This window comes from Dromiciops gliroides, chromosome 1 (genome assembly GCF_019393635.1).
Source record: "Dromiciops gliroides isolate mDroGli1 chromosome 1, mDroGli1.pri, whole genome shotgun sequence".
NCBI classification, from domain to species: Eukaryota; Metazoa; Chordata; class Mammalia; order Microbiotheria; family Microbiotheriidae; genus Dromiciops; species Dromiciops gliroides.
Genome location: NC_057861.1, coordinates 289966284 through 290038372, shown reverse-complemented (window position 1 = coordinate 290038372; position 72089 = coordinate 289966284). Strand labels below are relative to the sequence as shown.

The 72089-nt window shown below is 36.9% G+C and overlaps 1 protein-coding gene across 1 annotated transcript; it reads left to right on the top strand.

Annotated features, from left to right (window-relative positions):
• Positions 1–39231: 39231 nt before the first annotated feature.
• PEX2 (peroxisomal biogenesis factor 2) lies at positions 39232–66662 on the top strand. The gene is given in 7 exon segments (XM_043977782.1): positions 39232–39481; positions 63039–63160; positions 64028–64215; positions 64218–64663; positions 64665–64772; positions 64774–64791; positions 64793–66662. Coding segments are annotated over 5 exon segments (903 nt in total). The 5' UTR covers positions 39232–39481; positions 63039–63160; positions 64028–64052; the 3' UTR covers positions 64961–66662.
• Positions 66663–72089: the final 5427 nt, after the last annotated feature.

The window sequence follows — 72089 nt, the reverse complement described above, 5'->3', positions numbered from 1 at the left end:
CTAGAGTTTATTGAGTAGGAAAATGCCACCGTCATTCCTGTGCTTTAGGATTCTACTAACTCTAATCTACTTTTCCCGCGCGAACCCATTCTCCACCTTGCTACCAAAGTGATTCTCTAAAGTGTGAGTCTGTGGTTCTCCATTATCTTCACAATAGAAAGTCCTCTATCTAGCATTTAAACCTCTTTGCAAACTGGGCCCTTTCCACTTTTTCCATTCTTCTTAACTCTTTACTCCTCTCTGTAAACTACACAACATTGGCCTACCTACTGTTCTTCACACATGACACTCCATCTCCTATCTCCATGACTTTGCACTGGCTGTACCCCCAAAACTAGAATTCTCCCCACCCCGATTCTTAGTATCCCCACTTTCCTTCAAGATAACTCAAATCCTACCTTGTGTATGAGTTCTTTCCTGGTCCCCTATGCTGCTAGTGCCTTCCCTTCTACAATTACCTTCCATCCACTCTGTATTTATCTTATATGTACCTATGTCCTTACATGTTGTCTCCCTCATTACAATGTGAGCTTCGCCAAGGCAGGGATGGTTTTCACTTTTCGCTGCATCATCCGTGCGCTAAGCACAATACCTGACGCATAGGAAGCACTCAATAAATGCTTGCTGACAGACTCACTTTTAATATATCCCATTCTTCTTTCCTCTAATCATCTTGATACAAAATTAGATTGCCCTCTTTATTTTTCCTATTGAAATACTTCTTTCATTTCAAGAGGCACCTTAATCTCCCAGGTAAAATGAAGAATTAAAAGCCCTTTCTCTATTCTAGTATGGAGATCATTATAAATTTGTGTATACAAGAGTTACTTGATGCTGGCAAAACAAACAAAACAAAACAAAATGTAATTCAATTCTTTCAGCATTTATTATTTGTTTACTATATGCCAGGTGCTTGGGATAGGTACTAATAATGAAAAACATAAAAACTAAAACAATCCCTTCTTGCAAGGAGTTTACATTCTATGGGACACAAACATAGAACACTTTGTATATGTCACTGGAAAAAGTCCCTTGCATTCCATATTTACCATGTTGTCTCTTGCTCTTGCTTCTAGCTTCTACAGCTAATTCCCAAGTCTAACTGCCACAGAAAACTGCCTATCTACCTTTCCTATTTTTGTCAGCAGGGGGTTTGTCAGCAGGGGGTCCTTTCACTTTTCCTATAGTGGTATTTCCTACCTTTTTTCTCCAGATTGACTTTGATTCACATTTAGCAGATTCCTGCCAATGCCCTAATCCAAACTATAGCTGCCCTTGGTTCTTGTCTAAGGGAAGATCTTACATAGAAACAAACTTCCAGTCACTTCTCACCTCTTCCCTTTCTGTTCTTTCCTTTGACTGCTGATCAGATTTTAGATACAATCACTCTGGTAGCAAAGTGGAGAGATATCTTCCATTTCTTTGTTTCTGAATCTTCTGTTACACATAATAAGAAAACTAATCCTTTAATAATTTTATATACTATTTTAGAATTTTAAAATAATTTAAATTTAAATTAATTATAAATATAAATAATTAAATTTAAATTCTCTTTAAGTTTTTAAAATCTTATCAATTTAATCCAGAATTCAGAAGGAGCATCGCATAACGAAAACCTGTTTTGACTGTAGCTATCTTTTTCAAAAATCCAATTGATAAGAAATTTAAATCTACGTATTATATTTTGTTAATATACAAAAATATAGTCCTTCCTAAATTTTCCTAAATATTATGTACATAATATTCTATGCACAAATAAAAACCACTTAAGAAATAATGAAACCTTTGGACTTCAATTAGAGAAACCTTGGATCCACAACAGTGATTAACTTTGACTGGCAGTTCACCCAGGGGGAATGAATTAGAGAATTAAGATAAAAACAAGAACCTTCTGACATACTTTCAATGCATAAAACTACCTCACCTTCTCTGAAGAATAACTGATGAAGAAAGTAATATTTAATATGTATTTCTTTGAGATATTAAACAAACCTAGTGTTGGATTTCACCCAAAAGAAAACTGGTAATTCTGATATTTCACCTCCAAATAAAATTTGAATGCTAAAATATCACCCTGTACTGGCTCTTGTAATAGTCCAAGTCAAGAATCCAGAACTGACACTTCTTCTAAAGAGAACATACAGAGCCTGGCCAGTTGGAAAACTTCATTGGTATTTAAATAATTTTTAAAATCATCTATATGAATTTTATCCTAAGAAGAATCACTATTCTGAGGAAATTGAACATTATTCCAGAAGAATGCTAAAGGGTGCTTTACTGATAGCACATCCAGGAATTGGCCTTCAGTTGTGTGTACAGTGGCTCAAAATTAACTCTAATTGGAAAAGACATAAATTAGCATAGCTGTAGGAAGGAAATAAGCTATAGTTAGAATCCATAATGAAGGTATAGGTTACTTCTACTTAATGGCTTTTAAAATAATTTTAGTCCTAACACCATCGATTAGATAGATAGATAAATTAGATTAGATTAGATAACTGTTTAGAGAATTTGTTATGTGCTTGCTATATGCCAGGCAGGTAAGCAGGACAGTCCCTGCTCTCTAGGATCTTATATTCTAATGGGGACAAACAGCACATAAAGGGGTGCTGGAAGAGAGGGTTGGAAATTCCATCAGTTCGTGATGAAGAAACAGTGGCGAAGTGCAATGGAGGACTGGGCTCCAATAAAATAAAGCAAAGTCTTAGCTATTATATCTCAGGGACCAAAGATGGAATCCAAGTCCATAGCACTCTCTTTCCACTAATGACTTTTGTTGTTGTTGTTTGTTTTTTTGGATTTGGGGTTTTTTGAAGGGCAATGAGGGTTAAGTGACTTGCCCAGGGTCACCACTAATAACTTTTATTAATAGTACTATATGAACTGCTTTTATATTTAATATTTCCTCTTGTTGAGAGAAGCAAGTCAAAAGGCACACCAAAAACTATTGAGAAGACTTTTTGAAATGAGAGGCTGCCACCAGAAGGACTGACTTAGAGATGAGAGGCAAGGCTCCCCCAATTCTCCCAATATACAGTTGTAGTCTGTGCCCCCTCACTCAATTGTCCCCTACTGTCTGCTACCAGGGAGGTGGTATCTGGACTCTTCCTCCCCCTCTGTCACTTGAAACCCTGACTGTGTCCTGGAATTCAACACCACGAAGAGGATGTAACCCTTGACCTTTAATCACAGTTATAAGACATTTGCTTCCTTCTCTCTTTTGGCTGCTCTCACAAAACAGATTCTGTGGTTCTGGGCCTTGAGGGACATTTTGGATGAGGCTGATGCTAACTACCCAGGCTCTGGGAATGGAGAAAACTTAGCCTTCTGAGGGGGAAGAAGCTAGAGAGGTATTCAGTTAACAGAACAACAATTGCTCTACATGCTGCATCAGAGACAATCAAAGATGAAAAGGAACTACATCTCAATATATAATTAATTTGGGTTGGCCCCAACAAGAACCTGCTTTAAATTTCTGTGTCAATGTACAACCTCCATCCTGTACCAGCAAGGTTCCAGTGGGAAATGGGAAAGATTCCCTCCATAGGAAACTTCACGAGGAATAACTCCTATGAATTATGTATGAAAATGGAACGTGCAAATAAAGCATTCCTCCCCCCCAAAAAAAAAAGTTAACTCATGTAAATTGAAACAATTGTACTTTATTGACAGTGGTTTAACACAAAGCCCACAATGATATAACATATTATTGACAGAATTAGGGCTACCATGTTTGACAAGTGCCTTACATTTCTTATTCTCTGGAATGCCAGAGTTTCTAACGATTGGAACCAATACATGTAATAACACTATCTCAAGATATTTTAATCACCTTTCTCCTTTACACTGGAAAAATGGCAACAAGTATAATATGTAAGGCCTTAAATTCTTTCTTGTCATTTATCCTATAATGCTTAAAATGTGCCATAAATACTAACTAAAGTCACAGTAAGCATGAAGGTTACCATGTAATTCTCATATAAGATGGCTAGTGAACTGAAAGACCTTTACATATTCTTTCATGTTTATCATTTTATGTGATGTCAATGTGCTGAGAAGACATGAAAAGTCTTCATGTGTATGTCTTCTGGAAATAAATCTTTTTTTTCCCTTTGCCTCTTTTTGTATTTCTAGTGCTTAGCACATTGTCTGGCACATGGCATGTTCTTAATAAATGTTGATTGATTGACTGATTATCAAATCTGCTTCTACAAAGTAACATCTGCTTCTGTCCCTGGCCCTCAAAGAGCTTACACAATCTAATGATACTTGACAGATAATTTAATATGGGAAAGGGAAGGAGAGAGACAAGTCAAAGATGGCTATGTTTATGAGTCTGGGTACCAGGGGTTTTGGTTCCCAGCTAGTAAGTGTCAAGTGTCTGAGGTCACATTTGAACTCAGGTCCTCCTGAATCCAGGGCCAGTACTTCATCCTCCGTGCCACCTAGTTTCCCCAGAAATAAATCTTAATATTTCTCCTCAAACTGTTTTTAAAGCAACGTTAAAGAAAGGAACTTTGCATAATTTTTAGATACTAATTAAAATTTAAGGAGAAATGTCTCCACTAAGTTGTTAAAAAAAAAAGTTACATAGCAAGTCATCCAATGGACCTAAGAAACTCTAAGCTGTGACACATTTCATTACAAAAGCAAAACTCATATCTCTAAATGAATAAGCCTTAATCTAACTCCCAAACTACCAGACTAAAAAAAATTCTCAAGCCACAGTCCCCAGCCAAAGCAGACTACTTGTTATCACCTACATATATCCTATGCTTTCTTTCTTCTGCACCTTTACTCACATTCTTCCCTATCCCTGAAATCTCTTCTGCTATCTACATCTATAGAAATTCTATTAGTTTTTCCAATTCCATCTCCTCCATGGAACCTTCCCCAATTTACTCATGATCTCTTCTACTTTCTGAAATTTTGTGGCCCATTGCATGTACACCTCCATTCTCTATTTTGCATTGTATTCATTTGTGGTGCATCACTGAGAACGGAGTTCCTTATTTATGTATGTATCACACCCAGCATTAAGCAAGATGCTGGGAACAGAGAAGATACTCAACAAATATTTTGTAGATGAATGAAAAGTGGCTGTTAAATTATGAACAACTCTTAAGGTTTTGTATCTGTTCTTATATGGGAACAAGGATATACCTAACTCACAGGATCAAATTAGATAACATATGTAAAGTGCTTTTGCAAACTTTAAATTGACATATAAAGCTGCGTATCATTATATATAAAAATTAACAAATAGCTAAAAAGTTCAGCAGTATAATCAGACTGTTTTCAACACTTTAAACATTAAGTTCACATGCAAATTTTATCTTAAATTCCATTCAACAGTTTATTAATTAGTCCAAAAGATTTATTGAGCTCTTCTTATGTATCCATACTGTGGTAAGCACTGAAGGATAAAAATGAACAGTCCCTGCCCAAAAGGAGCTTACATTGTATTAAGCAGTTGTAGTTGCCTACACTTACAGGCAAAGCAAAGAGAGGCAGTGTTGAATAGTGAATAGAGTCCCAAAGGCAGACTAGCCCCAAATTTTATAGTACTTTAAACACTAGGCTTACAAGTTTATATTTTATTCTAGTGGGGAGTCACTGAATGCTTTTGAGCAGGGAAGTGATATGGTTAGGTCTTATGTTTTAGGAAGGTTATTTTGGCATTTATGCAAAGAATGAAGAGAGGAAAGACTAGAAGCAAAGAGGTCAACTAGGAGACTTTTACAATGGTGAGAAGCCGAGTGCCTGAACCAGGGAGATGGCCTTGTGAATGGAAAAAAAAAGACAGATGCAGATGTTACTTTGTAGAAGCAGATTTGATAATCAGTCAATCAATCAACATTTATTAAGAACATGCTATGTGCCAGATAATGTGCTAAGCACTAGAAATACAAGAGGCAAAGGGGGAAAAAAACAGTCCCTGGCCCTCAAAGAGCTTACAATCTAATGATACTTGACAGCTAATTGAGCATGGGAAAGGGAGGGAGAGAGAAAAGTAAAAGATAGCTATGTTTATGAACCTGGGCAACAGGGAGTTTGGTTCCCAGCTTCCCAAAACAGGCAAGTTTGGAGGTAGGTTTGTTTTAGAGGCAAAGATGGTTAATTCTATTTTTGACCTGTTGAATTTGAAATGCCCTAAGACATCTAAGTAGAGATGTCCAGCAGCAGTTAGTAATATAGTACTGGAGTTCAGAAAACATACTAAGGAGATAGATATAGATATAGATATAGATATAGATATAGATATAGATATAGATATAGATATAGATATAGATATAGATATAGATATAGATATAGATATAGATATAGATATAGATATAGATATAGATTTAGAGGTAATAATTGAAGTCATGAAGGCTGTTGAGATCATCAGAATAGAGTAGAATATGACCCAAAGCTTAGAAATGCATAAGTGCATGATGAACCAACAAAAGAATTTGAAAAAGAGAAACCAGAAAGGATAAAAATGAGGAGAGAAAAGTGTCAAGGAAATAAAAAGAGAAAAGAGTATTTAAGAGAAGGAAGGGGATAATCAACAGTATTAAAAACTATAGCAAGGTCAAGGAGGATAAGCACTGAGAAAAGGCCACTGGATTGAGCAGCTAAGAGACTGTTGATAACCTTGAAAAGAGCAATTAAACCCATGTTGTTTGGCCAAATTGAAGGGCTGCACTCATAAAGAGTTTAAAACCACCAGATTATCTGTTGAACAGCAGACATTTTAAAGCATTACAATTTCAAAACAAATGTGTTTTACAATCTGCAATAGTTATAAGTTGAGTAGATACAAAATTCAATAAAGCAGCTTTTCAGCCTCCCATCTTTTTCTTAAACTAATAGTTTATAGTATTCACTACGGAGATTAATTGTTCATCAGTCACTGTATTTCTAAAGACACTTTTGCTCACAAGAAATTCTCTAATACCACACACAGGCTAAATCTATCACATCTGCCTCATCCCCTACTTGTTTAACCATCTGGAACAAGCACCAACCCCACAAAAATTCACAGTAGGGTCTTGTTCACACATGATCCTTCAGGCTGAATTGTCATCTCCACATATTTGGGCTTTCTAACAATAGCCTCATCAGTCCAGCTGTGTATACATGCCAAAGCATGTGTTCATATGGCATAATCCTAAAAAGTAGGTTCCGGTAGCAATTTAATGGCTTAATCTACTTCCAAAATCGGATCATAAGTAGGAAATTGACCATTTATAAAGAAGGAAGTCTTCTCACAATAATTAACTGAATTGCATATTCTTTGAAATTCAACTCTGAGCAACTTTGCATTGATATCATTTATGTGGTAAATTGCATGATAAATCTAGTATCTCGATAGTCTAGTATAATATACCCAAGATGAACTTTCAATTTTTATTTTTATCTTAAACATTTAAATGAAGGAACAAAACAGAACTAAACTATGAGGGTTAGGGTTATTCCCTATAATATAATTCTCAATATTTAACAAGTATTGCCCCAATCAGGGCAGCTGGGTGGCACAGTGGATAGAATGGCAGGCCTGGTCAGGAAGACTCATCTTCATGAGTTCAAATCTGGTCTCATTCTAGAGGGTAAATAATATGAGCCAATGTTAGCATAAGAACAAAGACAAAACAATTCACAAATCACAGATGATGTCAGCAAAGGGACAAGCAACTACAGACAGGAAGCAGAAAGACTTAGTCTAAGTGAACATATACCTTGGTTGACTTAGCAGCTATAAGGAGATGTGCCTTAATGTGCTGGGGGAAAGGTCACAATTTTGCTATTCCTCCATTTCTGCTTGACATGTTTTCCCTGGTTCTAACAGTTAGTCTCCCAGAGTATGTATACAACTCACTAGAGCTATTTATTTAAAACATAATAGTTGTAGCAAAATATTTCATTTTAGGTAATATTACTCTGCTTCCATTCTTTAGCATTAGATTTAATTTTTTATTTCTATCATTTTAAATGGCCTTTTTATACTTTGATTTGCTGTACTGAATAGTTTGACTCACAATAGCAATAAGTCATCTATTTCTGAATCATTTTGCCAGGTTTGCATGCATACAAACACATGCAATGTTGCTAAAGTTGTTATAAGCCTTCTGAAGCATGGGAATTATGGGTTCATGAAGGTTATGTGAAGGATAAGCTCCCAATTTACTTTTTTAAGATCAACAATGCAGCAATTATTCATCTGCCATGTCCCTTTATGACTGGAAATTTTAATAATGCTTATATCATACTGTTTTAGTGCTCACTAAATGCAACTTCTTTTTAAAATGTTTTGGTTTTTTATTCTCTCCGTCCTGCTATCAGAAAAGCTAGTCAAGGCAAAATACATAAACAACATACAAGATAGAAATTAGGCAGTTGTCAGCAGTACTTGTTATATAAAACCCAAGAAAATTTGCAAATGGAAGTATTCTCATAATCCATTTTGTTTATGCAACAATAGCAGTTAGAAGTCTGTAATGCTTTATTTAAATATGTATAACTGATTTGGCTCTGCCTGGCTGAATTATCCCATCAGTCTTTTATAAACAAGGTAATTAACATGAGGCTCCAAATTGGTGCCAGTTCTAATAATCTGAGGTATTTATTTTTAAAAATTATTCTTGATACAGAAAATCCAAATATAATTTCAATATTTCAAATATTTATTTTTCATTTTAATCACTTTGCTATATCTAGGACAATTATTTCTTTTACCAAAATAATATATCTCCTCATTCTTCATGTAAAATAAAACATCTATTATAGAATTTTAGATAGAAGCAGCCATCCTTGCACAGAGATTTTATTTGCAGTGCCTTGTACCAATAGACACTCATCCAATCACATTTTTTAAAGGCACTACAACAGGTAATCTTCTCTACTCCCCCAGTTTGGCCCCACATCCCTTCTCACTTGAATCTCTGCATCCTAAGTGCAGTAGCTAACATTGCACAGTACTTGAAGATTTGCAAAGAAAAATAACATATAGGAACTGAGGGAGGGATGCAAAGAAAATTCTGGACAATGTAAAAACAAACATATCAATAAAATATTTGTTACAAAAAGCTGGGCATTGGGTCCTCAGCCAGAAACCCCTATTTTGACATTTTTTCTGTGAGATAAAAATTTTTAATTATACTATTTATACCTTTTCCAGGAATTTAATGTGTCATAAGTACAAGGACTGCTTTGTGAAATTGTACTAAAGCAATGATTTTCTATATGAAATTTCATAAAAGACAGGTATTTAGTTAAATGTTTCAAATTAAATTTGGATGATACTGTTGATGAGTCCTGTACCTGATAATGGTGAATTCCATAATGAACTGTGAATTCACACATTCTTGTAGTTTTCTCCCAAAACCAAGAGTATATATGTACTTAATGAAATATATTCATTTACAGTACAATTTTGCACTCACCACTAAACCATATAGATCTAATTTGTCATAACAGGATATATATGTGGAAATGTTCCATTTTCCCCTATAAATACCAGAAATATATCATACCAATAGCCATAATTAGCAGGTTGGTTTTTTTTTTTCCCCTGGGTAGAGGGCCACTTCACCATACTAGTCAAAGTTTTAAATGGTGTTTTTAGTATGCATAATTTTTTAAGTACTGATCTGCCTTCTCCAAGCTAACAGAGTCCATAATTTCCTAACTTTTTTCTATAAATTTCTCGAAATATAGATGTCAGACCTTGGGCTACACAATTTAGTACAGTTCCACTTACATGCTGTTGCCCTGTAAATATTTGACTAGTTGATAGCAGGTCTGTTACAGTTCATAATTGCAGTCAATAAAGCTGTTTATGTTTTACATATTTGGATTGGCACTATGTTTTATCAAGGTCTCAAATCTCTGAGCATTCATTTCAATGATAAATCTCCAAAGGAAAATATTCATTTGTGTTTGTTGGTGTTTCCTCTTCTACAGATTTTTCTATGTGAAAATATATTGCAGTGCATAATGCCTAAGAAAATCCCTGGTATCTCTGTCCATCTAGCATCACCAAAAAAAGGAATACACAATGTATTATCATCTTGACAACTAGGTAAAAACTAAGAAGAAATACCTGAGATGATTCCTTGGTACTAGGATCAAGTGTCAGGGCTTCCTCTCTAGAGTTAAGAGGAGCCCCTAGAATTATAAAGCTTTTTTTCCAATTTTGACAGGAACTACAGGAAAGCTAAAATGTAATAGATTTATAAAGGTTAAAAATCTTCATCTCATGAGATTAAAGAATACTGACAGAGTGGAATTTCACTATAACGCTATATATTAGTGAGTAGACTATAGACAAAAGATAGCTCCATCTCAAAACCCAGTTCAAAGGATTTAGTTATCAAACTCCTAAAACAGCATTTAATGAAGGTGATTTTAGTTTAATAGCTCATTACTACTTCTATTTTACAGATGCAGAAGCATAAGTATAGGTATCCTAAATCCAAGTTCCTTTAGTCCAGGACTGATTAAAATTTTAGGCAAAGCCTCTCAACTCCTAATATAGCAGATTAACCCCCTAGACTTTGTCAGTAGATTCAAAAAATAGTGTGCATAGTAAGGAATTAAACAGACTCTATTCTCAAAATCTCAGATTCTTCAATTTCTACACAAGATGATTGCATGAAAAGGAAGCAAACTGCTCAGCTCCAACATTACCTTCTCCAACAAAACCCTGAACTTCATACCAGAATAATGATCAAGAAATTAATTGATAAACTACAGTATATGCTTTCTTCCCTCCCCTACCCTGAACTGCATAAGAGATCATTTAGAAGCTGTTGATATGAATGTATGGATCACCTGGATTTGATGGAGGTGCCTTATTATCCAAAAGTATTTTTTATGAAACACTGGATTAATAGGGTTAATAGGAGCAAAATGTCCTTCAACTGAACTCCAAACTGAACCCAGAAAGCTATCTGATAAAAGTCTCTACCTAGTGACTTCTTTCCCCAGGATAGTAAGTCCATATCTTGTGGGGGGCATCTGGGCATCCTCATACTTGCCAAACTCCTTTTTGGAATCCTGTAATCTTATCATGGTGCTTCTATATTTCCTCCATACTTGTTAAAACTAAAATTGTTAAAACTGCTTTCCATTACATTCATTCTTGTTATAGTATTTGCTTTGGGGTTGATTTATATTGTGCTAATGAAATTGACAACATCCTGTAACCAGTGAACAAAAAAAAACACCTTATATACCCTCAGAAAGGGGGAGTCTCCGAGCTTCTTCTTAGGAAGGGGTCTCATGCTGTTTCTTCTTGGGACAAATAACTGGTACTATGCTTTTCCTGTCTGTCTCTGATCTGGTTTTTTCCTTTAGGAGACATGTTTTCTGATCTGTTTTTTTGGTAGGAGGACAGATATGGAAACAAATTGTAGGAGATATAAAATTAATTTCTCTGAACTATTTATTATTTTTGTAGGATACAGGCAAATAAAAACTATATTTGATTTTTAACAAAGTCCATGCACAATAGGAAAGGGGGCCCCTTTAGCAAAGGGAGAGAAACAATACAACCAGAGAAGAGATACATATAGCTTTCAAGGCTTTATGTCTTAAGACATCAAGAACATAGGGATCTCTTGAAAAAGCCCCAGGGTAGGGATTGTGGAAGCTCCAACCCCCCCCCCCCAAAGAAGCAGCTAGTAGAATCAACTGACCAGTAAAATGCCCCACTGCTCAGACCTTGTGTAAGGGACATCCAAGGCCTAGGAGATCTTAAGTCCCTTACACTCTGAAATGTCAGAGAAGGTCCTGAAGACAGAGTGCTCTGAACCTGTTTGTAGCAGGTTTTGTGGGAATGGAGGTGAGAGGGAGAGAAGGCTGATTTTTGCTAATAGAAAAAAAAAAAACACATTTATTAAAAAGAAAAATGAGGGGCAGCTAGATGGCGCAGTGGATAGAGCACTAGGCCCTGGAGTCAGGAGGACCTAAGTTCAGATCTGGCCTCAGACACTTAACACTTACTAGCTGTGTGACCCTGGGCAAGTCACTTAACCTCAATTGCCTCACCAAAAAAAAGAAAAAAAAAAAAGCCCTAAAAGAAAGCATAAAAGAAAAGGTCCAAGGAATGTCATAGCCAAAATCTAGAACTTTCCTGTCAAAGAAAAGTACTGTAAGCTAAGCTTCCATAAATAAGTAGTTCAAGGAACAAAACTTCTGTTAGGTATCACAAAATACCTCAAAAGCTTCTACTAAAAATGAGAGAAGATGTTGAAATAAAATATTACAAAAGATGTAGGCTTACTTGTCAACATTATTGGGGTGATCTCATCTCACATCCCTTAAATGTAACTGCCCTTAAGATGTGCTACAATAGGGGTCTAGTCACAAAGAGAAGTATGAACACCCCTCCTCTGTCACACTTAGGGGCTTCTCACCTAGAAGTGTCACACTCAACTTCTTTCTGAGATTGGCTTGCTTACTCCAACCTGTTCTCATACTAGAAAGTATATATTCCCAGAGAGATACCACCACTACACCATTGCACTCAAACTCTCTCAGAATCCTCTGGGTAACCTTCTTCAAGGAAAATGTATTTCCCCTCTTCACCACTTAGCTCTTGAGCCCCATCCAGTGTTTTCTATTTATGAAATCAGTCGTTCCCAAAGTAACGCATCCTCACAGTATGTGATATTTACACAACAAGCCACTCACATTAATATATTTTAGATCTTAAACATATCCATTTATTTAATAAAGCAAAAAAAATGTCACAGATGCTAATATATTAAAGCAAATATACAAATAATAAAATGTATCACTAACCATAGGCAAATTAGGAGAGCATGCAATATTTTACCTATCAGAACTATGGATAAGGCAAGAATTCAGCACCAAAAAAGACAAAATTAGAGAAAGCACTATAAAATGTAAAATGGATAATTTTGATTATATAAAAATAAAAAGATTTTTCATAAAGCCTCTACAATCAAAATTAGAAGGAATGCAGAAAACTGGGGCAAAATTTGTACAGCAAACTCTCTGATAAAGGCCTCATTTCTCAAATATATAGAGGCCCGAGTCAAATCTATAAGATCACAATTTATTCCCTCATTGATAAATGGTCAAAGGATATGAAAAGAAAGTTTTCAGACAAAGAAATCAAAGCTGTGTATAGTCAGATGAAAAAAAAATTGTAAATCACTATTGATTAGTAAAATGCAAATTAAAACAACTCTGAAGTACACCTATTCAGATTGGCTAATATGACAAAAGGAGAATGATAAATGTTGGAGGGGATGTGGGAAAATTAGGACATTAATGCACTGTTGGCAGAGTTGTGAACTGATCCAACCATTCTGGAGAGCAATTCGGAACTATGCCCAAAGGCATAGTTCAAATTGTGCATACCATTTGATCCAGCAATCATGCTACTATGTCTATATCCCTAAGAGATTTTTTTTAAACAGGAAAAAAAATCTATTTGCACAAAAATATTTATAGCAGCTCTTTTTGTGGTGGCTAAAAATCAGAAATCAAAAGGAGGCCCATCAATTGGGGGATGGCTGAACAAGTTGTGGTATATGATTGTAGTGAAATATTATATGATAAATGACAAGCAAGATGATTTTAGAAAAACTTGTAAAAATTTACATGAACGTTTACATTAAAAAAGTGAAGTGAGGAGAACCAGGAGAACATTGTATACAGTAACAGCAATAATGTACAATGAAAAATTGTGAATGACTTAGCTATTCTCAGCAATAATCCAAGACAATCCCAAAGGATTCATGATGAAAAATGCTATCAGCCTCCAGAGAAAGAACTGATGCCATCTGAATACAAACTGAAGATACTATTTCTCTTTCTTTCTTTTGCTTTTGTTCAAATTTTTCTTCATAAAATGACTGATACGGAAATGTTTAACATGATGGTACATGTACAACCCATATAAGATTGCTTACTGTCTCAGGGAGGGGAAAGAAACAGGAAGAAAGGGATAAGAATTTATAACTCAAAACTTTAAAAAAATTGTTAAAAAATATTTTTACATGTAATTGGGGAAAAATTAAATATTAGTTTAAAATATATATCACAACATACATATTAGAGTTTCTCACCAATGAATAGCTATTGTGACTAGCTACATAGCTATGGTGAAAAGTAGGTACACATTTTCAGGAACTTGTCCTAAAAACACAAGAGGAAGGGTTACAAACAATTCTAGACTGAAAGCTTTAATGTTTTTGGTCCATTAAGAAACATTGCACCACAAAAACAAAAACCACACCTCTCCAGTTTCAATAGCAAAACTTCCATTTCTTTCAATTAACCATTCAACCTCAAAAGGAAGTGTAGAAGTGTCACCTCTTGAACAAGAGTATGAATAAGAGTCTTTTTTAAGGGAGATAATTGCCAGGCTCATCAAACCGGCCCCCTCTGGGCTATACAGACCAGACCAGCCAGTTATTCTCTCACTCAAATGCTTCACTGTCCAATCAAAACAATCCAGCCACCTTTATCAGAATACCAAAGTTCCTCTATGAGAGTAGGGACAGAAGAAAGCAAAAGCCTTTTATGCAAAGCTTCCCCTTTCTCCAACTCCAGGGGGTGCTAGAAAGGCAATAACTATCACTAGAGCTCTTGACCAACAACTCTCCAGTCAATCAGGAGTCATTCAGATGAAGTGTTCTATCGGCAGCTCCAATGCGGCACCTTTTCAACACCCCCTGTTGTATCTTCACTTCTTCTCATGTGCTTCTTCCTCTCCTGCTACTGTGCTTGTTCTGGCTTCTGCCTTTTTTAATTTTATTTTTAATTTATGAAATAAAACTAGCATTTCCATAATAGTAGAATAGAAAAAGATGATGTCACATGAAACAACTCTGTTATGTACAACTTGCTATTCATTTTAAATATATCATAAAGTTATCATGTAAATTTTTTTCTTCCCTCTTCCCTGCACCCCCCTAGGGATGACTCTATTAGATACTCTATGTGTGTGTGTGTGTGTGTGTGTGTGTGTGTGTGTGTGTGTAAGTGTGTGTAAAATCCTTCTAAACATACTTCTATTTATCAGTTCTTTCTCTGGATGCAGAGAGTGTATTCCTTCACAAATCCTTTGTACTTAATTTGGGTATTTATAACAGGCAAAATGGCTTAGCTGATCAAAGTTGTTCTTAAAATAATATTGCTGCTACTGTATACAACAATCTCTTGGTTCTGCTCATTTCACACTTCGTTATTCCATGCAAGTCTATCCATATTTTTCTGAAATCAACAATAGAAGCTTCTGTCCTTCTGATGAATTACTGAAATGAGAGCTTCCTCTCAGTGACTCTTCTTTCACTTGAAGAGTCATAACTCCCCAAATTTCCCCCATGAAATTGACAGTTCTTATTAAATCATAATTAAGTATCCAAATGTTTATATGATTTCTTGTTTTCATAGTTTTACTCTCTTTGGTCATAAAACATACATGTGAATAGTAGGTGAGATACTCATCATGCCTTACCAAGAATAAATTTGTTATTTTTCATCATTGGGGTGCATGAGAAGAATATTAAAATATGGAGGATAGGGTAAAGGAAGTGGGTATCAGAAAAACCTCAGTTTTATCTAAAACAAGGAGGTGTGAACACATACATACACATACACAATCACAAAGAGTTTGATGTAGAAATATATTAAACTCAAAAAGGAAACAAGTGGGGATAGGGGGGACAGGCATTAAGAAGGAGGATAATACTGCAGAGGAAATAGTGCGAAGTGAAACATGCCTCCTGATACTGAAGGATGTATTATAGGAGGCAGAAAGGAAAAAAACAATGGAAGCTAAAGGGACTGATTCCTTAGGTTTCCTCTTAGAATCTTGGGGAATAGCTGAATAAATTGTGGCAAATGAATGTAGTCTAATATAATTATACCATAAAATGAGAAAAAAGATAATTTTAGAGAATTCTGGGAAGCATAAACTGACACAAAATGAAATAAGCAGAACCAAGAGTAAAATCTATAGAAGGACAGGAAGATAGTACAGAAAAACTACTTTGAAAGACTAATAAACTCTGATCAGCCCAACAATGTCTACAGAGGACCTATGATGAAACATGTTATCTAACTCTTGAAAGAGAGGTGATTGGCACGATGTGCAGAGTCATACATTTTTGGACATGGTCACTATGTGGTTTCATTTCGCTTAGCGTGATTATTTGTTACAAGATTTTTTCCCCCTTTTTTGAAGCTTTTAATTGAAGAGAAAGATGAACAAAATTGATGCCAAAAACAGGAGGGGAGGGGAGATTATAACATGTTTTAAGTATACTGAAGGAAATTTGAAAGGAAGTCCCAGGAAGCAAGACAATTTGGAAAGTAACATAAACTTTATTATATACTTTTTTTAAGCAGGCAGTATAACTTAGTTTTCATATAGAATCTTCTTTTTGAGTTCTGCTGTGTTTATGGAAATTATCTGTTTTTGATGATAAAGTTCAAAATAAAAAGAAATAATTTTACAACTCAGGTACTTCTCTCAATTTCTGAAACTAATGTAATTTCAAAAATAGGGAAATTCCTACCAGCCTGCCTCCTTCCAGAAGTGTATTATATAATAATGCAACTAGTCCATTAGTTTCCAAATATATTTTAACCTATAATTCTAATAATTATACATATTAACTGTAATTGCATGCTTTTTGAAGTCTGGAATGCCAAGATTTTAAATTTGCATGTAGGCAAAAGAAATTCTAATTTAAATGTGTACAAATGGATTTTATGCAATCTTTGTGTGGTCTTTTATTAAATCCTCTTGTTAGATAATAACAAGCTCAAGAAATTGTAACCTAAAGAATATGCTTGTTTTGTGTTAAAGAAAAAAAACAGGTAAAATTAAATATCCATTTTTTATACCCACAGAAGTTTCTAGCAGTCAAAATTCTCTATAGAATCTTGGAATAAGATTGTTGCTGTTCAGTTGTGACTGACTCTGATTGACCCCATCTGCAGTTTTCTTGTCAAAGATATTGGAGTTGTTTGCCATTTTCTTCTCCAGCTCATTTTACAGATAAGGAAACTGAGGCAAACAGGGTTAAGTGACTTCCCTAGAACCCATACTGCTAGTAAATATTTAAGGTCAAATATGAACTCAGGAACATGAGTCTTTCTGATTCCAGGACTGGCACTCTATCCACTGTGCCACCTAGCTGCCCAGGAATAAGATATTCTGCTAGTATAAACAATTCTACTGGAAATGAGAAAATGGCAAGTTGTCCATTCTTTTAACATTTAAATCTCCAAGGAAATGCTACAAGATTATGAGGGAAAAAGGCAAAACAGGTCCTTATAATCAACACCAGTGGTCATTATGGGGTTTTTGGAGCACCTTCAAAAATTTGTAACACTATAGTTAACGCTATATATGTAGGGCAGTAATTAGGGAAAAAAAAAGATAATATCCTAAAGGAGATCAAAATCAAATTACATAGACAATTCAAACACAAAGTAAAAACTAATTTTAAAGATGTATCAAGTGCTCATCTATGTGGTATTATATAAATCACATTAACACTTGACATTGCTTTCATTGCATTTAAAAAAATTTTTTTTTTACTTTTTTTTTTTTTTGCGGGGCAATGGGGGTTAAGTGACTTGCCCAGGGTCACACAGCTAGTAAGTGTCAAGTGTCTGAGGCCGGATTTGAACTCAGGTACTCCTGAATCCAGGGCCGGTGCTTTATCCACTGCGTCACCTAGCCCGCCCCCCATTTAAAATTATTTAAAAAAAAAAAACCATACGTTGTGGTGTAACTATAAAATAAAGAGAAAGATTTCTTATATAGCCTAACTTGAAAATAAATATCTTTACTTTATAGATACACTATATCTGTTATAGGAAAATTATTTCTAGAATTCTATTCCCTAAAGTAATTGTTTAAATAAAACTACTTTGTTTAACACTCCTGAGTAAAGTGTTAACTTAGTTCTTAAAATGTTGTGAAATTCAAATGTTCATTTAAATATGTTCATTATCTATATGTGGAAAGGATATTAAAAATACAAATACACAGGATAAAGGATTTTGATCAAGAAGGGGTCTTAGAGATCATCTAGTTCAACCTCTCATTTTATAGATGAGGAAACCAAGGCCAAGAGAAGTTAATGTCACCTAATGCCTAATAACACTCAGGTGGTAAATTGGCAGGGCAAGAATTTTAAAGCCAGGTCTTCAGACTCTAAATCTAGCACACTCTCTACTGTACCACATATACCATGCAAATGGTCCGACATCACTAGCTTCCTATTGGATATTTCAAACTGGATATTCCATTGGTATATCAAATTTGACATACCCCAAATAAAAGTTATTTCTTTTCTCTACAAACCTACCCCTCTCCCAAACTTCTCTGATTCTTTCAGAAGCACCAACATTCTCCCCATCAGTATCAGCCTCATAATTTCAACATTATCCTCAGTTCCTTCCTCTCCCTCACTCCATATAGCTAATCAGTTTCTACCACCACAACATCTCTTCTAATCAATCTTTTCTCATTAATCATACCACCACCATCTTAGTTCAGACCCTAACCACCTCTCACCAGAATTACAACAATTGTTCTCTCTACCTTGTCTTTCCCCTCTCCAGTCTGTTCTCCATATAGCTGCAAAGTGACTTTTTTTTAAGCACAACTCTTACCACATCACTTCCCTGTTCAATAAACTCTACTGGCTCCCTATTCCCTCTCTCATACAAAATATTTACATCCTTTCACAAACTGACCCAAACCTACCTTTCCAACCATTATATATACATATATATGTATATGTATATATATATATATGTATATAATTATACTTTCCACACTGTATGATCTAGCCAAATTGGCATTCTTTCTGTTACTGTCATATGACACTCCAGCCTAATCTCTTTGTCACTAAATCCTTTGCTTTGGATGGCACAGGCCATTCCTTATAACTGAATGAACTCCTTCCTTACCTCTGCTTAGAATCCCTTTTTCCTTTAAGATTCATCTCCAGAACCACTTTGTACATGAAGTCTTTTATGAATTCCTCATTCTACTAGTGCCTTTCCTCCCAAAACTACCTTGGATTATATAGTTATTCCATATATTTATATATCTGCAAGATGTATATTAATTTCTCACACAATTGAATAAAGCTTTTTATCTTGGTACCCCCAGAAGCTAATATTATACCAAGGATGTAAGAAGTGTTTAATAAGGATTGATTATTGATTAAATGATCGACAAAATCTCTTTACAGACTATGTTCTTGGGCTGTCCTGTGATTTGAAGCTAGAGTGATGCTACTCTACAACTCTACATCTCACTTCAATCAAAATACCTCATACTTTTATGGAAAAGAGCCCTCTCAGAGCTAAAAGATGCTCATCCAATAGTCTTAACCCCAGCCAAGTTAGTGATATAATACAGGATGTCCTCAAACCTTCGGTCCATTCTTTACAATTACACCATTTGTATTCACCACATAACTGTAATTGGAGAGCCCTACCCAAGCTCATTCTCTACATTTATGTTTTTTGCAACAAGTGTTATTCAATGCTTTAATACTAATATGAATGAACACACACAAAGTTATATGTAATAAGGCATTGAAGAAATAAATGAAATGAATAAATGACAGTAGCTAAAATTATTGCATTTTACTTTACAAATACTACCTCAAAGAAGCCAAGATGGTAGAGTAGAGGCAGCAAACCAAATGAACCCTACTAACATTCCCCTCCAAAGAACTTCAAAATAACCACAAATTAAATTCTGCAATGGCCGAACCAACAAAAGGTCAGGGGGGAGAAGGAGCATGAAGCTGACCCAGAGCAAGGCAGGAGTACCAACAGTGGAACTTCGAGGTGGCTGTGACAGTGGCGGCAATAGCAGCTTTGAAAACTCTCCCCTTCAGTAAGGGAGTCAGACAACTGATCAGAAAGAGAATTCAGGGGACTGTTTACTGGCACTGGGTGTAGCTGGTGTTGATTGGCAACTCCATTGCCCATAAACGGTTCTGGAGAAAAAAGAAGTGCTTGTGGTTGGTCACAAGGTAGCAAGAGCCATGGTCACAGTTCCAAGGAAGAAAGGAGCACTAGCACTTGTGGCTGCAAGAGAGAAAGAAATATAGTCATAATTCTAGGGCCAAGGAGTAGCACTAGTGCTTGAGGCTGCAGGGGAACAGCAAACCTGTCCTGGATGAAGGCCAGATCATAGACCATGAAAACAGAGACCATACCTCTCCTTGCACCACACCATTTTGGAAGCACCCAAAATTTGCAGATCCCCCAGACTCTAAAGATATTATCTGAAGATAGTAGCACAAAATACCTGAAGTTTGGAACAGTGTGTCCCCACACCAAAGTGAAGAGTCCAACTTGAACATAAAGTTCAAAATCAAGAAATGGGCTAGGAAAATTAGCAAACAACAAAAAACAGAACTTGACCATAAAAGCTCCTAGGGTGGCAGAGAGAAGACACAAGACATAAACTCAGAAGATAATAATGTGAAAACAATAAAAATACTCAAAGAAAAATACTAATTGTATGTAAGCCAAACAAGAATTCCTAGAAGAGTTAAAGAAAGAGATAAAAGCGTTAGAGAAAAATTGGAGATAGAAATGAGAGTGATGCAAGAAAATTATGAAAAGAGAATTAACAGCTTGGTAAAGAGGCACAAAAGATATTGATGAAAATAACATCTTAAAAAACACAATTCTTCTAAAGCTAAAAGAGTCACAAAAATTCACTGAAGAAACAAACTGCTTAAACAGCAGAATAGGCCAAATGGAAGAGGAGGTACAAAAATTAACTGAAGAAAAGCAGAAATGGCCAAATGGGAAAAGGAGTACAAAAGCTTACTGAAGAAAATATTTCCTTAAAAATCAGAATTGGGCGAGTGGAAACTCCTGACTCCATGAGACATCAAGAAACAATAAAACAAAGTTAAAAGGATGAAAAAATGGAAAAAACTCTGAAATATCTCACTGGAAAAACTACTGGCCTGGAAAATAGATTGAGGAGAGATAATTTAAGAATTATTGAACTACCTGAAAGTCTATGATCAAAAAGAGCCTAGACATCATATTTCAAGAAATTATAAAGAATACCCAAAGAGTAAATGAAAATTGAAGGAATCCAACAATCCCCGCCTGAAAGAGATTCCAAAATGAAAACTTGCAACAATATTATGGCCAAATTCCAGAGTGCCCAGGTCAAGAAGAAAATATTGCAAATAGTCAGAAAGGACAAAAACTCAGATATCATGGAGCCATCGTATCACACAAGATTTAGCAGGCTTCCATGTTAAAGGATCAGGGGGGTTGAAATATGATATTCCAGAAGGCAAAGGAGTTTCTCAATGATACTGTAAGCTGATCACCTGAAATATCATCACCATTTTGCTTGACTTAGTTTTTATATTAAAACCTTCTCAAGTCATTCAGTTGCTTCTCCCTTCTGATGGGAGAGTTGGAGCAATAAACTCCCCCAAATTTTCCTTTATAGAAGGCTCAGAATTTTCAGAACTTTCCAGTTAACTCTCCATTTTCCATGAGCAGCTCTGCTTAGTTTTCTATTCCATGGAAAATCATTCCCCATTCCAGGTACCCTTTTATCTCCCCCTCCCTTTCCCTTACAGTTTCCTTTTATGTGTTGTTCTCTCCATTTGATTTTAAAACTTCTTGAGGGGAAGACCTGTATTTCTTTTTTTTTTCTTTTTATCCCACATGCTTAATACAGTGCCTATCACATAGCAGACACTGAATAATTGTTTATTGAATTGAACTGAAATATACTTTTGTTTTGCTTTTTCTCTACAGTTTCTCAGTGAGATGAGTTTCATTGTTTCTTGAGATGAAATGTTTCACTGTCTTTGGCCATCCTTCTTTAAAATACAGGCAACTAGTTGGTGCAGTGGATAGAGCATTGGCCCAGGAAGACCTGAGTTCAGTCTGGCCTTAGACATTTACTGCATCTGACTTTGAGTATATCACTTAACTTCTGTCTGCCCTCAGTTTCCTCGAGTGCAAAATAGGGATAATAAAAGCAGGATCAAACAATATAATATTTGTAAAGTGTTTTAGTATAATACCTGGGCAAATAATAAGCAAATTTAATAATTACTTGTTTTCTTCTTCCTAAAATACCTGGATTTGGTCACCAAGCCTCTCCCATTTTCAAGGAACATTAAGTGTTTGTAGGCTGAGGTACGTTTCTGGGTTCTTTCAGACTCCTCATTAAGGCTATAATAGTAGCATTTGATTATACTTCTATAAAAAGAAAGTTGTTTTTTAAAAAAGCTAATATGTCTATTTTTATTCATTTTTCATTTTTAGAGTAAATAAGTTGTTTAACAGGTTGAATTAGTGTTACTTAATTACATACACTTGTCACCTCATTTTGATCCTTTTTTTCTCTTTTTCTACTCTTTAATCAGTTGATAACCTAATTGTTACACAGACAGCTGATTATAAAAATCTAACTAATCTGGTCATTTCCTATCTGTTAGGATATAATCCATTTCATTTAAAAAGCATTTGATGTTTACCATGCCAAACACTTTCCAATTCCATTCTCCCAGAAAGTTGCATGATTTTCAGGCATTAGGCATCTGAGTTGTCTATAATAAGCCTACTAGCTACTTTCATTTCCTAATTCTTGACATGTTTTCCAACAGTTTTCAATTTCCTCCCCCTAGTCACAGTTTTTATTGCGGTCACTAAATATTAAACTATACATTGACTTAGTTTGGAAAATCTTGTCTAATTCCCCAATGTCTCAGATACTTTCCCCTCCTAACTCTGCTCTAAAAATCCCTTTGCACTTTCAAGGCCCAGCTCAGGTTCCTTTCTTAATCTTTGTATTTATTAGTCCCCTTTACCTCTTAAAATTACCATATGTTCTTATCTATAGGAAGTTGTTTTATCCTCCCGAAGAATGAAAAAACATTGAGATCAGGTGGTCAATTTTTAAATATATCTTCATATCCCTCAGAACCCTAGCACAGTGCTACTACTATGGCTACTTAATACAATGCTCACTGAATGAATTGAATTTATTCCTAACAATGGCTCTTGGTGTGTAAACTGAAATCAGTCTTTTTATGAAACTCATCTGAGTATCAATGGCTAGGTGAGTTTAAGCAAGTGTTTTTGACAGATATTTGTTCATTTCCTTGGGTACACATGTGTACCTATACTTTAAGTCTTCAGATAATGTATGATTTTATAGGTATAGATGTTGTCTTTCCTGAGAGAGTATACTGCTGTAGCAACAGCACAACTCCCTGACAATGCAGAGAGAAACAGATTCCAAGATGTGCTTTCCTATGATGATACCAGAGTAGAATTGTTCCTGACCAAAGAAAACAATACTGGTTATATCAATGCATCACATATTAAGGTCTCCATTGTTGGCATCTAATGGGATTTTATTGCTACCCAAGGGCCTTTGCAAAATACATGTCAGGATTTTTGGCTGATGGTATGGGAACAAGGGATTTCTATCATAACAATGGCAACACCAGAAGAAGAGGGTGGACTAGAAAAGAGCTTTAGGTATTGGCCATGGCTTGGTTCAAGGAACAACACTGACATATGGAAGATTTAAAATCACAAACACAATTCCGCACCAACTCTGGTTGCTATGCCACAACTGGCTTGAATATCAAACATCTTGGGGGCAGCTAGATGGCAAATGTGAAGAAAGAATTGGCCTTGGATTCAGGAGGACCTGAGTTCAAATCTGGCCTCAGACACTTGACACTTACTAGCCGTGTGACCTGGGCAAGTCACTTAACCACTCATGCCCTGGGGAAAAAAAAAGATCAAACATCTTCTCACTGGGCAAGAAAGAACAATCTGGCATCTTCAATATACTGATGGCCTGGCTGTTCAAGGATTTAAAGGGATTTTTGTTCTACCTGGAGGATATCCAGTCAGTTCATCGCCATACGAACAGCATAACTGAACCTAAAGGCCCCAACCCTCCTCTGCTGGTGCATTGCAGTGCTGGTGTAGGAAGAACTAGGGGGTGGTCATTTTGTCGGAGATCATGATCGCTTGTTAGGAGAACAATGAGATGCTGGACATCCCACAAGTGCTGGACATGCTGAGGCAACAAAGAATGATGATGGTGCCATATACTCTGTCAGTACACTTTTGTCTATGGAGTTCTTATCCAGTTCCTGACATTTGTAGATATTGACTGTTTACCAAAATTTTAGTTCTGGAGATAAGCCTCTCCAACTTAGAAAGGCTTGCCTTTGCATGACAGTTACAGAGGCTAATGAGCAGTCCATAAGCAAAGTTCTTCTGGCTTTGTAGAAGCTACCAGAGCTTGTATACTATTTTTTTTTTGGTGAGGCAATTGGGTTAAGTGACTTGCCAGGGTAACACAAATAGTGACAAGTGTCTGAGGCTGAATTTGAACTCAGGTCCTCCTGACTCCAGGACCGGTGCTCTATCCACTGCGCCACCTAGCTGCCCCAGAGCTTGTATACTATTAATATAGCCTTGGAGAACCCAGGGTCATTTCAAGAATATGATAAATGATAGAGTAGGGCTTCAGGAGAGAATATAAGTACATGTGTACATAAAGGAGGATAGAGATCAATTAATAATTAATGTCTCAAATTAAACCCATTATTATTCAAGCTCACACTGATAGTCTTTATTTTAGATATTTATAAATAGCCAGTGGGAAAGGAGGTCCAAAGGAAAACAAAAGAATAAAATATTTAAATAAACTTAAAAATACAAGGCTGAAGATAAGGTAAATTAGTGGTCTTCAAAGAGAAATAGAGTCTCCTGAATAGAATTGGTCTTCAAGTTCATGGAGTTAGATAATATTCTGACAGCCAGCAGTCACCCTCATCATAGTTAAAAGTCAAGACAAACTTAAGTTATATTGTAGCTGAAAGATTTAGACAGAACTTTTCCTGAGTGTGAATCCTACTGGTATGAATTAAACCAAAAAACATTGTGGAATTCATATCCTGAAGCATTGGTTAAAAATCTTAACAAATTGCTACAACAATAGAATTTAACATCTAATAGGTTTTTTTTTAATTCATACTTAGGTGGGGCAAAATTCATATCACCCTCCAACAAGTTGTAAGAAGCTCAGAATCTTGCCAATGCTTTTAGAGTTCATACCCACCTTCATTAATACTAAATATGGTCCTAGTCATATACATGTGTCTATTATTTGAAGAACAGCCTAATTATGTACAGAAAAGGCTATATAACCAATAGACTTCAGACTAAGTGATGAATTCTTTGGCCAAGGCAACCTATGAAACAAAGAAAAATACACAATTTTGCTCAGGTCCTTCCCAGTCACTTTATGCTTCTTCAATGATAGAACAGAATGGAAGAAAAAGTGACAGAGGGTCTACAAATACTAGATTTAAATAATCAAGTAACAAATTAATTCAAATATTTATATGTAAGAGTTTCTCTTCATAGGAGACGTAATAAAAATCACAGCAGGAAGGGGCCAGAAAAGTGTTCAAGGAATCAGAGTAGCTTTTTTAACAAGGCAAAGATTGGGTACTCTATTAAAACACTCTCATAACATATAGTTAAAGGGTACTACAATGGGAACAGTCAACTTCCTCATTGCACCTCTCACCCAAGTGCGTAAAACAACCCAATTCTCTTTGGGTTAGTTGCTCCACTGATCTGTTCTCACACTAGCAGGTCTAAATTCCTAGAGAATAGAACAACACCATAGGATTATTTCCAATCTCTGAAGTTCATATAGGTAACCCAATTGAAGAGGAATAGGTACAGACAAATTTCATCTTACTGCACTTCAATTCAACGCAGTTTGCAGATTCTGTGGTTTTTTTGTTTTTGTTTTTTTTAGTGAGGCAATTGGGTTGACTTACCCAAAGGTCACACAGCTAGTAAGTGTTAAGGTGTCTGGAGGCCAGATTTGAACTCAGGTACTCCTGACTCCAGGGCCAGTGCTCTATCCACTGCGCCACCTAGCTGCCCCGATTCTATGTTTTTTACAAATTGAAGGTCTGTGGCAACCTGTGTGGAGTAAGTCTATTGGCTGTTTTTCCAAACACATGTGCTCAAATTGTATTTCTGTGTCACATTTTGATATTTCTCACAATATTTTGAACTCTTTCATTGTTTTGGTGATCTGTGATCACTAATTTTTTTTCAGTTTATTCTTTTTTATTTATTTATTTTTACATTCTTTTTTATTCTGATAAAAGTATTTTATTTTTTTCCAGCTACATGTAAAGACAGTTCTCAACATTTGTTTATGATCACCGATTTTTGTTTTTAGTTTGTTGTGTTTTTTTTTAGTGAGGCAATTGGGGTTAAGTGACTTGCCACAGCTAGTAAGTGTTAAGTGTCTGAGGCCGGATTTGAACTCAGGTACTCCTGACTCCAGGGCCGGTGCTCTATCCACTGCGTCACCTAGCTGCCCCTATGATCACTGATTTTTAATGTTACTATTGTAATTGTTTGGGGTCCCCCAAAACTACAACCATACAAAACAATGAACTTCATCGATAAATATTGTGTGTTTTAACTGCTCCATCATTCCTATGTCTCTCATCCTCCTCAGGCTTCCCCATTCCCTGAGACACAACAATATTGAAATTAGGCAAATCAATAACACTACAATGGCCTCTAAGTGTTCAAGTGAAAAGAAGAGTCAATGAATAAAGCAAACTTTATTGTTGTCTTATTTTAAGAAATTGCCACAGCTACCCCAACCTTTAGCAACCACCACCCTGATCGGTCAACAGACATCAACATCAGGATAAGATCTTCTACTAGCAAAAAGATTACAACTTGCTGAAGGTTCAGATAATAGCTAGCATTTTTTTTAGCAATATTGTATCTTTAATTAAGGTATGCACAATGTTTTTTAAGACTTAATACTATTTTCTTATTATGTTGGGTTTGTAAGGGTGCGTTGTGAAATGTTCCTTGTTTTGTAAATCTGCAAAACTTTGCATTTGGAGATAATTGTGATTTTTATCTATACATGTGAAATTGCATATAACATTGTCTGTTTTGAGACATTACTATATGGCACTGGAGAAGCAAGTGAAAGGACATTAATTATGCCTCCTCGGAGACCATAGAGAACTGTTCTGAAATTGGGACAAGGGCAGTGTTAAGTAAAATAAAATAAAATGCATCCCTGAACATTTTTCAGGTACAGCAAATTTCAAACAGGGGAAATGTGTAGCCCAGGCATGTCTAGACATGCCCTATTCACCTTACATGGATATGCCCCTGAGGGGCCCTTGGAGAATGTCCAAGTTGCCTAATGGGAAGGCCTCTGGGTACTGTACCTCTTTGATCAGCTGGCTGAGTCTTTAAAACTGTCTGGACAAAGTCACTCCCTCTCTCATTTCCTGATCTTTTTCTGCTTCTTTCTCTTATCTGCTGTGCCCAGAGGGTGAAGATACCAGTTAACCCGAAGCATAGGTACCATGAACCAAACCAGTAAGAGGACTTACCTTTACCTACTCTCTCTCTTTTTTACCCTGGTTCAAGAAATGGCCCTGGGGGCTTGAGTCTCAAGCACCCTGCTTCTCAGGACTTCCATGCCAGACCACTGCCTGCAATTCTTGGAGTCAAAGGGGCATTTTGAATTTAGAACTGGGATTGTACTCTATGAGAACCTAGCTAAACCATGAACCCAATCCCCTTCTTCATTTCAATTCAATAAACATTTATTAAATGTCTGGTTCACACACACACACACACAAAAAAGCAAAAAACAAAAACAGACAGTTCCTGTCCTCAAGGAACTGTTATTGTTATGGGGGAATGTGGGCGGGGGGGGGGGGGGGCCTGGGCCCATAACAAACACTATGGAGACAAGACGGTGTAGTGACCACCCTCTGCAATTGAGGGAACACCATTGGTGGGGGTTATAGCCAATGGCGGAGAGCCTAGATGCCCCAATTCCCTTAAAAGTATCAGAATACCCTAGGGTTCTTCATAGGTTGGAGAAGGTGAGGTATGTTAGAGAAACCTAACTTCCAAGCAGTTTGGGGCCAGGGTTACTTCAGTTTTACCCTCTTTAGTAGTAAAACAATTATATCAAGTTTAATTGATTTACCATTATGCTTTGCAGCTCTGTAGTTCTCAGCATAGCAGTGTCTCTGTTGCCTTGAAACTGTTTCTTCATACTCACATTTTTTTAGTTCTCAACAAGTAAATTATTTTTCTCTGCCTTAGACTGCTACATGATCGCAGTATATAAAGGGCTGAGCCTGGAGTCAGGAAGACCTGAGTTCAAATGCAGCATCAGACATTTATTAGTAGGTGATGTCGAGTGAATCATTTAACCTTTGTCTGACACAGTTACCTCAACTGTAAAATGGGAATAATAACCACGTCCCATGGTTGTTGTGAAGATCAAATGAGATATTTGTAAAGCACTTATCACAGTGCCTAGAGAACAGCGTTAATCCAGGTCCTTAAATCTATAGCACACATCATTTTTTCCCTAAAACTGTCCAAATCCCATCTGAATGATACTTGTTCTTCAATATTTTAGCAGTTAATATTAAGGAAAATACTTTTTCCTATACATATTTGTGATCAAATTGTTTATTCCTAACAGTGGCAACATCTCACACCCTTTGGCAATTAATGTAAATTTCTTTCTTTGCACAAAAATCACTTTTCTGACCTTTTCATTCATTAACAATCCAATATGAAAAAGGCCCTAAAGAAATAATATATGTAACAATGCATTTTGGGACATGTGATAATAATATGATTCATACTTAGTTCTGCCATAGCAGGAGCTGATGTCATTCTCTTCTTGCCTATACACTAACCCACCAACCAACTTGAATATGGCCAAGTCTGACCAAAGGCTAGCTGTCCAGTAAAGATTTTCAGAATTTATAAAAAGGCTTTCTTCATTGCTGTATTTGCTTTTATGGATAAATAGTTAGAACTAGAAGGCTGAGTAGGAGATACCATGGGTATCCATGGTTCCCTGCTTTCCCTCCACCCTTCCGATCTAGACATGACCCTCTTCACTGTTCCCTTAGTGAAACCATCTCTCCCAGGCTTTCTGCTTAAGCCTAGAATCAGGAATGGGATCAGTGACCAGAAACATAACAAAAGGGTGGACAGAAAAGGGTAAAGGACTGAGGAAATGAGGCTTTAGTTTTTACCCCCAAACCAGATTTTGGATGCTAAGACACAAATTTCTGTTCCTCAGCTGGAACTAACAGCCTAATCATATGATGACTTTAAATGGGAGGGCAAGCCATTAAAGTATCTTGAATAAGAATAATCATGATGCTGAGTACTTATCTCTCTTTTGCTATAAACATATACCCACTAACTGTAATCTTTGGTGATCTAGACTTTTAAGAGTGTTGAACTTTGAAATTCATGGCATATCATTATTCTTCAACTTTGTAAATCACAACATAAATTTCAGCTAGTAATATTAGTGATGGAGTTTATTTGCCTTTGATAACAAGTGATAGTTAAACCATATCTAACTTTTATTTTCATCCTTTTCTAATTTAGGAGACAAGCTGCTATAGGGCTTTGGTTTGGTTTAAGTAATAGAAAAGGCTTATTTTTCTGAATCTCAACTGCCTAAGTGGAACAAAGATTTACATCCACAGGACTTTCTTTTAAATTTTGGGAGGAAAGCACACTTGGTAAATTGTAGGTCAAAAGCAACTGCTTAGTGGAAATTATGAGCAGTTTTAAATAGGATATTGTAGCAACTTGTGTTTACTGCTGCCAACAGTTTTGCTTAATTCTTCACTTAAGGTTTTATGGATAAAAATATAACAATCCTCTCAGAAGTATCCAACAGGGTATAAAATAAAACTGAGACATTTTGCCAGCCTTATAAACATTTGTGCTGTTAGATTTTGGGCTAGTTCAAAAAAACAAGACAGCCTGTTAGGTATCCGAATATAGAGTATATTGGAATTACACCATATGCTGTTCCAAGGAAACATCTGACGTAGTTAAGAACATGCTTTTGATTTATTAGTTGACTTCTGTGCAGATGTGTAATTTCTTGATTCTTTCATTCGTGTCACACTTTTGATGCAATCAACCCTCATGTTCTCTCCCCTTCTTCAATTCCTAGGAGAAAATACAATCAATCACCAGGGAAATCTATTGGGGTAACAGCACTTTTTGTAACATAGTTTTTTCTCCTTTATCCTGCCATTTAAAAAAATATTTTTAAAGAGTCAAGAAATGAAGTGGTTCAGTGGCAATCTATTTCTCTACACATTTTCAGTAGCTTAAATTGGCATTTCTTAATTTTGAAAGTTTATGAAAAACAAAACTGACATTTTTTTTCTAGAAATCTGGATTTTTGTAATGGTAATTATGAAATTAGCTCGTCACTTAATCATAGGATTGTGGGATGTTAGACATAATATAAATGCAACCCCTTTATGTGACAGATGAAAAAACTGAACCCAGAGTGTTGAAAGTGCAACGCAAAAATCACATAGCTAAGTAGAAGAATCTGAAACTGAACCCAGATCTACTGTCTACTGTTTTTCTACTATCTGACACAAATAGCTAGAGAAGTAATGTGATTTTAGACAATTCTACTAGGTCCAGGTAGTCAATAAAGACCTTGAATATAATTTAGTCTAGCTCTTCATTTCTTAAATGAGAAAAATGAGGCCCCAACAACTTAAATGACTTGGCCACAATCACACAACTAGTTAATTGAAGAACCAAAGTTAGAATTGAGGTTCTTGATGAAAAGAGCTCCTTACATTGCAGTGTATTTATTTTATCATCAATGATTTGAAGACATCTTGCCTCATTTTTCCCAAGAGGTGGAGGACTGTGAATATGTAACACTGAATATAATATCAGACTATTTTTGATAAATTAGTTATTTTCACTGATGTTTTTCCCCTCTTCTTCATTCTGTTATAGGGGTAGGTATCTGGAATATGAACAAGAAAGGGATCTATTGGGAAATTTAGGTTGTATAGAAATAAATTGTTATCAGTAAAAGTTTATTTTCAGTAAGGCAAGTGTGACACAGAGGCATGATGCTCCTTCTTATTGTGGACAACGATGAGGGGAGGCTGAGTAAGGAGCCTTTATCCATCTGATAACAGGTGAGACAGAAGAGCAGAAATGGCCAGAAGGGAATTTGTTTCCCACTGCTCAGCACCTTCACTAAAAGCTAAGGGGAAGATGATTCTGTTCTCCACTAATGGCTGCACAGAGTTTTGGGGTTTTTTTAAAGATTTGTTCCTCAACTACTTGTCATAATCATAATAGATAAAATTTATATAACACAAAGTTTTGCAAAGTATTTTACATACAGTATTCCAGTTAATCCTTATAAGGTAATCCTATGAGGTAAGCGCTATTATTGTGCCCAAGTTCACAAGGCTAGCAAGTGTCGGTATTAACTCTTTGACATTGTTACTACTTATTCATCTGTTCCCTTTTCCCCTTAATAAAAGTGAAAATCAAGACTGCCAAACTTTTGTTTAGTATGACTAATAATGCTCTTGGGTAGAAATGAGGAAAGGGGGCCCCATTTGTCTTTAAAGAGACAGAGACATGGCTGTTCTTCAGAGGGAGTTGCTGGGGAACAGTGAAGGAGGCCCTTTCATTTCCCACCAGTGTCAGAGAAAATGAACAGACCAATAAAGAAACTCTCCAGTCTAATGCAAGCGACTGAAGGGAGAATAAGTCTCCTGAAGCAAAAGATCAAAAAACTGGGGCTGCCATTGCTGAAGCAGTGCCCCCCCCCATACACACTCCTTTCCAATCTCCTTAAACCTTATAACCTGCCTCTTAATTCAGTGATACAGGCCTCTGTGCTGCCTCTTCTCACTCTGGTCATCTCCTCTGGCTGTCCCCCATGCCTGCAATGCTCTCCCTCCTCATCTCTGCTTCCTGGAGGATCTGATTCTTTCAGTCACCCACTTAAAATCCCATATTCTAGAGGAAGCCTTTCCTATGATGATTATTTCCTATTTATTCTGTATATAGTTTGCTTGTACATAGTCATCCATTAGAATTTAACTCCTCTAAAGCAGACATTTTCTTTTGCTTTTCTTTGTATCCCCAATGCTTAGCGTCATATGATTGGCACATAGTAGGTACTTAATAAATGTTTATTGATGACCACTAATATCACTTTGGAACCTCACTACTACTCCAAAAACCTTATATTCATATCCTACTGATTTGCTGCAATGATTGTTTCAAATCTTTTCTTCTACCCTTGTCATCAAACTCATTCTAATCCCCTTACTCTCAGAAGAACATGTCAAGGTTATTCAATGTTACAATCATCCAATTTCCTCCCCACTTCATACCTTAAAACTTTTATATTTTCATCTGTTATTTCTTTCTTTCTAAGAAAGGCATGTTTGCTAGTTAATAGCAAAGATTGCATTTGAACCCAGGTATCCAATCAACCCAGCTCTTATACCACTATAGCATGTTATCTTTCTTAACCTGATGTTGATGGTCATTCTTAGTCTCTATAATCCTTAGGAAGCTATAATATTTTCAGGGTCGTAGACAGGCATTAATTAGATCATTAAAAGCTAAGGGACTTAACTCAGAAACCAAAGATAAAGTAATCTTTAGGAAATCAACTAGGGTAGGGATGATAATTAAACAAGAATTACTTGTTCTCAACAAAAGGTCATCCATACACAGCAAAAATAGTAAAAATATATTTGGGAAGGAGAGTTTGTAAATTAATAACTCTAAACTTATATCCCTAAATGCTAACCTTAACTTTCTTAATAAAGTAGGAAATAAAGTGATCATCTGAGAGTAAGGGGATTTGAATGAGATCAAAGCCAAGGACATTACAAAGGTTTGAAACAAGTATGCATTGCAGAGAGCCAGTAGGAGACAAATAAAAGATTTTGGAGTAGCAGTAAGGTTCTAGGTGATATTAGTGGTCACTTAAGAAGATAGTGTTTGTTTGTGTGTGTATGTATATATGTAATGTGTGTAAACATACACATACATATAAAAATGAATTTATAAGTCATCCTTCGACTGGGTGATTTCCTAAAGAGTTATCTCATACATACACATATATATGAATATGTATGTATGTATTTGATTTTATATATATATATACACACACACACACACACACACACACACACCCTTAAATCTCTTATCTTCTGGCAATAGAATAATCCTGATATAATCTCTGAGTAAGTGGCAAAATGATTAACTACTATTCATACCTATTCAATTGCACTTTAAAAGCTTTTAGAAGCTCTTTTAGAGTACTGCTATTGTTGATAGCCACTGCAACTCTCCAGAGAGGAAACTATACTTCCTGGCTAAAGAGGATCCTGGAGTTTGTGTTATCTGAATAATATTGCCACATATGTCTTCCCTTCCTCTCCATGAGACACTTTAATTTAACAGTAAAATACTGAATTTCAGAATTAGAAGGTACTCTAAAGGCTATCTAGTCCAACCCATACCATACTTGATCTACAACAGTCTCAACAAAAGGACATCTATGTACAATGAAAATAGCAAGAAAAATTTACATGGAGAGTTTGTAAATAAATCATTCTAAACTTATACTCTTTTTTCCTTTTTTTTCAATCTCAATGGTATTTTTTTCCAGTTACATGTAAAGATAGTTCTCAACATTTGTTTTTATAAGATTCTGAGTTCCAAATTTTTCTCCCTCTCCCTTCCCTCCCCCCTCCCCAAGACAGCAAGCAATCTGATATAGGTTATATATGTACGATTACATTAAACATATTTCCACATTTGTCATGTTGGGAAAGAATAATCAGAACAAAAGAGGAAAACTTAAAGAAAGAAAAAACAATGACAAAATGAAAATAGTATAGTTCAGCTTCTACAATTCTTTTTCAGGATGTGGAGAGCGTTTTCTATCATAAGTCCTTTGGAATTGTCTTGGATCATTGTATTGCTGAGAAGAGCTAAGTCTATCACAGTTGATCATTACACTATGTTGCTGTTACTGTGTACAAGGTTCTCCTGGTTCTGCTCACTTCATTTAGCATCTAAACTTATACTCTTAAATTCATCTACTTAAAAGGGATGGGGAAAGCTCTTTTCCCTTTGCTCTTTCTACAAATTGTAAAACTATCCAGATTCAAGAATCAGAGCTAATTTACAAGTAATGCAGCACAAAACGGAGGGGGATTAAGCAAATATAACTTGAGGTCTTTGGGCCTATAGCCTGTTGAATAATTGAGGCCATGTTTATTCTAAAGTAGTTTAAAGACTTAGAGATAATAAAGTGTCAAATCAAGTTTATTATAAGGATTGGATGAAGGAAGATGATGTTTAGCCTGCTGTTTTCAAATATTTGAAAGGCTGTCATGTGGAAGAGGGATCAGACGTATAGGAACCATGTGCAGAAGTTATAAAGAAACAAATTTTGGCTTTATAGAAAGAAAAAACTTCCTAATAATTAGAGTAGCCCAAAAGTGGAATGTACTACTTTGGGAGGTAGTAAGTTCTCTATCATCCATTAGTAGTCTTTATATACAAATTGAATAAGGAATTTGAAAATAATTAAATAGAGGAAATTCTACTGCAGGAGAGGGGAATTTTCTTTCCTATACTCTCCCTCTTTGGCTCAGTTGATTTAGTCATGGGACATAGTAGAAAGAAAGAGTGTTGATGTGGTAATAAGGTGTTAAATCCCAGTGACCCCTTTCCAAAGTACAAACAATTTTCTCTCTGAGTGAGAAGGGGCAACAAGACTGGGTAGGTTAAAAGTTAGCCACCCCAAAGGGGCTATAAATAGCCAAGTCCTGCAGATAGCCAGAGGTTTAGGATTTTTGTAGTTCAACAGTTTAAGTGAGTGCAGGTCAGGAGTTGACTTTGGAGGAGACACCTAGAGAGGTAAGTGGAAAATCTCTCTTTTGTCTACTTTCCCCCTACACACCCTATCAGTTGTGGCATCTAGCAGCAGAACTGCTCATACAAAATAGGACACCCTATCCAATCATTAGAAAGTCAGTTTGAGAAACACAATCGAAGGAACAGAGACAGACACTCTAGAATGCATGGCTAGTCAAGGAAGAAGCAACTGACTTCTGGCAGAAAAGAAAGCTAGTTGTAGAATCAAGAATGCTAGCCCTGCTGATCAAGATAGTGGGGCTGGAGATGTGGAAGTCTGCATATCTTCAGCCTCTTCCCCCAGAAACCAGTAATGATTTCATTTGGACAGGGCTACATATGTTTTCACAGATATCTGAGCATACGTCAGAGATGAGAGCCTTCTATGAGTGGCCTTTGCCATTCCAAGAAACAGTAGCATACATGGTATTGTAACGATTGGAATGACGCCACCTGCTGGAGACTTACTGTAGAAAAGCTCTGCCATGAGGAGAAGGCCTCTGAGGGCAAGCCATGTAGTCAAGGTCCTTAGCGTCAGGAAGTGACGTTTGCTTGTGGGTACTGTCTATCAAGGCTACCAGCCAATCAACTTGAGGAGCCTCCCATTTCTGGGAGGAGGACATGAAGTAGGAAGCAGACACGGGTGAAGGGGTTCTGTCTCTGGTTCCTGACCTTGCCATGGTGGGTCAGATGATAGGGTCTCTTAGAAATAGTTAGATTTTTACCTTTCTCTCTGATCCTAATACTCTTTAATAAATACTTAAACATTCAAATACTCTTGCTAAAACTTATAATTTATTGGCGACCACTCATTAGATTTTAGATAGTATAGCTAGAATTTTAACCTCTATACAGTATTCACAGAATTCCTGCAGAAGCACATTGTAGAAGATGTGTGTTCACCTGCATGGCTGTCAAAGCAGGAAAACATTAGTGAGAGGGAAAGGGATATAGGGAAACACTTCTGAGGAAGACAGGATTTAGGCTTAGTCTTGGAGAAAGTCAAGGAAGCCAGGAGTTAGACATAAGAAAGGGAGGAGTCTAGGCATAGGAGACATTTAGTCAGAAGAGAGTTAGTGAGTCTGGAGATGGAGTCTTATGTGTAAAGAACAGCAAGTGTGCCAGTGTTTCTGAATCACAGAATACATAGAGGGGAATGAGTAAGAAGCCTGAGAAAGTTTTCCATTTTTTTAAAAGGATCCATCTTTTATCTCAACTACTATTTAATACATTAAAACATTTAAAACAAATTGAAAACACTTCAAACTTTATTTGATGATTTTAAATTAGTGATTTGTAAATACCCTGCCTTTAAGTACAGATGAGTATTCCTTAAATTGCTTTTTTTTTTGCAGGGCAATGGGGGTTAAGTGACTTGCCCAGGGTCACACAGCTAATAAGTGTCAAGAGTCTGAGGCCAGATTTGAACTCAGGTACTCCTGAATCCAGGGCCGGTGCTTTATCCACTGTGCCACCTAGCTGCCCCCTCCCTTAAATTGTTTTTAACACTCAGTTAGCAGTTAAGAGACATTAGCATAAAGCTTTTCAAAAAAAAATTTTTTTTTTCTTGAAAAGGAAAACTGGGGTCAACTAGGTGTCATAAAGCACTGGCCCTGGAATCAGAAGGACCTGAGTTCCAATCCAACCTCAGACACTTGACACTTACTAGCTGTGTGACACTGGGCAAGTCACTTAACCCTCATTGCCCTGACAGGAAAAAAAAAAGGAAAACTGTCTTAGATTATTGTTAATTGTCCTAAGATTATAAAACATAAGTTTTGCTTTTACTAACATTTTCTCAAGGCTATACATATATACATACATATGCCTATACCTATATACATATACATAAATATATGTTGTGTTACCTTATATTATGTTATGATTCCACAATAGTTTTTGGTGGATTTTATAAGAAATTAGTGTATTTAGCCCAGACTCCTAGGAAAACGTATTTGAAGAAACATTATGTGTTACTAATAGGACTAACCCTTTAATACTTATGCAAGAACATAAAAGAGCACAAAGAAGTATTAAAAAAAATGGGTTCATAACCTCAACTACCATCTCCAAAGACAAAGCACTTACTTAAAGAGCTTGATTCATTGTTATGCCCAGGTTGTCATTATCTGGTTATTCCCTGTCTATGAACTGATACTCTTTAACAAAATAAATTCATCTGAAATTCCATTACACAGCCAATGACTTCTGCATATTCAGCAACGACATAAACATGTAGCTACAGGGAAATCTTAGCTAACTGGAAACCTTACAGAATGAATCATTCTGGATAGCTGAGTTTTCCAGTTAGCTGACAACCAACTTTTTAAGTGATAGAATTTATTTTTTAAATCAACTCAGCAAACATTTATTAAGCACCTATTATGAGCAAGGCACCACCATATAGATGCTGGGGACACAAATACAAACAAAATTTGTGTTCAATGAGCTTCACAAAGTATGTTTAACAATGCCATTTCCTTTCTCAAAAACCTTTAGTCACTCTGCTGTCTCTAGAATAAAACACAAACTCAACCTAGCTTTTAAGGATCTTTACAATCTGTCCTCAACCTGTTTCCATACATTTCATATTCAAGCACTCTATATTGCAGCCAAATCAGACTAAAAATATTTCCCTAAACTCAGCATTCTGTCTCTGACGACGCTTTCATACACAGCTCAACCCCATGCCTGGAGTGCATTCTTGCCTTACCTCTGCCTATCAATATCCTTTTATTTCTTTTTTTTAATTATTTAATTTTTGGGGGTTACATTTTTAAGTCTTGAACTGTCTCCCTCCCGCCTATTTCTTAAAAGATTAGCTCAATTGTCACTTCCTTTCCGAAGTGTTCCCCATCACTCCAATTGTTAGAGCTATCTCCACTAACATTTACTTATCTGTGCACATTAGTTTCCCCCAGCAGAATATATGAACTCTTTGAAGGAGGCACTGCTTCATTGTTCTTTTGAATCCCCAGCCTGGCTAGCATAGTTGTCTTTAAAGGGCACAAAGTAGGTGCTTTATAAATGTTTGTATAATTGAATTGACTCTTTGACGGTTATGTTTGAAATTCCATTTTATATATAGCTTGATAATGAAAAAAAATTCTCCAGAAACGTCCAATTATTCGTACTCTGAATGATGCTGAGGTCTGCAGGTTGATCAATGAGGTAGCAATGATTGACAAGCTGGACAGTGGTATTAATGCCAATTATACATTAAAGGTAGCACACTAAGGTGAATGTTACCATTGTGTAATGAAAAGAACTTCCTAATGGCTGCTGTACCTGTAGTACAATGGCACCCCTAGGGGCAAGCTCCTGTGATCTAAAAGAAGAAGGCAGTATTGTATTATAGAAAGAGCTGCTTAATTTGGAGTCAAGAGGACCTGGGTCGAAAGCCTGATTCTGCTACTAAAAAACCTTCGTGACCTTGGGCAAGTCATTTAACCTCTCTGGGACGAGGGAGGCTGGACTAGAGCTCCTCTAAAAGTCTCTTCCCATTAAAAATCCTATGATTTTATGTGTCCCTGCCTATGCACACAATGGAGAGCTTTTCTTCCAGCTGATATGCCCTTAGTGAAGCTCTTTGGGGCTACTGTGCAGCACTGATCAAAAGCAACCACGCTGATGCGTCAGCACTAGATACCTGTAAGGTAGGATCTTGAGGCTATTTATCCCTCCAAAACTCCTATTGCTAAATGGTCTTTTCCGCCGTAATGCCGCAGCTTCAGCCCCCAGTAAACTGAGTCTGTAACCCCATCTTCTCTCAAGCCCCTTCCAGCTCTAAACCCTGCCTGCTATTCGGGTAGAAGCTGACTCAATTTCCCGTCAGCGTCTGCTGCTTCAGCACCCCCGCTCCTTCTCCTCCCCACCCCCACTATCATTCCTTCTCTTTTCACCAATTCTCGCTATTTCATTTTATTTTAATTAGCTCCTACCCCAAAAACCTTGCCAGACTGAAGGTAGACAGACGGACTATTCCGGGTATCCCTTGAGCAGTACAGCCTTTTAGATACATCGTTGGCCAATCAGCACGCTGCTTTGCTTCCACGTGGCGGACTGACCAATCACCGCGCCACTGGACATACAAATCGTGTTTTCGGCTCTTGGCGCGTTTCATAGTTGGTTTTGTGCCCTTGTTTTTGCCTACATCAAATTCGGGGGAGCAGGGAGTATGCGTGGGGGGTGACGGTGTGTGTGCGGGGATGTGTGTGTGTGTGTGTGTGTGTTTGCGGGCGCGTGAGTGGGTGTTCATGTATTCTCCTCTGCTACTTCCGGGTCCGGAGTCGTTCCGGAAGCCCCAGGTTCCGGAAGTATGCCCCTCGGGGAGCCGAGGTCGGCCTGATGGGGGCGGGGGCATTAGGGGGAGGGGGAACTATCCATAGAATGTTTCCGAGAAACTTATCCTGGACCCTGGTTTCTCCCACATCTTTCCGGCCGGCATCGGCTCTTTGGTGTCCGCGCGTGTGCGTGCAGTGATTGACAGCCGGCAGGCCAATCGCCTAGTCCTCTCTCGCTCGGGGCGTTGCCCATCTGGGGCCCCGGCCCGTGAGCTCTGGCCTGCGTGGTTATGCCCGCGGACCGGCTTCCTCTGTTCCAGGTAGGAGCAAACAAACGTGCCCCGGCTCCGGAGGGGCGGGGAAGAGGAAACCGGGCGGAAGCTGTTGTGTCCCCCTGACCCCCTGAAGTGCCCGAGGCCAAGTCCCAGAGCTCGGAGAATCGCGTCGGAAGCTCGCCGAGTTTCGCCCCGAGGCCTCCTGGAGGAATTCCGACCCGCTGGGCTTGGGGGACAGGGGACGGGGGAGGGGGGTATCTGGCGGAGGGGGTCGGCTCTTCCGGGCTCGGGCCTTCTCAGGTACTTGAAGGCCCCGTCAAAATGCAATTGGATGGACGAGTCCCTGGCCTTTTCCGCTTCTGTTCTAAGGAGCGAGTTCCTAACACTTTCCAACAGGCAGGCTCACTTCAGGTGATCCTCTGTTTACGTAAAAATAATTAGCAATGGGAACCGGCATACCTTGGGGTCAACGATGTGAAAATTGGCTTCTGATAAAGGAGGAGAAGGAATTTTGATGCCGTTTAATACAATTCAGGATGCTAAAAGTTGCAGTGTCACTGTTCTTTATGAAGTATTGCCTCATTCTTAAAATCTTTTTTTTTTTTTTTTTTTTTTTTTTTTTAGGCAATGGGGGTTAAGTGACTTGCCCAGAGTCACACAGCTAGTAAGTGTCAAGTGTCTGAGGCCGGATTTGAACTCAGGTACTCCTGAATCCAGGGCCGGTGCTTTAACCACTGCGCCATCTAGCTGCCCCCTTAAAATCATTTTTTAAACAGACCGTGCAATGGCATAAAGTGCCCTATCAATTAAAAAGCGTCCAGTCCCTACTGTGTTCCAGCCATAGAATCACAAAAACAAAAATCAGCTAGGTGGTGTCAGATGCTGGCCCTGGAGTTCAAATGTGACCTCGGATACTAGTTGAGTGGCCTTGAGCAAGTCACTTAACCGCTATCTGCCTGAGTTTACTTAACTATAAAATTAACATCTTAATAGCACCTATCTCCTAGGGTTGTTGTGAGGATCAAATGTGGTAATATTTATAAGACACTTTGCTAGCTTCTTTTGAAGGGGAAGGGATGGGGATAATGTGTACACAAATAAGTACATAAGAAATTGTTAAAAATCAGTGGGGTAAGGGGAAAACTAAACTTTGCTAGCTGTTCCAAGTGCTGGAGACTGGATGAAAAGTCTTGGAGATGTGACTGGAATAACTTGTAGGAGGGATTGCAAGTAGGCAGGCATGGATGAATGAATGAAAGAAAAAGCATTTATTATGTCAGAGGTCAGTTTCTTGGAACACATACAAAAAAAGTTTAGTAAGATCTTACAGTGTGTAAAAAAAAGTAATGTAAGACATAAGAGGTATGCCGGAGCCAGATTATTAAAAGCCTTAAATGGCAAATAGAGACATTTACATTTTATCCAAGAGGAAATAGCAGGGTAATGACATGATCCAACCTGGTACTGTAATAACATTTTGTATTTGAATCCCGAATCTGCCCCTTAATGAATTGATTAACTTCTTTGGGCCTCAGTTTCCTCATCTGTAGGAATATTGGACTAACGACCTACCCTTTTCAGTTTTAAACATTTGATCTCAATAGTAAAAGTTTTCAAATAACTCCCTTACCCTTTTTTAATTGCAAATAAATATTTCTATCAGAGTTGGCTCAAATTCAGTTTAACTTTGTTACCTTTTTTTTTTTTTTTTAGTGAGGCAATTGGGGTTAAGTGACTTGCCAGGGGCACACAGCTAGGCAGTGTTAAGTGTCTGAGGCCGGATTTGAAATCAGGTACTCCTGACTCCAGGGCCGGTGCTCTATCCACTGCGCCATCCTAGGCTGCCCTAACTTTGTTACCTTTTTAAATTTTACCTAATTCTTTTAATTTTGTTAACTTTTTAACTAAGAAAAAATTTTGTGATAATAAATAAAACTGACATAAATTACAAATTACTTTTCTCATAACCTTGAGGTAAATTGAAGAAAATTCTTTTGAACCAACTTATATGCCTATTTTAAAACTTAAAAGAGGAGTATAATGTCCATACATTTGATCTTCATATTACCTCCATGAACTAGGGCGGTGCAATATATTATTCCCAGTTTACAAATGAGGAAACGGGCTCAGAGTAGACTGATAATCCTAGGCTTCTGATTCTTGCATCCCGTGGTGACTTCTTTACATCAGTTTTGGCCTTTCCTGGAAAATAGATAAGTTATTCACATCATCTAAAAGCTATTCATAGCTTGTGCCATGCTTTGTCTATTTACTGACATTTACAACCAGGTTCCTGGGGGTGTCTAAAGTTTCTTTCCTTTCCTCCTCTCACATCGTTACTGTTGTCCATGTTTTCACTTCTCTGTGGGTCTGAGATGATGAAGACTAAGCAAATAGATTTTCTATCACTTCACTGAAATTAGAATAAAGAGTATCATCCACAAGATGAAAGTATATTGGGACACAGGTGAATAGCAAAAATGGTTCCTTAGGGAAACAAAAATCATCTTGTCTGCCAAACCTCTCAGCTTGTTTTCATGAATCTCTGTCTTACTAGAAATTTACTGTTTGCGAGGTTTTCACTGGTGGTTTTTACATTCTTAATGAAGTTGGTTTTTGGCATTGCTTGTATCTGGTCTTTATATTAGGACGTTTAGTTAAGGGTCTTAACTCTGTTTGCTCCCATTGTTTTGGGAGTCTTTATTATATTGAAAATGCTAATGATACATATGAAAAAAGCCAAAGAGATTTTCATAAAGTGGAGCCTTTAGTTTGGCAGAAAATATGATGTGTGGTGTGGGTCCTCTTACCCCAACCCTGTTGAAGTTTCTAATCTTAGACTTCTGAAAACCTTAGAAAAAAGTAAAACCCTGGTATAACACCCATAATTTTCTAATCACTGAAGAGTGAAGGGAAGATGTGAACTAATGGACTGAGAATCATTGGCTTTTCTTTTTGTTTGGGGATTTTCTTTTGTCTTAAAACAAACTCTCTCTAATTTATCTTGATTACCATTTACTTTTTAGTTGGGGAGATTAAAGCTGTCAAATCTTTATTTTTGTTTGTGGTGTTTATTTGGTGGGGCAGTGAGGGTTTAAGGGACGTGCCCAGCTAGTGTCAGCTGTCTGAGGCTGGATTTGAACTCAGGTCCCTCCTGAATCCGGCCAGTGCTTTATCCACTGCACCACCTAGCTGCCCCAAAGCTGGCAAATCTTAAGCAAATATGGAATTTTTGAAAGAAATGTGCCAATATAAGTTGGATAAGTTCTCCCCAGAATGGCCTTTTTTCCTCTAGTCTGAACAGCATTTAAGATAACATAGTCCATGAGTGCCAAGCTAGAAGTCAGGCACCTAGGTTTTAGTCTTGGATCAGATACTATTAGATTTAAGTAAACTTCTCTGGGACCCAAGTTCCTAATTTGTTAAATGAGGTTAGACCCAGATTATCCTGAGAGTCCTTCAAGCTATAGATGCCATATATGACACAGAGAGAACTTTATACTTTGCAAAGCACTTTTACCTACTGTGTCATCTAATTGTCACAAGCTTTTTGTTATAAAAGGTATATTCTGTTTTGATAATCCTTTATAACTCTTGTACCGTCAGTCCCTTCCAATATTCAAACCAGCGACACTGGCCTCTTGTTTGTTCCTCATATAAAGCAACACTGGATTTTCACTGACAATTCATCATGCCTGGAATTCTCTCCCTCTTCATCTTTGACTCTTGGCTTCCCTGGAATCCTTCAGGTCTCTGCAAACCTTTGCTAATCCCTCTTTAATGCTAGTGACTCCCCTCCCAAAGATTATCTCCAATTTATCCTGTATATCTCTTGATAAATATAATTGTTTGCATGTTGTCTCCCCATCAGATTGCACTTCTTCAAAATAGGAATTGTTTTTTGTTTTTCTTTGCCTGGCACATAGCATGTATTTAGTAAATGTATGTTGATTCACCATAAAACTATAAAAGAAAAAATTCCTTATTTAATCAGTTGTTATTTTCTTTTATACATAATTTTTTTCCTTTTTTTTCTTTTCTCTACTTCAGGGTGTCACCTCTACAAGCATTATTACAAGATTCCCTATGTTCCCAATTACTAATGCTCTCCTCCCACCTAGCTACTTTGCATTTAATTAAATGGCTTTTATTTTGTATTCATTCTTTATTTACTTATGTATAAGTTGTCTTCCCTAATAAAATGTAAAATCCTTGAGCATGAACTGTTTTGCTTTTGTCTTTGTAACCCCAAAACCACAGTGTCTAGCATATAGTAGGTGCTTAATAAATGATTACTGATTGTTCAATTTATTCTTGCCAGTACCTCTTCTGGTTTTAACATACTTGTAGGAATCAATGTTTCTGTTGTCTTGGAAAGCCTTTCTGTGTCTAAGACCTTTATTCTTTGTTACTCAGTTTTCCCATTTCCCCTTTGCTAAAGCCTGTAAACTTTTTCTTTTAGGCTATAGTTTACCTATTGTTTCCCAGAATCATAAAACTCTGTGGGGGAGTCTAGGAGTAGAGACCTTGGTAATCCCTTCCTTGACGTTACCCAAAAGTAGGCCTTCAGCTTCACTTGAAGACCTCCAGTAAGGAGGAACCTACTACTTCCTGAAGCAGCCTATTCCACCCTTGGATAGCTTTGTAAGGAAGTTTTTCCTATCATTAAGCCTAAATTTGCCTCTGCAGCTTCTACCTGTTTCTGGTTTTTGTCCTCTGGGACCAAAGATAAATCAAATCCCTCTTCCACAGTGTAGGCCTTCAAATACTTGAAGATTTTTCTGGTTTTATTTCATAATAACCAACACTTACTACTTTGCAATTTGCAAATCACTTGACATATAATGTCCCATTTTAATTTCATGATAGCCCTATGAGGTAAGCACCAGAAACACCATTTTCCTTATTTTGCAGTTCTAAGCACATTAAGTGACTTGGCCAGTCTTACCCAGCTGGGAATAGACCTTAGGTCTTTTGATTCCCAAGCCAGAGTTCTTTCCATAATCTAACCTTGCCTGCCCTATTTTGCCCTTTCTTTGCTATTTCTATTTTATACTCAAAGGATCTGATTTTTGTCAGTGCCAGTATTCCTTACAGATGTCTATAACAATTCAAATGAGACAATATTTGCAAAGGGCTTAGCACCATACCTGGCACGTGTTTTGGTCAAGTCGACTCAATTTGTGACCCCATTTTGGAGAGTTTTATTGGCAATGGTACTATGGAGTGGTTTTGCCATTTCCCTTCTTTATGTTCTTTTTATAGATGGGAACTGATGCCAAAGAAAGGTAACGTGACATGCCAGGATCACCTTAGCTAGTAAGTATCTGAGGCAGGATTTTGAAATCAGGAAGATAACTTTACATGCTCCAGGCCCAGCAATCATCCCACTGAGCCACCCTAGGCCACCTTGGCCCTGGTATACATATTGGGGGGCTATATTTGTGTTAGCCACAATCATATGGGCAGGTAGGTGGCAACAATGGATAGAGCATTGGGCCTGGGGTTCAGGAAGACCTGAATTTAATATGTGACCCCGGACACTAGCTCATATATACCCTGGGCAAGTCACTTTACCCCTCTGTTGCCCAATTCTCACTTAGTCTGTAATAGTGTGCTGGAGATTCTTGGCAAACCACTACAGTATCTTTGTCAAGAAAATCCTAAATGGGGTCACAGTCAGGACAAGATCTGAAAACGACAAAAGCATATAGTTTTAAAGGTCCTATTAATCTGATGGATGAATCTATGAGTGCTTAGGTTCAAATCACAGAATCCAAGGATTGACTGCATGAAAGATGATTCTAGAGTGAAGCAAGGTTTATTTCAAGAATGTGATCACACCTGAGCTAGTAATTCAGTCACTGCATACGCAGACATAGACAGCCCCATCAGTCATATAATTCTTTTCTAGACCTATTTTCTACTGATTTCTGTTCGTGAACAGATTCGCAAAGTTTTATGGGGAATGATGCCCAGGAACCAAGGAAACAAGTTCTGATGACTGTGAATTAGAAATTAAGAGTGAGGGATGGTGATAGCCTTTTCTAAAGGTGGAAGGAAGGACCTAGAACATGTAATACTTACCTGCTACTATGAAGTTGATTGCACTGCTGTCTTCCACTATTGAGTCTCTTCAAGAGTTTCTGTGGTCTAAAAATAGAATTTCATCAACATAGATAGGGTAGTTTTAAAATTTTATTTCTGTTGATACCTTTCATTTTTTTTACATCATACTGTTTTCAGAATGTCTTGTCTATTTCTGGTAATGAAACAATTTTTTAAAAAATAGGTAAAAGTACAGTTCAGCAAAACTAATAATTTGACCATGTATCCATAGGGAGAGGAAGGTGCATTTTCTCTCTACTTTCTTCAAGGGCCAAGTTTGATCATCATATTTATATCTAGCACAGTTCCCATTATAGAATAAGCACTTAATAAATGTTGACTTTTACAGCATTCACTTTTTTTTATTCTTTCCATTTACCTTGTCATCATATATAGTGATTTTTCTAGTTCTGCTTACTTCATTCTATATCAGTTCTCACCAGTTTTCTCCGGTTTCTATGATTTATTAATATTTAGTATTTTATTACATTCACTTACCCCGTTATTTAATTATTTCCCAATTAATGGGAATCTTATATGATTCTGGTTATTTGCTACTGTTAAGTGCTGTTATGAATAATTTGGTGAGATATGGATCTTTCTATCTTTGACTTCTTCAGATAGTTCACTAGCTATAGAACCTATGTGTCAAAAGATATGGACATTTTAGTCACTTTTTTAAAATATACAGCTAGGTCCTAATTAGTGCAAAGAATAAATCCCCTGAAATGGTCACATGTATTCAAATTCACACATTTGAAGTTATGATTCTGTAAAATGTGGCCCTTGGTTCTAGCCCAATGGAAACATGCACTGCAAATTTGAATAATGCAACAACTTCAGGGAATTCATTATTTGCACTAATTGGGGCCTAGCAATAATTACAATTTTTTTCAAATGATTAAACCAAAATACAACTCTTATCAACAATGTATTAGTATGCTTGTATTCCTCTAGCCACTACAACACTATTTCTCTCTTTTGTCTTTGTTGCCAGTTTGCAAGGTACATGAAGTAAAAATTCAGAATTGTTTTTATTTATATCTTTCTAACCATTATTTGGAAGTTTGAACATGTTTTTATAAATTGATTTTACTAATATCTTTTATTTCTCTATCAGATAAATTTCCCCTTTATCCCTCTCCCTCAACCAGAAAGCCTTCCCTTATAAGAAAGACTTTGGTGATTCTATAGAATCTTCTAAATAAACCATCATGTCATCAGCAAACAGGGATAGTTTTGTCCCATTTGCCTATCTTTACTTGAACTTCATTCTCCATTGCACATAATGCTTGCTTTTGGTTTTAGATATACTTTTTATCATATTAAAAATATTTCTTGGGCAGCTAGGTGGTGCAGTGGATAAAGCACCAGCCCTGGATTCAGAAGGACCTGAGTTCAAATCCGACCTCAGATACTTGACACTTACTAGCTGTGTGACCCTGGGCAAGTCACTCATTGCCCCGCAAAAAAATAAAATAAAATAAAATTTTATATATACATATACATATATATATTTATAAATATATATATTTCTTTATACCTATACTTTGGAAGGTTTTAACACAAATAAGTATTGTACTTTGGCAAATGCTTTTTCAGCATGAGATAATTATATGGCTTTGGATGTTTTTGCTTTTAATATTAATAATTATGTTGATTGTTTTCCTAATGTTGAACCATACTTGCATTACTTATATATACTGAATGATTTCTGTGACAAATTACTGTTGTCTGGCAAGATTTTATTTTCAATTTTTGAATCAATATTCATTGTTGACATTGGCCTGTAGTTATTTTGTATGTTATCCCTCTCTGGTTTAGCTATTAGGACTATATTTGTCTCATAAAAAGAATCTAATAAAATGTCTTATTTTTCAGTATTTGAGAATAATATGTTTGCACTAATTGTTGGTTTGTTCATAAAAAGTTTGATAGGATTCTCCTGTGGACCCGTCAGGAACAGAAGCTTTTGTTTTTGTTTGCATTTGCCTTTCTCTGATAATTTCTTTACAGCTAATTTCCTTTCCTTTTCTGATATTAGGTTGTTTAAGATGTCTGTCTTGTCTTTTGTTAGTTTTGTTATTTTATGTTTTTGGAAGATAGTCACTCTATTTTGTGTTTGTGGTTTTTGTTTAGCATATATCTGTGCACCTTAGGTCTGATCATTTTTTATTTCTTCTTGGGTTTTGTCATGATTTGACCTCATTCATTTGCCTGGGGGGGTTTTTTTGTTTTTCATTTTATGCCCTCTTGTTAATCTGAGTGGCTTAAAATTTATCAGTTTTGATAGAATGTTTCAAAAAAAAAAAACATAAAAACATTTGTGGGGGGCAGCTAGGTGGCACAGTGGATAGAGCACCAGCCCCTGGAGTCAGGAGGACCTGAGTTTCAAATCGACCTCAGACACTTAATAATCACTTAATAATAATAATAATAATAATAAGACACTTAATGAAGACACTTATTCACTGTGTGATCCTGGGGCAAGTCACTTAACCCCAATTGCCTCAAACAAAACAAAACAAAACAAAAACAAAATACAAAAACCAGTTTGTAGGGTTTTTTATGGTTTTCCAGTCTCTCTGTTTTTGCTTGTTTTGGTTATTTGTTGACTTTCTAATTCTTAAATGCATATTCAGTTACTTAATCCTCCTTTTATATTTAACTGATATATATTTTAGTGACATGTTTTCCCTGAGAACTATTTTAGCTATATTCCAGAAATTGTGGAATGTTTGTTTCATCATTATCATTGTCTTTTACATGGTTATTCCATGTGATTTTTTTTCTTCTTTGAGCCAGTCATGTATTTAGGATTTCATTATTAACCTTCTTTGTGGGTCTCTGTGTGTGTGTGTTCTCTGAATTGATACTATTTTTATTGTATTATGTTCCATAAAGTAAAAGATACATTTACTTTTTTCTATCTTTTCACATTTGTTTGTAATATCTCCATGCCCTAGTATATGATCAGTTTTTGTAAAAGTTCCTATGTGGACCCAAGATACATCATTTATTATCCCAGTTAGAAGACATCATAAGTCTTAGTTCTTGTTTCTCCAAGTTTGTTCAATTCTATATCTTCCCTTTCATTTATCTTGTTAGGTTGGTCCAAATCTGAGAAAGAGCCATTAAAGTCTCCTACTGTTGTTGTATCATTGGATCTTTTTGTAATTCATTTTACTTTTCCTTTATGCAGATAAATATTATGACATTTGGAACACATAAATTGAATGTTAATGTTCATTTGTTTCTAGTTACTTTCCTCCTTTATCTCTTCATATTGTAAATTGTTTTTGTTGTCTGATATCATGATTCCAATTCTTGCTTTTTGTGCATGTTCAATTTGTTCTATGTATATCTTTTCTTGTATTATCTTTCTTGAAATACTAAGATGCTTCTTCCCCACCCCCCACCCCCTTCACTCTCATTTTATTTTATATATATATATATATATATATATATATATATATATATATATATATATATATATATATATATTTTTTTTTAGTGAGGCAATTGGGGTTAAGTGACTTGCCCAAGGTCACACAGCTAGTAAGTGTTAAGTGTCTGAGGCCGGATTTGAACTCAGGTACTCCTGATTCCAGGGCCGGTGCTCTATCCACTTCGCCACCTAGCTGCCCCTTTATTATATTTTTTAATCCATCTAATTGGGGTAAGGGAAAGCAGTTGGGGTTAAGTGACTTGCCCAGGGTCACTACAGCTAGTTCGTCTGTATTTTAACTCCAGGATCTCTATTCTATCCAATGTGCCACCCAGCTCCCCAATCTATTCACATTTAAAGTTGAGAGTTGTGTTTATATTTTACTCTATTTGTGCGTCTAGTATTTTTTTAATTGATTTTTTTCTTGGAGGGGGTAGGGGTAGGCGCTATCATTAGTTTTTTGTTTGTTTTTTAGTGAGGCAGTTTGGGTTAAGTGACTTGCCCAAGGTCACACAGCTAGTAAGTGTTAAGTGTCAGGCCGGATTTGAACTCAGGTACTCCTGACTCCAGGGCCAGTGCTCTATCCACTGCGCTACCTAGCTGCCCCCATTAGTTTTACCTAATATACATTGCTGCAACCACTTCTTAAAGCTACATAACTGGTCCTCATGAGGCCCTAGCCCACAGCTTATATTCCCATTGCTTGGCCCCTTGATGGCTCAGGGTGGGCCTAAGTAGCAATTGTATCTCTTTAGGTCAGAAATCTTGAGGGTCTTTCTATCCCCCTCCCCTTTTTTTTTAATCTATACTTTTTTTTTTTTTGACTAGGTAAAAGAGGCCTTTCTTTGCCTCCTTGTTTACCCAGCCTTAATCACTGAATGGGTGTTGCCTCAAGCAAATTGAGACCTAATAGGCCTTAATTTAAAAGACCACTGCATCCTGGGCCATCTCTAGTAGTCCTGATAATAAATCTTGCCACTGAACCCAGATGGCTCTGGAGGAGAGAGTGAGGCTGGTGACTGCACAGCCCCTACTTAAATCCAATTCATTGCAAATCATGTCATCTGTCCTGGGTCCTCTTCCAGAAGGAAGGACAAACAACATTCCTACAAATACTCTAACCTTCCCCAACCCTTTCTCTTCATCATGCCCTTTTCCTAGTTCTATAGTTTTTCCTAATTTATTATTTTTCTTTCTTTTACTTATCTAATTTACCCCTCTTCTTTCTTTTCTTTTTTTCCCTTCTCAGTTAAGTCATATATTAAAAATCCTCCTTCATTTACTTCCTTTCAATTTATTTTTTTTTAGGGTTCTTTTTTCTTTTTTCGATAAGAAACGATTCTTTGTTCTCTTCATTTATTCTCTTCCCTTTCTCTCTATTTAATTTCTTTGTGTTCTTTGTGGAATTAAGCTTCTAAAGAAACAAAGTTATAATCACCCTCTTCTTAAACAATTTCTATTATTGCATTTGTACATCTTTTCCTATCATCCCTTTTTCTCCTGTGCCTCACTCTTAGAAGTATTATTTCATAAGGGAAGTAATGAGAGACAAAAATCATAGAATGTAGAACTAGAGGTATTTTAATGATATCTATTGCAACTTTCTTATTATACAGAAACACTTAGACCTACAGTGATCAAACATTTGACACTGATTAGTGGCAGAGCCAAGACTAGAACCCGGTTTTCCTTACTCTCTAGGCCATTGATCGCCAGTGCTCTTTGTGTTATGTCATACTGAACTCTCTCTGTCTCTCTGTCTCTGTCTTTCTCCCCCCCCCCCCCCTTCTTTCTCTCTCTCTGCCCATCTCCCCTTTCCTCTCTTTATAAATGTGTATATAACATTTTATATATTATATATATTATATTTTTATATTTATATATATTTTTAATATATGTTATATTTTCCTGACAGTTTAGAATTAGAAGTGATCCTGAGGGGCAGCTAGGTGGCACAGTGGATAAAGCACTGGCCTTGGATTCAGGAGGACCCTGAGTTCAAATGCAGCCTCAGACACTTGACACTACCTGTGTGACCCTGGGCAAGTCACTTAACCCTTATTGCCCTGCCAAAAAAAAAAAAAGAAGTGATCCTGAGACCATCTATTCCAACCCACACCTGAAAAGGAATCCCCACTTATACCTGACAAAATGGTCATTTAGCTTCTGCTTGAAGCCCTCTCAGGATGGTGAAGAGGAACCCACCATCCTAAATCAACTGATTTCATTTTTTCTCTTTATTGCCACTTTGATGTATACTGGAGTGTTAAATTGAATTAGTCTTCTTTGTACCTTTCCATTTTAGTTTTTATGCTCCTTCCTCTCATATTTGGTAATGATTTCTTGTAAATGATATACAAACCCATGTTCACTTATTACCTTTATTATATATATTTTTAAACACTGGCCCATCAAGGGCCACTATAGGGAAAATGGTCTTGTTAGCATAGAGTATCTTCACATTTCATTGTTTGGCTAGCATTCTACCCTTTTTATGGGCTTGAAGAAAAAAATCATAGTTTGAATAATCAAAAGTTTATTCGTTTTTCCTTAATTACAACCAAAAAAAAACCCCCAGTCGTTTTCCATCCCTTATTGGCAAACCTCCTAAATTTCATGTATCATCCCATGCTCTATTCTTACCAGCATTTGTGCCTGATACTGGCATAAGTCTTATATGATGTTAAATAATGCTAGTGTTCTCCAATTTCTAGGTACTTTCCCTTTCCTCATTTTAAATTCTCATTATTAATAGCTCTTGTTTCATTTTTGGTCCTTTTGCCTTTCTCCTATATGCCATTGAAAACTGCCTGCCAAAGACAGCTGCTTAAACAGTCCTCAAAGTCTTGCAGTACTCAGCTGTGGGGTAATTTAGGCCCTAGAGCACTTTACTTCCAACAGTTTAATCTTACTGTTTACTTCTTGGGCTATGACGCCTGCCTCTAAATTACTTATTTCTTCATCCTTTGATTAGAATCCTGGCACCAGCCCATGCCCTTGCCCCTGGATCTGTAACTATTCTGGTTCTTGAAAGAGTTTTACTATTTAAATAAATTATTAAAAAAACCTACCTTCTCCCCATTATCCACAGCTTCTTGTTTGTTCCATGTCATCTTAATATATCTACTGTAATCTTTGGAGCATACCTCCGCTTTCTGTTTTCCTTATATTCTTCAATGTCTTTTGGAGATGGCTTTATTTCTGTCTTGATCTTCCTTTTTCCTTCATCACTTAATCTCGTCAGTACAGACTTATCTCATTTGTTCTTTGATTTTTACTACTCTGCTCTAGTTTCTTTCCCTCCCTATATTATGCTTTCCATTAGATATTTCTGAAGGTCAAAACAACTGTTTTGCCTATTTAATGTCTTTGGCTTTTCTCCTCCTTTTGAGATCTGAACTTGAAGATTTCAAGTCTGTGAGGATTAGGGTGAGTGTTTTACAGATGGAAAAGACTGAGGCATATACCAAAGACTGACAAGTGACAAGTGAGAGTAGAACATAAGTCTAACATAAAATCTTGTTCTATTGATTTTTTCAAGCATCATTTTTATAATAATTCCTTCTCTTTCAAGATTCTCTTGTATCATAGTTATAGAAAGAAAAGTGAAAAGTGTGATGTTCAATTAAAATTGTACAGGATATTGAGTGAAAATAACAGTTATGGGGGCAGCTAGGTGGCACAGTGGATAAAGCACAGGCCCTGGATTGGATTCAGGAGGACCTGAGTTCAAATCCAACCCCCAGACACTTGACACTTACTAGCTAGCTGTGTGACCTCTGGCAAGTCACTTATCCCTGTTTTTGCCCATCCTTGCCAAGAAGACCTCACATAAGGTTACAAAGATTTAGGACACAACCAATACGATTCAACAACTACTACTTTTAAAGTAAAATAAATACTGTAGGTAGGGGCAGCTAGGTGGCACAGTGGATAAAGCACTGGCCCTGGATTCAGAAGGACCTGAGTTCAAATGTGGCCTCAGACACTTGATACTAGCTGTGTGACCCTAGGCAAGTCACTTAACCCTCATTGCCTCACCCCCCCCCCCAAAAAAAGTACTATGATAATTTTCAAAAACATTAATAGAACAAAAAAAGATAGTGATTTTTGTCTTTAATTTCTAACCAAAAGATCTACTGTTTTTAGCAAAATGTAACTTGTAAAAATATAGCACTATTGACAAACACTTATGAGATGATAAGCTGGCAGAATTGTCGGGGAAAGAATAGTGTCAAGTTAGGCATTCTAAATTTGTTAAAGCTATAGGTGCACAATTTTAAAATGAACATTAGGATTTAGAAATTTATCAAGCACCAAATTTTATATAAGGTAACCCCCTTTCTGTTTAGACTAAAGGAGATAGGGGAGAGGAAGAATGAAGGATATTAAGAACTTTACATGAATAAAGTAATTTAGAAATTAGCAACAAAGGTGGGATTTGAACTCAGTTTCTCACTTCCAGTCCTGTTCACTGTCCAGAAAGTCACACTATTCAGAATGAGACTTAGTGATAATTTGTTTCTCTTATGCCCATGTTTGTAATGTGTTTTGGGAATAGTTGTCTGCTAAATCCCTCTTTGATGCATGTGCCATTATTAATATTGATTTCAATACAATAGACAGTATAATCTATCTGACTACACAAAAGGAAATAAAATATTTGGGTATGGGCAAGAAGTTTAGCAATCTCCGATCACAGAATTAAATTCACATAAGTATCCCCAGCCCTTTAAATTAAGGTTGGTTGAATGTATGTTTCCTTTTAAGCTTTTTTAAAAACTGCAGTGGCTAATGAACATTCAGGCTCATCCTCTTTGATTACTAGAAGAGTTAGAGGAGCATGACATTGTAGAAATTAGTTTATTATTGTAGGATTGGAATAGTATAGCTTCTATGTGTGTAAGTCCATGTTGGTGCAGGAGCCAGGACAGATAGCACCTTAAATATTATTTGGGAATCATGCATTTCTGCTGACAAGGTTTACAGACCTGTTAAATTTGAATGTAGAATTTTTGTAGGCAGTACGCATTGACAAATATGCCTAATGGTAATACATCTAGTACTGAGAGTCTCAGAACAAGTCAATATAATGCTTATATTGATAGCAGCAATGTAGGAGATGTTACTTGGTATTTATAGCTAAAATCCATGTTATCCCCTTAATCATAATTACATTTATATTGACAGACCCCTTGACAATACCCACATTATTATTGATAAATTTCTGTCAATAACATGTTTCTAAATAAAATATATTCATTCATAATTTGTACAATACTCAATAAAACCTCTAAAATACATCCAGAGAAATTCCCTGTTTCCTCAGGATATACATTAATTTGTTTTTGGTTATGGAGATATGCTATATAAGAGGCGCTTTTGATTTTTGGAGACAAATAAGACAAAGCATATATTATTTTTAAAAGAGGTTATTATATTACTATTCTTGGTAACTGACTTTTCAGTTGTTTTTCAATGAAAGAAAAGCCAGTGTGAAATGCCTAGTGATAAAATGTCAGCAGGAGACCTCTTTAATAGTTTTTTAGTACAGGATCATTTTGTCTTAACATATTTATGTGACAGGTTAATCACTCTAACCTTGATAGACGTTATACCTTTTATCTGGTCTTATTTTTGCCTTAAGCAGTCCCATCACAAATCTCCAACTTAGGGTATCCTTTCTAAACAGAGATTAGTTATTGGTAGTTGAACTTTTTATTTTTTTTCCTCAGTTTTTATTGACTAGAAAATATTTGACCCAAGGCTTAATTTTTAGGATCTTAAAAGGTGATGAAAAGGGAATAAAATGTTAAAAGCATGAGATGGCATGTTTAGAGTAAAGAAAAATGCCCCCCCCCCAAAAAAAAAATCTGGACAAATCAAGGTAACAGTAAAATTGTATAGTGAACTCAAAATCATAACTCAATTCAGTCCAGTTCAACAAGTGTTTATTAAGTATTTGCTTTTGTGCCAAACACTGTTAACCTGCTGAGGATATAAAATCATAAATCCAGTAGTTCCTGTCTTCAAAGAAGTTACATCTGCTGTGCATGGGCACAGAAAATTAAATTCAAGATATACGGAGTGTCCTAAAAATTTTAGTGCACTTGTGAGCTTACTATAGCTCACAACTGCAATAAGGCCTTTGGTACAAAGGAATTTTTAGGGAGAGATACTAACAACTGATGGGATCAGTATAGGCTTCCTGTAGCATAATAACACTTAGAGCTATAGTTTGAAGCTCAGGGTTCTTAGAGGTGGAGATGAGGGGAAGAGTGCTTTCCAAGCAAAAGGCATAAAGGAGATTAGTGAAATGACATGTGAAGGAACAGGAAGTGGTGAAGTGTGACCAGAACTTGAGTGGTGTAATGTGCCATAGGTCTAAAAATTTAGGTTGGAAAGTTTTTTATGGGTTAGACAAAAGATTTGGACATTGTCCTAGAGGGAAACATTTAGGGGTTTGTTACTATGGGTAAAAAGTGATAAGTGACTAAATGGATGGAGAGAAGGGACAAATGTAAAATACATTCGTTTGAACACATCAATAGGTAGAACTGACAAGACAATTGATTGGATTGAGAAATGAGGGAGCAAGAAAAGAACAAAGGATAACTCTAAGGTTGCAAAACCTGAATGACAAAAAAAAAAATTAGGTACCCTTCATTAGAAATAGAAATTAATTGAAGAAGGGGAAAGTTTGGATAAAGGAGTTATATTTTGAAACATAACAGAGTTTGAGGTTCCTATGGGATATTCAGGTGAGAGTGTTCCACAGATAATTGGTAATATAGGGAGAAGACTGGAACTAGATACACCACACACATTCTAGTCGAAAACTAGATCATTGAGAGGAAATAGAGAAGAATGGCCTGTGGCTTTGTATGAGAGTGACATGGATGATAATCCTGCAAAGGGAGCCTGAAAAAGCAGCCAGACAAGTAGAAGAGAATCAGGGAGAGAGGAGTTGTCATGAGAACACAGTGTGGGGAGAGTAGCAAGGCAAAGGGGGTGGTTTTCAGGTCAAAATACTACAGAAAGATCAAGAAAGATAAGGACTGAGAAGAGATAATCTTGGAGAGCATTTTCTTTTGAGTGATGGAGTCAGAAGCCAAATTGCAAAGATTTGAAAAGTGAATATGAAGTGAGAAAAACCCACCTCCAAGAAAGTTGTACTTTTCAAGCACAGGAGGAAGAGCTAAATATTAAAATAAATATCTGTAAAATGGATGGAGGAAAATAGATGGAATATGTGAGTAGGCAAATTATAGTTAGCATTTCATGAAATCACAGAATTATGTAGGTAGTAGAAGGACTCGGTGGCCATCTAGACTGACAGATATTTGAAAATGATCAACCAGCCTTTGCTTGAGGACCCTCCAGAGAGGAGAAACCACAACATAAAGAGGCAGCCCACTCCATTTTTAGTTAACTCTTATTGTTGGAAAGTTTTTCTTTTTGTCAAGCCTTCAGTGACGACTTTGCAACTTCCATTTACTGTTTCTGTTCAGAAAGACCAAGTTGTAATCTCTGTTCTATTTAACAGCCCTTCATTTGCTTGAAGTTAGCTATCATGCATCCCTTCAGTCTTCTCTTCTCTAGTCAAACACCCCCCAGTTCCTTGCCCTGATCCTCATAGGGCATGAACTCCAGTCACTCTGATTCAGTCTTGCAGCATCTTCTCCTGTTCCCTCTCTGCCAAATCTTATTAATTCAATCCATACATCTTTCACATCTGACCACTTCTTTCCAATCTATATGGCCATATGACCACCTTACTTAGTTCAGATTCTCCTTCTCATCTGGACCATTGCAATTGGGCCATTGGCTTCTTTTTCTCTTCTTTTTTTCCCCCCTTTTTTTTCTTTTTTCTTTTTTCTTTTTTGCAGGGCAATAAGGGTTAAGTGACTTGCCCAGGGTCACACAGCCAATAAGTGTCACGTATCTAAAGCCGAATTTGAATTCCAGGTTCTCCCTGAATCCAGGGCTGGTGCTTTATCCACTGCACCACCTAGCTACCTGAGCCATTGGTTTCTAATCTCTCTCTTCTCCATTCCTATTCCACACAGCTACCTAAATAATCTTCTTAACACACATATCATCTGTCACTCCCCTGCTAAAGCACCTTCAGCAGTTCCTTACTGCTTGTATAAACTTACCTTGGTATTTAAAGCACTATGCAATCTGTCTCCAGGCTCCCTAGATGTACAGTTCAGACTCTACTTTGTGTTGCCCTGCTGTTCCTTGAATTTGACACTTGATTTTTTGTGGGATTTTACCTTTTGCACATAGACACATACTTAAAATACACTCCTCCCTCACCTCAGTCTCCTAAATTCATCCTCTTGCTTTATTCAAAGTTCAGTTCATGTGCCATTTCCCTTGTTGTTCATAGTTATGAATACTCTCTAATTCATCCAATTATCATGTATAGGCCTTACCCTGTTTTACTTACTATATTTCCCCAGTAGAATGTAAGTTCCTTGAGGGCTTTGACTGTTTTTTGTTTTGTCTTTGTATCCCTAGTGCCTAGTATATAGCACCTTTTCAACATAATTAGTGTTTAATAAATACTTTTTAGCTTGGATTAAATCAGAACCAGCCACAGTTTAACTCTCATTATTCAGAATGTGAAGAATTGAATGGGCCTGATTAATGAGAATTTAACAGTTACATAGAAAGCCATTTGTCATGGATTACAATGTAATAAGCACAGTGCTAATAATTACTGATGATAATTTCATCTTTAAGCATTCGGATGGACACTTTGTACTAGATAAAAGTTTCATGAGGGCAGAGACCATATTTTATCATTGGGTCTCTTCTATACACCTTAACAGAATGATCTGTACATAGTGGTATTTTGGTGTGTGTGTGTGTGTGTGTGTTGTGTGTGTGTGTGTGTGTGTATTCACATATATATTTCTTTGTTAAATTGTATTTACATTGTCTCACAATTATGTGAACAGTTTTACCTCAACTTTTATTATTGAGGACTTGCTGAGTGTATTAAATTGTGCTAGATACTATGTGGGATACAAGATGATTAAAAAGCAGCCAATGATAGCACTATTATGCCTTCCTTGGTTGTTTGGCCCAATGCCCATTTCTCTTCCTCCTATTCTTTTCTGTGTAGCTAGTGGAAGTAGAGGAATAGTAGCTGCTAAGAAGCCAAAAGAAAACTCAATTCAGCAACATTTTATTTTATTAAGTATGTCCTACTGCGGATGTAATGCTGTACTAGACAATGGCATTAGATACAGTTTAAATAAGAGAATCTCTGTCCCCTGCATTATGATTCATGTCATATATCTTCCCAGGTTTTTCATATATGTCCTTTTTGTCATTTCTTACAATGTAATAATATTCCATTATATTCATATACTACCATTTATTCAACTGTTATCCTCTGCTTCATTTCTTCCAGCCACACTTGAAGGCCTTGTGACTGTTTTTTCGCTTCTCTAAGACTGTACTTGTAGATATCCTCTCTTGCTGGCTTAATCTCTTGGGCCTCTTGTAACTCATGGTATTTCTTCATTTTGTCTTACATTTCTCTTTTGCTATTATCTCTAGCCTGAGGTTCTACGTGGGATTTTGTATTAGAACCCATCTCTACCTTTTCATGCACTCTTGAATCGGGTGTATAGTTCTGTTTTAGTCCCTTCTTTCATTGTAGTCCTGATACCACTACAATCCTGGTTGGGGGTTTCTCAGTACCAGGGCTCAGCCTCTGCTGCCGTCTCAGCTTCTTGCTTCTACTCCAATAACCCAATTCAGCTATTGACAAAGTCCCCCACCAGGGGTTGGCTTCTGACGCCCAGTTCTGGGCCCCCCTGTCAGGCCCTAATCAAATGTTGAAGATAACCCTAGCCTTATGCTTCTTTGTAAAGCTCCCATCCCTTTCCCTGCTTCACCCTCTGCCTTCTTCCTTTACTCATACCCCATCATATATACCTAGTTGTTGAGCTCACCTTTATTTCCTACTGTTGCTTTGAGTGCTCCTTGTCTCTCATTACCCTATTGTGTCCTCCTATAGCAGTGATCTATGGAGACTGGCTTGGTGGCCCCCCACTTCTGCTTCAACAAACTCAGGGCTGACATTCATTCCCTCTTTGTACCAACTTTCACTTCACCTGGTGCATTGTGGCTATTGAGAACCCACATTTTTAAGGCTCTGTGAGTATGGGTTGGGTACAGCGCCCAATGCAACTCGTCCTGTCTTAGTGACCTGCAGGGCTTTTCTTTCTCCATAGACCCCCCTCCTGTTCACGGGTCTGCACTAAACCATATAGGATAGTTCAGGCTGGCCTTCTAACCTCTCTTTTCATGATGATTCTCCAAGAACTCATAGGGCTTTGGCTAGTACAATCCTGACCTCTGTGGAGGAGTTCACCTTTGTTTTCTTTTTGATGTTCTTGATAATCATTCTTTATGGTACCCTTTCAGGATATATTTGATGTGATTTGGGGAGAGCTGGGATTGGCTCTATAAAATATTGGCTACCTTTTTTTCTTTTAATTTTTCTTTATTATAAACTTAATAAACAGCATCTAACATGAACATATGCACAAAAACAAAGAAGGAGATAATATGTGCAACTGGAAACATCTGTCACGTACAATTTGGTATTTTTCCTCCCCTCTGCATACATCTTGGGGTCATGTGATTTTTTTGTATAATTCGGATTTGACATAGAATTCCAACACTATCCTATTGTCTTCTGAACTTCTTTCTTCGTTCATCTTTTAAATAATTCATTGATTATTTTTTGCTTTCTTTTCTATTTAAATAAAATATCAAAATTTTCACCACCCCAACCAAAAGTTTACCTGTGAACTTCCCATTCTTATATCCCCTTTTCTTTCAGTCCTAAGATCAAATGACAGCAATGCATATACTGTAGGACAAGGGACAGGGGAAGTGATTAGAATATATATATATACACATATATATATATATATATACACACACATACATACATACATGTGTGTGTGTGTGTGTGTGTGTGTGTGTGTGTGAAGTCAGCATGGCTTTCTTAAGTACCTACTGTGATCCAGGCACTCTGTTAGGCCCTGGAGAGATAAATATTTTAAATGAAATAATCCTTTCTAGGGGTTTACATTCTAGTGGGGGGGTGCTTATTACTAGTGATGAAAGTTGATCCAATCTTTCTTTAAATCAAGTAGCTTCATTACAGTGATTCATGCAGTATCAAACTGTCTCAGTTTATTGTTCTCTTTCTCAATTTAAAATTGAACTAAATAGTGTTTAAGAAGAAATCTTGAGTGCCTAAACCCAGGACTTCGTGCATTTTCAGGATTAGCCCAAATTCAGAGACTACTCTTTCCAGACCAGCTGTGAAATAGAATGAAACCCACAGGTTCTCCTTTACTGGAAGTCCATGTCACAATAATAATCCAAAGACTAGAGCCTTCTATAGTCTGGTATTGCTTTAAAACTGATGATACAGAGTGATCCTCTAAGACTTAAATCAGCATGTTACAGTGAAAAGAGTACTAGCTCTGAAATTAAAGTACTTTGGCCAAATTCCTTAGCTTCCCTGGGGCCTCACATTCCTTATCTGTAAAATCTGGGGGTGTGTAAGGTGACCTTCAATTTCCCTCCAAGTTCTAGATCCATAATCCTATGCTTGCCAGCCTTTTTACCCTTATTTTCTTCCTCTCTGGGTTTCTTGACCCAGTGGACTTCATTATCTCTTCACCAACTGCCTCTAGTACATCTTAAATCTATGCCTCATAGACATCTCAAATGCAACATGTCCAAAACAGACTCATTATCTTTTCCCTCCAAATCCAAACCTCTTTCCAGCTTCACTGTACTGTCATAGGTACCATCATCTAGTCACCCAGGCTTGTAACCTTGATTATACCCTTTGACTCCTTGTTCAAACTCATTTCTATTCTGTTTCCAAGTCTTGTTATTTCTACTTTTAAAACATCCCTTGGATATTTGTCAACTTCTCTTCACTCACACAGCCATGTTCCTGGTACCAGCCCTCATTCCAAGTCGTCCCCTTCCATTTACCACCACCACCACCCCAGCCTCTACTAGTGCCTTCCCACTTAGATTTACATTCTGTTTATGCTGTGTGCACCTTGTATGGACAGTTCTTTGGAAAGTTGTCTCTACCATTAGAAGTATGAAGTCACTGAGAGCAGAGGCTATAGTTTTGCCTTTCTTTGTATCCCCAGTGCTTAGCACAGTTCCCTGGCATGTAGTAAATGCTTGCCAACTAATCACCATTGACATTTGTTGCATATCTAGATTATGTCTTGTTTACTGTTTCTCTGCTCCTTAGGAATTTCAAATTCTAAAGTATAGGTATACTTCCATTTTTTAAAAAATGTTTCCTTTAATCATTCAAATGATGTCCAACTCTTCTTTTTATACATGCTATTTTTAACATAGTCTATTTGGGGTTGAAAATAGTTCACGATAGGGGCAGCTAGGTGGCGCAGTGGATAAGCACCAGCTCTGGAGTCAGGAGGACCTTAGTTCAAATCCAGCCCTCAGACACTTGACACTTACTAGCTGTGTGACCCTGGGCAAATCACTTAACCCCAATACCCCCGCAAATAAATGACTGAATGAATGAATGAATAAGAATGAAAATAGTTCATGATAATCTGGAATTCAGACCAAGACTAATAAAGAAAATAAAGGATGTCCTGAAAATTTTAGTGTCAGTTCTAAGTTTTAGTAGCTGAGATTTTGGGGACATCCTTTATAGTGACATAAGATAGCTAATACTGTGCCATATATTTACTTAGTCCTCCCACCTCATTCTTTCCCCCTAATCTTTTCAGTGTGTAATTAAGATTCTAAATGTGAATTCTAATCTGTTCCCCCAGTTTTGGGGGAAACTGACTTAAAATCACTGATAAAACGATTAGGTTTTAAGAGTTTATTGGAAAATAGAAAGAAAAAGATTGAGAACAGAATTCTAACAGCCTGGCATTCCTATCTTTCCTCAAATTTCCTGTGAAGTCCTCTGCCGCCACCACCATCAGTCAGGAATCCAAAAGGCCTAGCGCTCTCTGCGCAGGCTCCCTTTCCTCCTTCCTGTCTCCTCTCCAGACCATAGGAGGCCTCCTCAAGTTGATTGGCTGGTAGCCTTGATAGACAGCACCATGAGCATAACGTCATTTCCTGACGCCAAGGAAAAGCCATAATGCCCTCTGAGGCATTTTCCTCATGGTGGAGCTTTCCCACAGCAAGTCTCCAGTAGGGTGGCGTCATTCCAATCATTACATCAGTAATACATATCCATCTAGTGTAGATGAAAGCTTAGGATATTTTTTGCCATTCACCTGGCTACTCTTCCACTCTCCACCTAGAACATACCCATCTGTACCAGACATCATGCCTCCCTAAGTAAATTAATCTGAGCAATGATTTACCAACCAGTGAGCGCAAACTTGCCTCAAGGAATGTACCTGGCTCAACCTAGACCATGTTTCACCTACCCCAGACTTCTTGGGACATCTTGCCACACTACACATTTCTGCCCTTCCTCCCCCACTTTTTCTACTTCTGTCCGAAGTAAATAAGCAAATCAATCCTGCCATTCTTCTGAAAAGGGCATTGACAATGGATTTCACTTGCCTCTATTCACCATTCCTTTGACTCTCCAGCCTTTCCCTGGCCACCACTCTGCTATATGTGTTGTACTCCCCATTGAATGTAAACTCCTTTAGGGCAATTACTGTCTCATTTTTTGGATTTGTAGCTAGTAAGTGTCTAGGGAAAACGCCTGACACATAGTGGGCACTTGATAAAAGCTCTTTAATTTATTCATTTGAAGGATTACGCTTCTGTTTCATAGTTTAGATACTGTGTTTCAATTAATACAACCAAAGTTTTTATTAACTTTTGGCCTTCGTATCATATTGATGGACTGGTCTTGAGTCACCTAAAACTTTCAGGTATTTTTCAGGTAAATTAATGTCTCCCCCTTCCATCTTTTATAGTTGATTTTTTGAACCCAGGTATAAAACTTTATTACTATTTTCATCTTATTAGATTCTTCCTGAAGTTCTAACGTGTTGCAGTGATACAGCCAAAATGTGGATGCTTATCTATTGAATACCAATACAGTGCCCTATTACAACAGACCATACCAGAGTCACCCTCCTGTAGATTATGTGAGTATGTATGACTCATATTTCTTTGCTTCTAAAAATGTACTATGATTTGAGGAAAAGCATAGGCTAGATGAGGGAAAGACTCGATACGTCATGATTTTGGTGATTCCTATAATATTCCTAACACTTTTATTCTCTTTTTCACCCCTCGCCAATGGCCCTACAGCTCACCACATTTCTGAATCACATTCTGTGCTATAACTCTTAAGACTCCATTGGAATTTTTCCATATATAATTTATACCTATTTTAGTGATAATATTACAGTATTTATTTGGATTGTTTTTTGAAAATAATTTCCCCCTTGCCAGTTTTCACAATGGCATGAGAGGATAAATAGGTGTTGACCTCTCTTATCCCTGCCACTTACCTTTATCAATGAAAAGGATAGTGATTAAAAATTAAATTACTCATTTAAAAGTACACATGTGGAAAATGCCAGGGCTAGAAATAAACTCTAGCCTTGATTCACCATCCAGTGAAATGTTATAGTTTGCAGTTATAAGTCTGATGATAAACTGCCCCATTAGTCCTATTAACTTAAAGGTAATTTAGAAATACCCTTAATTTTAATTTCTTATAATAGTTCTTAAAGTATCTGGCTAAAAATTTATGGAACCTTGCATTGGAAATGGTTTGGTGAAAAAGGATACAACCAGCCACGTGTAGTATATGTACATACACATACGAGGTAAGAGAAAAAATACAGTTATAATAAAGAAATTATAGTAACTATGTTTCTATACTATATTTTCACTATTTAAAGATAGTTTTTGTCCTGAATGTCCTGAACATGAATAGCATGCTTTTACAAATTTATTAAGCATTAATAAAATGGGATGTTTACTTGTTTCTTTGTTTTCACCAGAGACCTGCAGTGAAGATGTCTTCCAATGGAAGAATACAGAGCTCACCAACCCTGTACTGAGAATAAGTCAACTGATGCCCTAGAACTAAACAAAGCCCTGGAACAATTAGTTTGGTCCCAGTTTACTCATTGTTTTCATGGATTTAAGCCAGGGCTCTTAGCCCGGTTTGAACCTGAGGTAAAAGCATTTTGTGGCTTTTCTTGTGGAGATTCACCATTTACTCCAAGAATGCCACCGTGGGACAGTCAATTATGAATATCCAGTACAAGAATGATTTTTCTCAAACTCAGAAATATCAGCCACTAAGTAAAAATCAAAAGTTATGGTATGCTATTTGCACAGTTGGAGGAAGGTGGTTAGAAGAAAGATGTTATGATTTATTCCGTAACCATCATTTAGCATCATTCTATAAAATCAAACAGTGTACTAATTTTATTGTTGGACTTTTGAAATTAAGTAGTTTGGTTAATTTCCTGATTTTCCTTCAAAAAGGAAAGTTTGCTACATTGACAGAGCGCCTCTTAGGTATTCGATCTGTATTTTCCAAACCCCAAAATATTCGAGAAGTTGGCTTTGAGTACATGAACAGGGAACTTTTATGGCATGGTTTTGCAGAATTTCTGATCTTTCTCTTACCCACTTATTAATATCCAAAAGTTGAAAGCCAAATTGTCATCTTGGTGTATTCCTGTTACAGGGTTCCCAACAATGATTGATACGTTAGCCACACAAGGCAAAGAATGGTTCCCTTTGTGGAGAGTGGGCCCACTATGCCTCATACCATAGGTTGTGTCCATGTATTTTGTTATTATTGTATTAAAAGCAGCTACTTGTTTGACATGTACTTCACTTGTCCTAAGTGTGGCACAGAGGTGCAGAGTCTGCAGCCACTGAAGTCAGGGATTGAAATGTCAGAATTGAATGCTCCTTAGAAACAGAATCCACCTTCTATAAGCAAAATAGGTAATATTTAAGAATGTATGTCAGAATCATATTTCAAATCTTTCTAAAGACATGATTAAGGACACTAATCCCTGGAAGTTATATTATATCAAATTTATTATGTAAATTCCACTACATCTTCAAAATAAAAGTATCATCAGTTTGAAAGTAACCAATTTTTAGAATTTTTTAAATCTATTAGAACTAAGGATTTATTTTTGGCTGATGTTCAAAGTTTTAATGGTTACTTGCTTACTTTTCTGAATAACAACTAGTAAGAATGTTCTTTCCTGAAAAGAAGTTGAGCTATAAAATGTTGTTTTGCTTATTTTACCTTAATAGCATGTGGATGACTTTATCATATCTTTGGGTCACAAGGTCATATGTAGAAATAGATAGAACTTTTCAGATCACAGGATTATAGATGGAATGGCCTTGAGAAGCCATCTAGACCAGTCCTTTCAAGATGACTAAGTAACCCCAGGAAAATTAAGTGACTTTCCTATGGACACATAGCCATATGAGAAGAGGCATTTGAACTAGGTCTTATGACTCCAAAACTAGTGCTCTTTCACTGTATCACACTGCCTCATAGATCATCTCATCTGACCTCCTCATTTGTAACAGATAAAGAAACTAAAGGCCCAGAGAGGAACACTGGCTTATCCCAGATTATTAAAGTAAATAAATAATTTGTAATAAGTAATACCTAGGATTTGAACCCAGATACTCTAATTCCAGATCCAGTGCCCTTTCTTCTTCACCACTGGTTGCCATAGTTTACTCTTGCTAAATATTTTGGGTTATTTACATTATTTTTAAAATCATGGCACATTATAGGCAATTTCCCATAATATGTAAAAATCACTTAACTTGGGAGTAAGAAGAGACTATTTGTATCAAATCTAGTTGTGACCACAAATGACTTAGAGCCTAAATTTGCTCATCTGTCAATTGGAGTGATCCCTATAGTACTTACATTATAGGATTATTACAAGGCTTGTGTGATAATGCATATACAGTTAGTGCTTCCCTAACATTAAAGTTCTCTATAAAGTTTGATGCCTTTACTATTATTCCTCACAACCAGGCTTAAGCCACATTTGAAATTGCTTGTCATCCGTTTCATACCTTTTTTTATTATTATTCAAACTCGCTTGCTGATGTTTTAGGAGGTAAAAATAGTTTGAAAATGAAGGTTAATTACATCTCTATACTGGTGATCTCCAAAATTTTTGATCATGTATCTCTCTCAGGAGATTAGTTTTGAATGTGCCCTTAATACGTGTATATTTGTTTATAAAATCATATGTAAGCTTATACAAAAATAGACATTTTAGAAGTTATACAAAACCAAAAAATGAAAAAATTTGATTTGTGAACAGTAAAAACAGTCCTCTTTTTTCCTAATTACTAAAGATGATTGTTAATGATATTTTCATGAAAAATATGATGGAATATGCCTCATTATTTTGTGATTACTTTGTGATAATGATTCAGAAGTCTTGGCCTTAATTTCAGTTTATTTCATTTCTTGGTTTAATGGCTGTCATAGCGAGAAAGATACTTCACAAAGGTATATAGATCCATATGGAAGAAGTACATCATTGGCTTACAAAATCCCAATGCTCATACGTCAATACCATACATTAGTAATGTAAAGGTTTTATTAAAATTCAGCTAATAATCTTCCCTAATGTCTCTCAGTTCTTGTAAATTTATCAGGTATTATGTTTTTAACAATAAATATACAACCCAGTGAAACTCTTCATTTGGCAAATTTGTAAATAGTTTAGAAAGCCAATGTGTTTGTGGGCTGCTTTAAGAGAAAAAAAGCTTTCAGGAGTAAGGAGATGATAGTCCCTAATCTACTCAGCTCTGGTTAAACCAAACCTACTGGTGTTTTGTACAATTCTTGCACCACATTTTAGAAAGCAAGAGAGTATTCAGAGAAAGACAACCAGGATGGTGAAGTGCTTTTAGTTCATGCTATATGATGACTGGTTAAAGAAAATGGCAATGTTTCACTTGGAAGGCTAAAACTGAGAAGAAATATGATACTTCTCTTCATGTTTTTAAAAGGCTGACATGTAAAAGAAAGATTAGACTTTTTCTTCTTGGACCCCCAGAGAACAAAGTTGGGAGCAACAGAAGGAAGATGCAAAGAGGCAAATTTAGAAGTCTTAGAGGAAACTTTTAACAATTGTTATTGTTAACCATCTCTGGATCTTCATGACCAACATATAGGGTTTATTGTCAAAGATACTGGAGTGGGGCAGCTAGATGGCGCAGTGGATAGAGCACCAGCCCTGGAGTCAGGAGGTACCTGAGTTCAAATCCGGCCTCAGACACTTAACACTACTAGCTGTGTGACCCTGGGCAAGTCACTTAACCACCAATTGCCTCACTTAAAAAAAAAAAAAAGATACTAGAGTGATTTTCCATTTCCTTCTCCAGCTCATTTTACAGATGAGGAAACTGAGGCAAACTGGGTTAAGTGGACTTACCTAGGGTCAACTAGCTAGTAAGTGTCTGAGACTAGATTTGAACTGAGGGAGATGTCTTCCTCAATCCAGGGCATTGAACTCTATCCATGGTGCCACTTAGCTGCCCCTTATAACAATTAGAGTGATCAGAAAGGTGATGGCTGGGTTTCATCCTGACTTTTGGGGGGGGGGGGGATAAGGCAATTGGGGTTAAGTGACTTGCCCAGGGTCACACAGCTAGTAAGTGTTAAGTGTCTGATTCGAATTCAGGTCCTCCTGACTCCAGCGCCGGTGCTCTATCCACTGCGCCACCTAGCTGCCCCCATCATGACCTTTTGTTATCTTTTTTTTTTTGCGGGGCAGTGGGGGTTAAGTGACTTGCCCAAGGTCATACAGCTAGTAAGTGTCAAGTGTCTGAGGCCGGATTTGAACTCAGGAGCTCTGAATCCAGGGCAGGTGCTTTATCCACTGCACCACCTAGCCGCCCCCCCATCATGACCTTTTAAGAAAAGGTTGGATGACCAATCTTCAAGCATGCTAGGGAGGAAATTCTTTTTCCCATATAGGTTGGTCCCTTCTAACTGGAATACTGCAACAAGATTTTTGCTTTGTTTTGTTTGAATGAGTGGTTTAATTTACTTAATTGTCTTAACATGTATATATGTACATGCACACATTTTTAAAAATTCATATGTATACACATGCATATTGAGATCACCATTTGGTAATCAATTTTTTTTTGTAACTGCATCTTAAAGGAGTTGTAATCTTGTGGTCACTAAAGCCAACATAATTTCAGATCCTCTGGTATGAAAATATATACCCTTATGTATGTCTTAGTTTCTGTGTAGTTCTATATCTAGCTGTTTATACACAGGCATATATGAGAAACTGTGGTATGGAGTAATATATAATCCAGCCTCTGACACATTATGGTTCTGTGACCACAGGCAAGTCCCTTCACCTCTTCTATGCCTCCAGGCAGCATACTAGAACTCTTAAGATGCATACCAGTTGTCATTCAGCATTGACTAGGGGAGTTTCCTCATCAGCATTTCCCCATCAGGACCCAAATAAACATCTGTATGTCTATTACACATACATGCACACATCTGGATGTTTTCTCCTTTGCATTATCCATAACTTTTTAGGTTGGTAGCTTATTATAATGAGTAGGAGGAAACTAGAAGCCTAAAGAGCTTAAGTCACTTGCCCAAAGCCACATGGGTACTAAATGGCTTGAGAGGCAACATGCTATAGTAAATAAAGGGCCTACTTTAGAGCAAGGAAGACCTCAGTTCAAGAACTGCTTCTGACATCACAGACAACTCAAACAATATAAATTTCAGATATGCATTGATGGAGTACTTTTAATACTGGGATCTCCCTATAGTGATGAAATCACAGATCCAGAGATCGCCCCCCCCCTTTCCCACTGCTTAAAAAAAAAATTAACTACCTATATCTGATTGATTTTAATGATTGCTTCATAGAATATCAGTTAAACTAAGAAAGGCAGAGATCTTTTTTCATTCAAATTTTTTTTTTTTTGGTGAGGCAACTGGGGTTAAGTGACTTGCCCAGGGTCACACAGCTAGTAAGTGTCAAGTGTCTGAGGCTAGATTTGAACTCAGGTCCTCCTGAATGCAGGGCTGGTGCTCTATCCACTGTGCCACCTAGCTGCCCCTATTCAATTTTACATACTATCTTTTTGCCAAATTATTTCTAATTGTAAAATAATCTTTCATGTGTGACCACTAATCATAGAATACTACAATCTTAGAACTAAAATTTAAAATCTACAAGGAAATGGAAAGATGCATGGGAGGTATAAATGCATGTTAACGATGACTTCCATTCAAAGTGGTATACAAGACACTAACAAAGATGTGTAATTGCTGGTTGTATAGTGAGAATGAGAAACAAGCGGAGTTTCCTGTTCATGCCTCTGCAATATGAAAAGAATAAGAAGGCCTCCAATGTGTTGGTTAAATCTGCTAAGAAGGATTTTTTAGGAAAGCACATATTCGAATCACCTAGGATAAGAAAGCATCAAAGGGTCTGTGTAACATCCTCAGTGAAGAAGATATCCTCAGCCATGAAATTAGGAAGCCCCCAAAGAAAGTACCAAGAACTCAACTTATCTAGCAATCAATCACCTGACAACTGTAAACTTTAACATGCTTTATAAGTGTGAAATATCATTTTCATCTAATATAGAGCTAAGAATCAGGAAATTAACTCCTCCCTCCCCAAAAAAAACCCTGGAGTGATGTTTATACATCAAAACTGATGATTTTGAAGCCCTCATTTAAAGCCTGTTGAACGTAATTCCCACGATGTTCGTTGGTATCCCCACCCAGAACAGATTAGAAGCAGCAAAACAGAATGGAAAGGGGGTGGTTAGAGTAGTGGAGATAGGCAATCCTGGCAGCATCAAAAAGGATATCCAGGGGGGCGGCTAGGTGGCGCAGTGGATAAAGCACTGGCCCTGGATTCAGGAGGACCTGAGTTCAAATCTAACCTCAGAAACTTGACACTTACTAGCTGTATGACCCTGGGCAAGTCACTTAACCCTCACTGACTCACAATTTAAAAAAAAAATTTTTAAAAGGGGGCAGCTAGGTGGTGCAGTGGATAGAGCACCAGCCCTGGATTCTGGAGTACCTGAGTTCAAATCCGGCCTCAGACACTTAACACTTACTAGCTGTGTGACCCTGGGCAAGTAAATTAACCCCAATTGCCTCACTAAAAAAAAAAAAAAAAAGATATCTAATAACTCATTAGGGAGAAAATAAAAACCAAAAAAAGATATAAGATCTCAAATAGCACCAACCAATCTACAATCAGCATGGGGTAAAGTGTTATTCTAGCATAATATAATAATTAATCATAATGATGACCCTGAGTCAAGAAAAAGTTACCTTTAGCACACTTTGTTCAAGGAGGCAGTAAACTTATATGTTGAAGGAGTTTTTCATTAAAAGAATTAGCATTAAAATATTTGCTTAAGAGGTAACTATCAGATATTTGGAGAACATACAGAAAAACCTATTCCCTTGGAATGCCAAATGAAGTATTATAATGAGAAAAGTAGATTTGAGCTTATAGCTGCACATCGACAAGCGTAGAATCATCGCAATAACCTCAGTTGAACCAGTCAGGCATGGTTTTCACTTAGAAATACTGGTCACAATGTCAATTGCCCATGTTTTTCATTATTTTAAATTAATATGTAAGATAATCTTAATATTCAGCCTCTATAGTCAGTGAGGAAGTATTTAATTATTACTCAAGTTTCACTTAACAGGAATGTAAGAAGTGAAAGGAGAGGATGACTTCCTTTTTCCTAGAAAGGCAACCTATGTTTCCTCTGGAATACTTTTTTACTTTCAATAAGAAAGCTTACAATTTCATGAAGTCATTAACAAAAAAGGATTTTATTAAGCACCTCTTTGCACGATGGCCTCAGCCATCCTGCCTTGAGCTGTTATTCTGGCAGATGTAACAAGTCAAGCAAGGTTAAGCCAAGTCAATCTTGAGGACAGGGAATCCAAAAAGTAGGTAATTCAATACATAGTTGACTTTCCATGGAATCACTACTGAAGTGAGTACACCCCTCATATTAACAGTAGAACAACTTGTTCTCATTAAAGAACCAATGTAAAAGATCCTCTGTAGGAAAGGGATTAACTCATGCCTTGCCTAAATTGTAGTGCCAGTAAATGCATAATATTTTCCTTTAGTTAGATTATATTGGATTTTTCAAAGAGGCATTAAGTTGATACATTTTATACAAAGATAAAACAGTTTGGTAGCTAGTGTCCTGACAGGCAATATGAGTACCCTAGGATGTAGTTCTGGGTCTGGTGACTTGACCTGACTAGGGCAACAAGGTGTTCTCAGCTTCCTGATTATTTCGAGTTTCCGTTCTCCTGAAAACTATTTTTGTCGTTTTTTTTCTCTCTTGCCCTGGCCTGAGATCATCTCCTTGGTAGAGAAACAAAACAAAGTTGAGTAGTTCTGTCATCTTTGTCATGACATCATTATCCTATCCCACCCAAGCACCAGCAATCTTGTCCCTTACCTCAGCTTTGTAGGTTAAACATACCCTCCCCTCTTTTTCTTAGCATTCATCACAAGCCTCAGCTCATTCTGAATTTCAGGATGTTTAATACTACTAAGTGTGACCTTTGCTATGATTCACAATAGGTAGGCTACTCTAGCTAAAGTAGTTATAACCTGCTAGTAGAATGGACTTAGCCTATGAATAGTAACTAGGCTCATACCAACCTGGGAGCCTCCAGTAGTTTCTTGGACAAGGAGAAGGGTTTATTGCTGCACATTATTCTCCAAGACAGGTTCTTTTTTTCAAGGTCCCTAGACTCCCACCCCCATCCACCTCCTTTGTGATACCCTTTAGGCCCAAATTCTACCACAACTATGACTTTGGATGACACCTATACTGTTTTTTGCACTTAATTGTACCATCCTCAAATGATCCTTCCCCACTTACATCCTCAGATAATTGTTGATAGCATCAAAATTTTCTTGGAACCTTTAAACACGTAGAATCCAGATTCTACCATTACATACAAAGTTAGGGAAAATAAGTTCAAGCATTTTCTTAGCA